At 34.8% G+C, this 72089-nt stretch overlaps 4 protein-coding genes and 1 long non-coding RNA gene across 6 annotated transcripts; 3 read left to right on the plus strand and 2 right to left on the minus strand.

Moving 5' to 3' along the window:
• Positions 1-7615: 7615 nt before the first annotated feature.
• Positions 7616-8722, plus strand: LOC148169324 (uncharacterized). Its single transcript, XM_088044141.1, has 4 exons — positions 7616-7634; positions 7676-8212; positions 8268-8519; positions 8562-8722. The coding sequence occupies exons 1-4, from the start codon at positions 7616-7618 to the stop codon at positions 8720-8722; spliced, it is 969 nt and encodes a 322-aa protein (XP_087900267.1).
• A 26072-nt stretch (positions 8723-34794) lies between these two features.
• Positions 34795-36203, plus strand: LOC148169325 (uncharacterized). The gene is made up of 7 exons (XM_088044142.1): positions 34795-34987; positions 35040-35243; positions 35320-35386; positions 35418-35506; positions 35566-35780; positions 35848-36007; positions 36094-36203. The coding sequence occupies exons 1-7, from the start codon at positions 34795-34797 to the stop codon at positions 36201-36203; spliced, it is 1038 nt and encodes a 345-aa protein (XP_087900268.1).
• Positions 36204-41249: 5046 nt separating this feature from the next.
• LOC148169326 (uncharacterized) lies at positions 41250-42132 on the plus strand. The gene is made up of 5 exons (XM_088044143.1): positions 41250-41444; positions 41520-41723; positions 41777-41857; positions 41906-42040; positions 42109-42132. The coding sequence occupies exons 1-5, from the start codon at positions 41250-41252 to the stop codon at positions 42130-42132; spliced, it is 639 nt and encodes a 212-aa protein (XP_087900269.1).
• Positions 42133-51041: 8909 nt separating this feature from the next.
• On the minus strand, positions 51042-51616 carry LOC148169327 (uncharacterized). Its single transcript, XR_015770540.1, has 2 exons — positions 51449-51616; positions 51042-51395 (listed from the first exon to the last, which is right to left on the minus strand). It is a non-coding gene; the product is annotated as an uncharacterized LOC148169327 (long non-coding RNA).
• Positions 51617-55049: 3433 nt separating this feature from the next.
• LOC148169328 (cytochrome P450 6k1-like) lies at positions 55050-56982 on the minus strand. 2 transcript variants are annotated; one of them, XM_088042847.1, is made up of 4 exons: positions 56144-56982; positions 55883-56095; positions 55585-55836; positions 55050-55532 (listed from the first exon to the last, which is right to left on the minus strand). In XM_088042847.1, exons 1-4 carry the CDS (start codon positions 56967-56969, stop codon positions 55369-55371), a joined length of 1455 nt encoding a protein of 484 aa, XP_087898973.1. In that variant the 5' UTR covers positions 56970-56982; the 3' UTR covers positions 55050-55368. The 2 variants fall into 2 exon arrangements, with proteins under 2 accessions (XP_087898973.1, XP_087898972.1); XM_088042846.1 differs by having other exon boundaries at positions 55883-56982.
• Positions 56983-72089: the final 15107 nt, after the last annotated feature.

A 72089-nucleotide genomic window follows, 5' to 3' on the forward strand; every position in this document is an offset into this window, starting at 1 on the left:
TAACTTAATATCAAATAATGCGCAGACCTTACGCGATATTCCACTAGTCGAACCACTTCCTTATCCCCTAAACGATGAGCACTTAACAGACCCGGTCACTGTTTTCGAAGTAAAAACTTTAATTTTAAATTTGAAAAACACTAAAGCTCCAGGACCCGATCAAATCAAACCGATAGTTTTAAAGAACCTTTCAGAATCCGGATTCTTAGCTTTAACTAACATCTTCAATAACTGTTTAAATAACTTGTATTTTTCAACCGCGTGGAAAGACGCGAATACTATCATGATTCCTAAACCCGGTAATAGCAAATAGAATGCAAATAGCCACCAGCAGCCAAATAGAATGTATATCTTAAGAACTCGATGTAAAAACCCAAAAACCTAGTAATAAATGTATTTGAGCTGAGTGAGCTGAACCCGCTTTTGGCATTCTTGAAGTGTTCTCTGAGTACTCAACATAGCGCTCCGACGATGAGTACCCAGAACCTTAGTGCCAGTGGTGCGAGCTCGCCAGAGCAATCTTCAGCGACATCCGGTAAGTCTGTTTTGACTGATAACAAAACCGCAACTCCACCTCGCTCTCCTCCTGGTGAGAGAGCATTCTCGTTTTCCTCCATAAACTCCAACAACTCAGTCAAAATGACTAACACCCAAAATGTGTACCTCTTCCAATCCGTAATCTTCCCCAGGCTTTCTCTACTCAAAAATCCTTTTACGGTCTTCTTACAACGTCCTTGCTTCTCAAGAACGTCTCTAAACTCGTGGTTAACTGGAACCGTACCGCTCTTCTGGTTACCACTAAAGCCCTTCCTTCTAACTTTCAATCTCACCTTTGCACTGCCACCGCCTGCCCGACCATTTCGATCGTGCAAGTGCACCGTAAACCTTCTGCTCAACTCGTTCCCCCAAATGCCCCTAAGGCACCACAAATGTAAATTGTGATCAAAGACGTCCAGGACAACAACGATGAAGTCCTAAATGCCATCCGCGATCTCCACTTGCAATGCTCGAATGTCTGGCGCATCCGTTCCAGGCAGACGGGCAACTTCTGCAACCGACGGACGCCGTTGTGAAAAGTAGAGGTCACCCATCCAACGGCAGACATCATCCCCAGAGAGCAGTGCCCGTAAACAGTGCAGTGCAACGAAAAAAGACGTTTTTCTTGTGCCCATTCCCCTGATGGACACTTTGTGAAGTGCAATTCAACTCCCCGACACCACCGGCATGGCGGAACGCATAGCTGGACTCCAGCAAACCCTCTCGGCGACCCTCCAGCAGCAGCTCGAGGCATTCACCGAGAACTTCGCGACCCGGCTCGGAGTTTCAAATGGCCGTCACCACAACGGCCATCAACGAACTCGCCACCACCGCCACCGTCGCCACTTCCTTTTCGGAAATGTCGTTCTCCTCGAAGAGGTCATTAGCCAGGTCCCCAACAAGGGACGCTCCGACCTTAGCCACCAGCAACAAGTTTGCTGTCCTGGCCGACTTCGAGGACGAAGACGGCCAATACTCCGCCAAGAGAACCAGGGGTAAGAAATGGCCGGTTCCCCGTTATAATTTGTTCCCATGCAAAACCCAGAAGCAGCTTGCAACGACATGCATTTTTATCTAGAGGACAACCAAGATTTTCTTAATCTCACGGTTGAAAATGCAAGTTTGCAAAATTTTCACCAAGCTATCAACCCAATCGATCAACCATAATACATTTACATACATTTATATCTCTGAAATAAATTCTTATTTTCTCTTAGAACAGGCAGTACAAAAAGTTTCATTTCACCATAATTAGCTCATGATCTTTATGAACCATTTATCAAAAAGGAAATTTTCCGAATTGAAACAGCACATGGATTTTCAGAACATTCGGAAATCGCTTTCATACCACTTTTCGACATTTTTTCTACAAAAATACAAAAAACATAAATTTTGTGTTTTCCAATTCTAGCAAAATTTTGATGGGTAAATTGAAGCTGATGAAGAAATTTAAAAGCTATTGTAGACTTCCAATACCAGAAATTAATAATAAACTGTCAAAATTCCAATGATCTACGGGGAAAATGACATCGCTGTCAATGCGAATTCCAAAGATTGCAAACCATGCTCTGTAACAGTTCAAGCTCAAAGTCAACAGATCGTTCAAATTCCTTTGAATTTAAAAGAAGAAGTAGTCAGAAAAAAATCAAATGCTGATGCTATTTCTCAGATCAAAATCAATGCATATGACGATGTTTCAAAACCTCCACAAAATTCAAAAAAATTTGTTACAGTCGAATACAAGAAATTGATTTTGATTTAAAAATGATTTTCACGATTTAAGTACACATACAGATTTTTTCACCAGTCAAAGGCCCACATTCAACTCAAACTACAGTTCATTCAACTGATAACGCAAATTTAATTAACGATGGATTCCAATTTTAAATGAAATTATTAATAACAAGCGGAACCAAATTTTCAATTCACCAAAAATCGTCCTAAAATTGAAGTCAGTAATGATGATTTTGAAAACCACAAAACTTGCCATCAACATAAAAGTAAAATCAACCAGCAAGATGACTTTCGGAAGATTACAAAGTAATGATTATTGGCCATCAATAGAAATTGATGTTAATAATTATATTAGTAACTTCCAAATTTACATTCCCCTGTTTTAACTGAAATCAATTGACAAACCAAAGCATTAAATGCTGTTTTCAATTTTCTAATTGATTCCTTTTGCAAACCGTTTATAAAGTTAGTAGAAAAGGAAATAAACAGAAAAACAAATTTTAAGATCTTTCTGAATTGATAGTGGCGACTTTGTTTTCAAAATTGAATACTCTACATAATACGGTAGTTTATCCAGATTTATTGAATGCTTTTGATAAAATCAACTACTTCTTCTTTATTTGTAGACAAAATCTTTTCGAAAAAATCGTTGAGATTAAATTTTGTAGCAAAGGAAATCAAATTACTTTTATAATTCAAATTTCACTGATCAAAACAATTTATTATTAAAATTTTCTCACCAAAATCCAAAACCTGCATCCAACTTATTGTCATTTAAACCTCAATCCAACTACCTAACTTTTAATGAGCACATTACGACAAAATCTGCATGGAAATTGCTCCAGAAAATGCATTTGTTACATTCTTCATTCCTGGGTAAAACATCTCCTACATCAAACCAGAAGAATCAAAAGCAAAAAGGAAACTGACCGTAATCGTATTAAACGGAATCGTCACCAACAAGAACGAAGTTCTGAAGCCAACAAGAACGAAGTGTCCATGTGTTGCAAGATTTGAACATTTAGCATAGTATGAAGTGCTTCAAAATTTGAAATTTCTTATAACGGAGAAAAAAAAAATGAAGAACTATCGTGAATGGACCGATTTTCTCGTAGAAGTTTCTACTTACTCGTAGAAGCTGCCCGAACGAAGATCCCAAGGACCTACCAATAATCATTTGAGGGCTTCCTTCAGCCCTAAGGTCGCCTCTTCGGCAGAGAGGAGTTACATCCCCGTACCACCCGCGACAGTGCAACCTCGGCACTTTGTTGCATTATATAGAGTCGTGAGAGCAGTAGATAGATAAAGTTTGTTAGACGTAGTAAGAGTAGTTCATCGTTAGTTGTAATACCATAAATAAATAGTCTTTAAAAAACGTTTTTTCTTACATCGAAAACTTCACTATGGTGACATTATTCACTCGGGTATCTCCGAGACCGTAAGAAAACAACCAGAACCCTCGTAACTGCGCAGAAAAAACTACACAACTAGCTTAAGCATGGGTCTACAGTTGTTACAGTACAGTCAGAAAAACTGAGAAAAATGAAACGGATGGCCTAGCTTATCCAATGTAGGATAATAAATTATACGGGTATATACTACAAAACGCTAGTTTATATTTACGTTTATTGTGTAACATGTGTGGAATTATAGATACTTCTAGTTCAGAACCAAAAATTTGAAATTAATGAACCTATTGTTTACGAAAATGTTGTAGGTGGGGGTCATGCGCAATCAACTAAATTTTGTGCCTCTTTAGATATTCTACAAATTAGTTCTAAAAAATACGTTAACACGAAAAGAAAAGTTTTTGAAAAACGCAATCACTGGCAACTGATGAAATGCTAGCAGCTGAACGAAAAGAACGCGGATAAGCGATTGAATTAGGTGATATTACGCATTTTGTAATGAAAAACAAATGAATAATTATAAAAATCTCATGTCTGCAAAACAGACACGCACATACTAAGCGTAAAAAAATGACTTACTTACCTAAAAACGCAGACGTAGTTTAGTCACAAAACACCACAAAATGTAAAACCCATGTGGACGGTTAAAGCTAATTTAAAACATCAACACTTGAGAAGATTTGTTAAAAACTCCGTGATCGCGCACGGTAAATTACTTCTAAGAGTTCAAAACAGAATAATAATAATATTTAAAATGTGACCATTTTTATAGGCTCAGGTAGAAGTGGGGTGCGCTGGAGTGTTTACTGGTGAATAAGGGTGGGATAAACAACCAACCGCATTGCATGCAACCCTTATTGAATTTCCACAAAATAGGGTTGAGTATTTTATTACCTAGCTATTATTCGCCAACTAATTAAACACTTGAAATTGCAAACTGTGCGAAAACTTGTTTGGTTCTCGTATAAACGTAATCAATCTGTTGCTTACAATTGCCAGTAAAGTCATATTAGCAATTTCGTCTACATTTTTTTATCAGGCTTTGTGTCTTATCAGAACGTAAAGGGATATTGTTCAGGGTGTATTAGAAATAGGTCCTAAGAATCATACGGGGTCTGTCAACACTAATGTTCAGCGATATTAAACCTATAATTTGAAAGAGTTATTTACAGTCGCGTGTGGTAACTTACATTTTACAGCGCGAAATCAGTTTGAAGCACGACGGCGTAGCCGGAGTGCTTTAATGATTGAGCGCTTTAAAATGGTTAACGCACAAGAGTTGTATTAAACTTTTTGGCCGAAAAATTTTAATTTAAATAATTGGGGTTTTCAAAATTCATGAGAACTGTCACATCTGACATTTGTAAATTTCATCATCTGTCAATTCTGTCAATTTTGTAGTTGGTGCACAAAAAGTACACAAGATGGCGCTGTATAAAAAACGTTTTAATATTACTTTAAAAATAGAAATATTGTCTTAATTGAGATAATAATTTAGGTAGATTCCACTTTGGTGATCAATCTTCATTATGGTAAAGTGATTTTAATTTATAAACGCATGTGAAGAGCAGACGATTTGGGCAATTTTTACAGCACGGCGTGTGTAAACGTCCAAGGCGCTTGTAAATCTAGTGTTTCCGAAGATGTCAACTGAATGTTAATTTGACGTTTACAATTCATGAGGCCAAAAAATATAAAAATGAACTTCGGCGGATGAATATAATTAATAATTTTCCATAGATGAACAAAACAAATACAACAGTAGAATCTTGTTAATTCGTACGATTTGTTCTTTAGTAGTTGATTTCCGTTTGCATTCTTACAATCAGCATTTGTCGTAAAAAAGTTTTCAAAACTGCTATACTTTTTTAAACTTAAGGAAATATAAGAGAAATTAAAGAAAGACGGACACATATAATAATTTAACGATTTGTTGCTCTTCTACCTTCGATAATAATATAAATAATGGCTATACTAATGATCCAATGACATGACTTGCTAAGTTTTATTCTTGTGTTGACCGCAAGTGGTATTTACGCAAACAATATAAAAAGTAAATTTGAGTAATTTGTGACAAAAAGTGACAGTCCTGTTCTATTTTCGGCTAAAGTCATGATTAAATTGAAATACAAGCTGTCTGATAAGTCGCACACCACCGATATTATGATGGAATGAAAAGTAAGATTTCTGTGCAATAATTTTATATTCAAATGAATTTGTTAAGTAAAGAACATTTTGTACAAAAGCATGGTGCCAAAAAATCGAAAAAATCTTGTAAAAATAACTGAATACTTTTGTACCGAGATGTTTAACAAAATTTGCTTACTTTTTGTTAGTTTCTAATAAACTTGATGGTTGAGCACTGGCCGCCAACTAAGTGGTTTTTAATGACCGAAATTTGGTCACTTAGTAGGATTCGAAAAGGGTTAAAAGCGTTCCAAGTAGAGCTGCTGGAATTTACTTGAAACGCTTTCAACCCCATTCGACTTCAGGTAATCTGGTCATACTTAGACGGCTCTTGCCTTAATGAGCATTGAAATTTCGACCATTATAAAACACTTAGCGGGCGGCTGGTACTTAACCATAAATCTGGTTAGTAACTTAATGCAAGGTGTTTATAAATGTTTCTAGCATGAAAGGTGGCTCTGAAATTTTTGTCATTTATTATTGCCGCTTTGTTTTCATAGTGATTATAACTATGTTTAACTACACTTAAAATGTCACTCACGTAAACGACGTTTCCGTTACGACTTTGTGCCCAAGTCTTTGATTTGCAGGTTTCAGACTATAACTAGAACAGTTTTTGTTTCAAAATTAACTTTGTTCTACGACTGAGGTTAACTGCAAATGTCAGTGGAAAAATCGAAACCCACATTTGTAATGGCCGGCAAATTTCTTTGCCATTTCATAGCCACCTTTGATGCTTTTAAACACCTTTAGGTATTTATTATACAGGGTTCGGCAACAGGGAAGTTTCACCAAAAATAAAAATAGTATATTGTATAACAAGTGTTGAAAATGGAAGATTTCACACAAGTTTTGCAAAATTGAGCCACGAGCCGTAGGCGAGTGGCTTAAGCAAACGAGTGTGAAATCGAATTTTCAACACGTGTTGTACACGATATTTTTCCGACGATCACAAAAATCGCAGAGTTAATATTTATTTTTTTAATTAAAGTTTATATTTTACGCTCTTCCACTTGCAAATAACGGTGCAAAAACACGTCAAGTTATCTCTGGGCAAATTAAAACTTAAAATATCATTCGGCAGAGCACCTAGCCGCGGACAAAATAATTATGCCGTTGCGCCGAAAGTTAGATACCGATAATGCCCGATCTGCGTCGACCTGTGTGCAATATAAAAACACACAGTTGGCGGCCAATCAGAGATCTCCAATTTTTCATTGCACACGGGTATGCGCTTCGGTCGTCTTCGCACTGAAATTGTTTGCAATTTGAAATTTTCACTACCAGAAAACTGTATGAAATGTGGCATATTTTATAGTGGTCGTCGGAAAATTAGTTTCTATAACAATCCAGCTTTGCAAACGTGTGCCCTTTCTGTCTTTTCGTTTTTTTTCGAATTTTAAGTTACAAGTACCGTGTAAAATGTGGCGACCGTGGTCTTGCGAAAATACTGACACTGACGTGGATATCGAAACTATCAGTGACGAAGAAAACCTTAACGCAGCATTCGAAGAGGTAAACGAAAATGTGAACATCGTAAACGACAATGTAAATGTCGTTAACGAAGATATGGACGCCGTTGATCAGCCGCAACCCAAAAAAAGGCGTCATCTTCACCCGGATGCTCAAGAAATTGTTGCAAATATCCACGAGGAATTAATTAAAATGAAATGCCCTCATCCAGTGAAAACAAGATGCACACTAACAAGAGTTCCTTATTACAACGGTGCAGAAAACTTTGCAAAAGAATGACTTTGAGAGAAAACGGTGCGACAAAAAAAGGTTTGTCAGAATCAGTGAGAATTTAGTTGTCGAAATTAAACAGATGATATACAAGATGTATACCGAGAACATCGTGCCAACAACTGCAACCCTCAAACAAAGACTAAAAGATAGCGGATACGACGTTGATTATAGTGATGAAACATTCAGAATATATTTAAGAAGTGTTGGGTTTCATTACAAAACATTAGATACGCGAATGGCAATTATGGAATCCTCACGCTTGAAAAAACTCTGGACTGAGTATATAAATCAAATCAGGAACTATCGCTCCGAAGACCGTGAAATAATTTTTTTGGATGAAACCTGGTACGACACGCATGATGTTGTTCGCAAAGACCTCACGGATGGAACCGTAGACTGTTGCTTAAAAACTCCTCCATCACGAGATAAACGTGTTATCATTTTGCATGCTGGTGGTAGCAATGGATGGGTGCAAAATAGTTTACTGCAATCAGCACGAAATATAAAGAATTGCTCTGCTGACTATCACGAGGACATGAATTATTCTTTGTTGGTTCGTACAACAATTACTTCCAAACATCCAACCAAACTCCGTGATTGTTATGGATAACGCAAAGTACCATTCCAAGCAAATTAACAAAAAACCAAACCAAGCCACAAAGAAGCAAGATATAATTAATTACCTGGACCGAAATAAGATTGAAAGACCAGAAAATGCAAAAAAGGATCAATTACTTCGCATAGTTAAGGATTTAGATGTTTGGCCTAAATATAAAATGCATAAGATAGCCGAGGAAAACGGTCATAATGTTTTGAGATTGCCTCCATATTATTGTATACTGAATCCTACAGAAATGATATGGGCTGATCTTAAAAAAAAGGTTCGCCGGAATAACTGCTCACCTAGTTTGAGTAGAAGTGTCGTCGACACAATTAGAGCTAATTAAGTTAATAATATTGGCGCCGAAACTTGGAATAATTGTGTCAAACACGTGATTGACATCGAAAATTCATATCTTTCGTCAATTCCAATGGTTAACGATTTGATAATTAATTTAAATGACGAGAGTGATGAAGAAGTACTAGACGACGGTAGTGAAGAGGAATAATTGTTACTTGTAAGTATTGAAAATTGTTATTATTATTTTTGTATTATCCATTTGTCGTGAATAAAACTAATTAAAAATCGCTACAAAATTGTCTAGACAGTCTGTATGTCAGTATGTCCTAATAAACCATAATCAGTACAATTGTTTGAGTATTAACATTGACGTATGTACTACAATACATAATATGTACAATAATCCGAATGCACTAAATAAAAAGATTTCTCAGTTATTTCAAATTAAAATGTGCTTTCAAACAGTCGTAACATTTATTAAGTTCGGACCTGTACACTGGCCGTTTCCCCGGATTACAGCAGGCCTTTGATTTACAAGCGTCCCCATCATTTTAACAATGGTACAAATTATGGTGGGTGGATATAACCTTATTTCACTGGGAATTCTTTACCTATATGAGTTTTTTATTTGGGATTCAGGAATCGTACCATAATATACAGGAAATTAAAGAGGATATTTTTAGCATGCCTGATTATTTTCCCATTGTGTGGCGGAAGACCTACGAATGGACCGGGGGATTGCGGTGGCTTTCCGGTAAGATAAATTTTTACAATGCTCTCGTAAATATTAATATTAATATTAATAACTCAGACTACCTAAGAACTAATTTATGACAATTTATATTTATGACAGGGTTCTTTTACAACGTCGAAACCACTGCTAATGTTTGCGGTAATCGTTATTGCAGGGCCATAATAACGAGTCTCAACTTGGAAAAGTATATATTGAAGAATCTGCAGAAAACACTGCAATTATTTTTTTGTTTTCTGATAAATTGTTCGATACTGTCAATGGGTCATCATTAAATCATCCGCCTGACAAAAAACTTCTGTGTGCTGTGTGCTTTGCATTTTCAATTACCTAATTTTTCTCAACATGTAACTCCTTCACTTTTAAACTGAATAATTTCATTGAACTCTAAGGGTGGGTTTCACCAACCGCAGTTAAATAACTTAACTGTCGAATAACGCTTTTTTTAAATAAATGTGACAGCTGTCGTTTCACCAACTTCAGTTAACGTTTATTAATCAAATAAAACCACAAATAAACTAACTGGGCAAAGTTGGTCGGTTAAATCAAAGTTAAATCAAATTCAATTTTTTGTGCAATGGATCCATTTTCTGTTTTCCAAATCTCAACTTGTATACAGGGTCTGTCAGAACTAGCGGACCAAAATGAAACGATGTATTCACAATCTTCTGGGAATAATTGGAAAAATGTTTAAAAAAATCCATCTTTAATAGTGATCAGAAAATGAACAATTTAAACTAACCAATCGTGTTGCTGATGTTAAGTTACCTGAAAATTAGATTTTCCTGCTTTATTTGTAACTATGGATGCATCTTAAATATTTTTGCATTGTTGTTACACTGACGTAATTTTTTAGGTGACGTCTTCTCATAAAAATTGACAAGTTTATTTTGAGACCAACAGAATGAAATAATAAACTCAAACTTTAAAATTAACAGAATCCGAAAAACAAATTATTAAATAAATACAGAAATAACAAGAATGAATAAATTAGCGGTATAAATTTGAATAAATAGGTAAATAGTTTTTAAAGTGAATGTTCAAAATTTCTTCCTTCCACTTGAATGCACAGCGCAGCTTTTCTCAGTAGACTTGCCTTAGCATTACTGACCATTTCAGCTGTTATTGAAGCAAATGCTTCTTGAATGCGATTTCTTAACACGTTAATATTTTCAGGCATGTTTCGGTACACCAAATTCTTGACGTGTCCCCAAAGGAAAAAATCTATGGGCGTAAGGTCTGGCGATCTGGGGGGCCAACGTCTTGGGCCTCCGCGGCCTATCCATGCATTAGGAAATCTAACATCTAAATGGTTCCTAGTTACATTTGCAAAATGTGCTGGGCATCCATCATGTTGGAACGAAATATTATTAACGTCAACATTTCTTAATCTTTGTGTAGCAGCATGTCCAAATCATCAACTAAAAAATTTGTATAAATTTGGCCGTTGAGTCTGGCGGGAAATTCGTACGGGCCAACCTGAAAGAATGTGATGTTTTATAATTGCGTATAATTTGTTCTCAAAACAATTTACTATGGCGTTCCCAAAAATTCCAGCCCAAAGATTGACAGAAAATCTTTGCTGGGGATTACTTTGCCTGAAGACGTGCGGATTATCTCGCCCCCAAACATGAAAATTTCTTTGATTGAAAAATCCATCTTTTTGAAAGCAAGATTCGTCTTTAAACAATATGCTTTTGACGAAGTTCTTATTTGCTTCATGTTCCCGCAGAAGCCAAGTACAAAACTCCACTCTTAGAGGATAATCTTCCGGCGTAAGACATTGCACTTTAGTATAATGAAATGAGTGCATTCGTTCGTCTTTAAGAATACGTTGAACAGAAGAGGTGGACATTTGAAGATTTCTGGCCAAAATACTAATGCTCGTTTCAGGTTCCTCTTCAAAAATCTCAATAACCGCTTCCTCGTTGTCCACGGTTGTCGCAGTTCTTGGGGCACCTCCAACCTCCCTTCTGCATACTTTTAAATTACCAGATTCTCTTCCTCTCTGTACTAACCTTAAAATAACATTTCGGCTAGGCTGTTCCCTATTTGGAAAACGAAGTGCATATTGTTGGATAGTAGCTGTTGCACTGCGATTACACTCTCCATACAACAAGACCAAAATATTCTTCCGGGAAACATAATTAATTATTAAATAGAATGAAACCACAAATCAACGTTTGGAATTACTGTCTAATTGTCAGAAATACTTTGTTATGACATAACAGTCAATTATTTTTTGCAACAATTAAATAGATTTCTATGGTTAAAAATATATGTTTTAAGGTAATTTTACATCTACAACACGATTGGTCAATTAAAACCGTTCTTATTTTAAAATCCAACAAGGATGAATTTTTTTAAACAATTTTCTCTTTTTCTGCAGAAGATCATTTATCCATGGGATGATTTTGGTCCGCCAGTTCTGATAGACCCTGTATAATAAACACACATATTTTATTTGTATTACAAGCTTTGTAGGCATAGATTTACAACACAACTGCAAATATTCCACCATTTGCACTATCGACCTCCGAAAATCTCGGTCTGTAACTACTTCCATCCACTCTTTCAAGATCCTCCTCGACCTTTTCTAACCATCGTTTTCTTAGTCTCCCTTTTCTTGTTTTACCTAGCGGTCTCCTGCATAGGACTTGCTCATGGTAGAGTGCATACACACCTCTTGGTTAATTCTTCTCTGCCATCCCAATACTTAGATTTCAACATAGCTTTTAAACTTCCGTATTCTCAGTTTTCCTTTGCAACTCTGGCTTTTATTTCTTTCTCTTCTTTCCCCTCTTTTCCTACTTGCACTAGATGCCCGAAGTCTTCAACATCTTCAAAAATATATTTTCTAATAATTTCGCCGCCTCTCACTTCACATTGTCCAGCTCATTCTCTATCTATCACCATGTAATTTTGTTTTTTTCTCATTAATTTCCAGTCCAACTTCTCCTTATTCTAATTTTCTTACCACCCCCTTTAGCTCTTTTCCCGATTTAACTAACACAGAGACATTTATAAAGCGATTTGCCAACCCAAACTTTCCTATCAATTGCTTGATTTCCTCAGAAGTTAGGACCACCATTTTGCCAATAATGCAATGTCGTTCGCAAATGCAATGCACTACCTCATTTCTTGTTTCTACCAGCGTCATTCTTGTTAATCTTACTGATTTTTTCGGTTTTACCAACTGTAGCATTGCGTGATAAACTTATTCTCTCTTGATACAGACATAACAAGGAGTTTTGGTATAATTTGCTGACTGTTTTCAAAAACGTAAACTTTTATATAACTGTCAACGATGACACTTCAATGTACACTCTAGGCAAAAATAACACTCTAGTTAACTATTCGTTAAATAATAAACCAGACGTCAAAATATTTCGGTGAAACAAAATGTTACTTATCTGACAAATAAAATTTATCTATTGAATAACTAACTGAGCATTTAACTGACGTTGGTGAAACCCACCCTTAATCTATTTAATACCTCGATTGTTTTCTAAAGACATGCGAATTGCCAAACCTACTTTTGTACCAAGAAGGATGAACCCAATTTGGATAAGGATCTACCAGGTTTTTTAAATCAACTAAAATTCATAAACAGACTAATTGCAAACCATTCAAAAAGTTTGCTTCACGACGTCGATAATAATGCCGTAGAAAGAATCAATTCAATTGTGACAAAATTCAACCCAAGACAACCTTACATATATTTGCAAAGAAATATTTATAAACCGAATAAATTAATTCATAAATTTGAAAGCAGACGACATTAAAGGGTTTTAAAAAATAACCAGAGAGCAAAAGTTACATAAGTAGGACAAAAAACTAACATCCAAGATAAAGATTATAGCGTGCCAAAACCCGGACATAGAAACGCTAAAAGTCTAAATCGCTCTGATGAACAACTTCAACTATTGAAACGATTCATGCTATTACAAGCAGATAGTGTCATTTGAATAGAGGAAAGAAGAAAATTAATAACGGCGTCCAATTTTGCCATTTGTAAACGCAGAAAGAACACAGGCTTGGGAAAGTTGGTAGCTCAATTTTTATACTCCAGCAAAAATCTTGAAAGAGTTGCTGCAATTAGGCATGGGAAGTACTATGTCCCCCCGTGTATTTAATCAAGATCCCCTTGAATAATTTCTTTATTTATTATTCTGCCCAAAACACTAATCTTACTTTTCTCTCAAAGCACTTCTGTTCAGATGCAAGATTCAAGGTTTAAAAAAATTATCGGTGATGGAAATAGTAGTGCGTTTAAGAAAATTCAAGCAGCAAGACCAACATACAATATGGACCAACATATTTTATTGAAAAAATTAAGTGTAGAAATCATGTTTAAAAAAATTGTTTTACAAAATGCGCGAATCTTTGAAAATGTTTGCGGACAAATATATCTTCCTTTCTACATCCACGTAGCACTCACTACAGCCTCGGAGGCATAAATATTAAATATACTTAATTTAGAACAGCTGTAGTAAGTGCGATAAGATTAAGAAAAAATGAAAATTTGTCATACTCAGAAAAAATAAAAACAAAACCAGCAGAAGCAGTGCAAAACTTTAGCATCCACCTGGAGAAACGTCATATAAGCTATAAAAAACACCATAAAATACAAACTTAAACAAGAGTTTAAACAAGTAATTTTTTGTTTGATAGTGACATTGTTCACTTTGTTATAAACAGTTTGTTCTAAACAGTATGAAAACAAACAGAACCCTCGTAACAGCGCAGAAAAACTACGCAGCTAGCTTAAGCATGGGTTTGTTACTTCTCAAAAGTTCTGTTGGAAAAACTGATAGAAATGAAACGGTTGCGATTTTTTTCATTAGTACATTAATGTAAAGTTTTGGTCACAACAATAACAATTTTAGCTAATAAAATATCTTTAGCTTTACATTTGCTTCGTAATGGCATAGCTTGACCAATGTGGGAAAATAAATTATACGAGTTTGAATTATACTCCAATACCCTCGGAATTTTTAGATAATTTTTATATCGCATGTATGTTTGTATGTTGTATGTATACGTATAACTTTCAGAAATCTTTTCTTTAGTAGTCGACTCGTCTCCTCAAGAGTAAACGCAGCAGTAATGGCTTATTCGTGAGGCGTGAACGGCATGTATTTACGCAACGAAATAGTTAATAAACGGAAACGGAATAAAATAAGTCAATACCGTAACAACGGGTACTTGCGCATTCTGTTTCCTTAGCCGAAGCAGTTTTTCATCGGCCGCTTGAAAATGTTCATTTTTAACTTATGATAACGTGACGATGTTCAAAATGATTTTTACGAATCTTTATTTTCAAAAGTTGTCGCGAAATCATTTTTATGTAATGAGAACATTTTCTAATTTAAGTTATTTGACTAAAATCAGAGGTTACATGCAAATAGGAAAATGAAGTCATCTCGTTAAAACCAAAACAAAACCAAGACATCTAGGTTTGGTCAACTTTTGTGACGACATTTACGATCGATATTTTTTTTACAAGAATTCTTTAGACACGAAAATTCTTCTACATCATAAGGTTCATCGATTAAAGCCTGAAATTGAGAAATCAAAAATGTATGTTTACATTTTCGTGTAATCTTTTGAACAAAACACACGATATTCATTTGTATCTATATTTTTTCATTGCAACATTCTACGAAATAGACTTAGAAATAAATTTTGTGTCATATCAAATGGACTTTCTACGCAAGTATCAACTTTAGTTGATTTTAATGAACAAGTTGCAGCGCGACCTTTGACATCAACTTTAAATTTACTTTTAACAATTATGTAGACATATACCCGATTCGGATTGTAAAGAACAGAACAGTCTTTAATAAAGATTTTCAAGCTATCATTATTCTGGCAGAACGGCCCTTCAAATTTTTTTCATAATTCCTTTAAAATTTACGTTACAAGACATTTTGTAATAAAAAACGAATAAATAATTATAAAAATCTCTTGTCTAATAAACGCAAATATACTCAACGTGAAAAAACGGCTTACTTACCCAAAAACGCAGACGTAGTTTGGTCACAAAACACTACAAACTGTAAAACCTATGTAGATGACTAAAGCAAAATTAAAACATTAACACTTTGTAAGTTTTGTTAAAAACTCGTTGATCGCGCACGATATATTACTTCGAAGAGTTCAAAACAGAATAAATATAAAATTTAAAATGTAACCATTTTTATGGGTTCAGGTAGGAGTGGGGTGCGCTGGGGTGATCATTGGTGAATAAGAGTGGGATAAACAACCAACCGTATTGCATGCAACCTTTTTTGAATTCCCACAAAATAGGCTTGCGTAATTTATTACCTAGTTGAAATTATAGTTATTTAACGAGATTATAAAGCAATTATTTTCCAACTGATTAAACACTTGAAATTGCAAACAGTGCGAATATTTGTTTAGTTCCTGTGTGGACGTAATCAATCAATTGCTTACAGTTGCTAGTAAAATCACAGCTACAATTTTGTCTACATTTCTTCATCAGGTTTTGTGTCTTATCAGAAAATAAAGAAATATTGTGCAAGGTGAATTAGAAATAGGTCTTCAGAACCATACGGGTCTGTCAAGACTAATAACCCGCAACATAAAATCCATAATTTGAAAAATATAAAAATAAACTTTAACGGACGAATATAGTCATTACTTCTCCACAGATAAACGAAAGTACATATTTACATAACAAGAGCGGAAAGTGACCAATTTCGCACGAGTATGAATAAACTTTTGTCAAGGCACGAGTGCAGGAAAGACAATTTATTTACACTATTTTCCCTACGACCTGCCATAATCAGGAAGAAACTATTAGTTTTAACAATAGTTCATTTCTTATATATTTTAAATGTTATTTCTCTAGGACCTTATATACAAGTGACGTATTTCACATAGTTAGATGATTGATGTTTTCGTTCATCTACAAGGTGTTTATAAATGTTTCTAGAATCAAGGGTGGCTATGAAATGTCAAAGAAATTTGCCGCTCATTACAAATGTGGGTTTCGATTTGTCAACTGACATTTGCAGTTAACCTCAAACATGAAGCAAAGTAAATTTGAGAAATAAACTGTTCGAGTTGTGGTTTAAAACCTGAAAATCTAAAACTTGGACACAAAACCGTAACTGAAACGGCATTGACGTAAGTATCATTATAAATATTTTCAAGATAGTTATATTCACCATGAAAACAAAGCGGCAAAATAGTGAACGACAGGAAGTCCAAAGCCACGCTTGATGCTAGAAACATTTATAAACACCTTGTATTATGTTACATGTGCTATGTGTGAGAAAAAGATAGAAATATGAACTCGACGGCACTCGACAGCTTCTTTGCTGCCGTCTCAAATCGACCCATCTGTCGTTCGCTATTCGACGGCAAGAAGTTACAGAATTCCATTTTCGAGAACAAATGGCGTACTCGACACGCGTCGAGCTTACAAAATCCCGCTGCAGAATCCTTTTTCGAAGTATGTCGAGCTGACCGTCGGTGATAGTTGTCGCTCGACACGACACGCGACGGCCAGTACAGAATCCCTGAACTGGTCTTTGAATTCCGTTGCTAACTTCAAACAAAATAGTATTGTTGGTTGCCTATGCTGGCATATGTAGAAAGTTGAAAACATCTGTTAATGTTGTCTTAATTCTGCATGGAATTCAACCGATTACTATAAATGAATAATTTATTCAATGAATAAGTCCAATATTATTATTATTTAATAAATAATTTCAAAAGTTTGCCCCACTCTACCTACCAAGCTAGTGATATCTGCTATACCATGTTGGTGACAACTTTTAAACTTGACATGCGCCTAACTAATTAATGAGTTTAGATATATTTGCCCTTTTTGTTCAAAATGGCACACCATGTTGGCAGCGAATAAGTTGGCGTCGGTGATGCTTTTTGATATTTATCCAGAATCAAAGTTTTGTAAATTGGTTGATCGTGTTTTAACACTTGAACTGCTTCAATGCAAACTATTCTAATAATGTGTTTGTTTGTAGATCTGATGTCTCTGAATACTTGGCCGCCGTTGAGCAAAGGATGGATGCCCTCTATGTAAGTTTACTCTTTTTCTAACTGAATTATAATAAGCTCTTGGGTCTAAGGGTAGAAAAAAATTCCCATAATGTTGAAATTTTGCACACGTTTTCCTTGGCCTCAATGTACCGTAAAAAACTCCCAAATGTTACCGTTTCTATAGTTCGCATGCAAACAGCTAATTTTCTTTAGCGATTTCTTTAACGTACTGAATTGAAAAACTCAAGTTCTCACAATGATAAGAAGTACAGTTGTCCTGCAAACGCTTGGTTAATTTTTTGACTCATGGTGCAAATCTTAAAATGGTATTATTTATATACATCAAGTGTTGTCGTGTTGTTAGAACTAAACCACAAAATTGAGTTAACACAATCGACGATATTATATAAGTAAGTTATGTTGTAAGTGGTTCTATTTTGCGTCACTAAACAGCTGTAATTGCCTATCAATGATGTTAAAATCATAACTTTTTCAGAAAGCAGCAACATTTTCAGAGTCCTGAAAATTAAGTCAACTATGATTCAAGTATAGTTCGACCAAGTTGGTTTGAGCTAGCATAAAATCATAAAAAATTGAGTGCTACCGTAACCAGACAGCTTGTAGTAATTTGAAATTTGTAACGAGTCAATCTAGCCTGTTTTGGAATGATGTTCTTATCGTAGAGTGCAAATTTGCGTTAATAAACACTCTTCACTTTTCAATCTCTCTTATTGCAGTAGCTAGCAAATTTTTACGATTTTATGATAGATAAGACCAACTTGGTCGATCTAAGAGTATATTTTTAACAGTGGCCATAAGTGTCTTTTCCAGTATACCCAAAGGCACACATTTAAAATAAAATAGAACGCTAAAAAAGTAAAATTGTTTACAGATTTTTGTTGCTATATTTTCAGTGGGCATTGAAAATTTTATCACAATGTTTTCTACTTTTAAAATTTCATTTAAAAATAAAAAAAAATAATGTGCGCGTGCCTATTACTCCCGTGCATCTGCCAGGATAAATGTTTACTGGAGTACCAAGTAAACCACATGTGCCAACCTCTTTTTTGTGTGGTCCCACATTAGTCATCCTTCACTGCCACCACGCCCTGTGAGGGTGTCGGTGCAGGTGGCTTTTCTTCTAAATTAAGTCAGTCCTGTATTAGCTGCCAATGAATAAACTTCTAATCAAACATTTGAAATTTTTATAATTTCTGGTCCTTCGAGTTACGCTTTATTTCAAACACCAAACAGTCCGCAATTGCACCTACCAATAAAGGTAAAAAAATGTGTACACATTTCAAGTTTCAATCTTACATACTATATCCGAATAAAAGTTAATATGGGGTAGAAAACTTATCATCGAAATTCTTATGGCCAATGTATAAAAAACTCTCAACAGTTAACGCAACAATCTAGTGCAATTATGGCCATAACCGCACTAGATCGTTGGGGGAATTTTTGTATGTGCGTGTTGGTTCATCTTGATTTTCCATTTGTTCTTCATAAAATAGTATTAAATTCATGCATTTTGAAAATTTGTCTCTACTCCTGTATATTACAATTAAAATGTTTAATGTCACCCCAATTTTCTCTATCTGAACAGCGAATTTTGTCGTTATGATAAAGCTTTAAATCGTGTACAAAAAAAATCGTAAGTGCCTGGAGGATATTAAATTCTTAAAGAAGTGCATTTTGTGATTTCAAGGAAATAAGAGTGACGATGGCGTTGTTAAAATCAAAACTATAAGGTAATTGAATATGTTTTTATTATCTTTTGCTGCTTAGTATGTCAATTTATTTTACTCAGAGCTTATTTGATTGCGTTAAAACCTATAAAATGTAATAGAATATACAGAGTGTCCCAGAATTCGCGCCCCAGAGAGAAAGGGCTTATGGAGGCAACAATTTTGAAACTAAAATTTTTTAACTCAAAAAATAATTTATATAAGGGCCGCTTCTACAAAGCAGGTATAAATTGAGAATAAATAGCACTATTCCATAGATAAACCCTGGAAATGGGTTTTACAATCAATGGTTAGTTCGTAGAATAGATAAACTTGAGTATTACCATGGGTATTTCTTATTCGGTCGACCGGCGATGGGATAGTGAGTTATTCCTGGTAAAAGTGGGAATTGTATGCGTGTTTACCTGTCATGATTGACATATTTCACTTCAAAAATGTTTGCAAAGTGCTTCAGACAAGTGGCAAGTTCAAAAAAGCTCTATAATTTTGCGTCAAAATTGGCAGCTAAAAAATAATGATTTGCATGAGAAATTTTTAATTTTTTGCGACTTTTGTGTTTTCTGATATAAACTTATCCAAAAAATGTAATAGAGAATGTATAAAGAAACCAAAAATAACAGCAAGTTAAAAAAATTAAATATACAAAAATTATTAGAAAAATTAAGATACAAATACTCAAAAATTTCGAGGAACTTTATCTAAAGCAAATGAAGATAAACTCCAAATAGAGAATGTAAACGAATTTAAAAAAGATGGATGATCTAGTAAGCTTTGAACAAATATGTAAAATATGTACAATTTGAAATTCCAAACCGAGATATTAAATAATTCTTAAAATTTAGACAGGTTTACGACAATTGATTCTTCACCGCAAACTAGTCCCTACTAAGCGATTTATTCCGAGTCGAGCGTTCGAAGTAAGAAGACGTGTCTTCAGTGCATCGTTCCCGACAGCGAATTTCTGCGACTTCCTTGCAACCAGGCGAAGAGTGCGATCCAGTGTCCACCCATTCACTGTTGGACAGCGGACACCGTTGCTGCGACAAGTAGCGGTCACCCCCCATCCAACGCCGGACGGGAAGCGGCGCTGCTGCGCTCCCCACATCTTTCCCAGAGAGCAGTGCCCGTGAGCTACGAAGTGAGCGGTGCATTGCAAGCAGTGCAACGACAAAAGACGTTTCTGCGCCTTTTCCCCTGATGGACACTCAGTGAAGTGCGAATCAACCCCCGACAACATGAATTCCACCAAGATGGAGGAACTCATCGCTGGACTCCAGCAGTCCCTCTCGGCGGCCCTCCAGCAGCAGCAGCAACACCTGCAGCAGCAGTTCGAGGCGTTCACCGAGAACTTCGCGACCCGGCTCGGAGGACTCGAGCTTCAAATGGCCGTCGGCCTTTTCGGAGATGTCATTCTCCTCGAAGAGGTCGTTCCCCAGGTCCCCAACAAGGGACGCCCCGCTCACCACCAGCAACAAGTTTGCTGCCCTGGCCGACCTCGAGGACGAGGACGGCCAATCCGTCCCCAAGAGAACCAGGGGTAAGAAATCGCCGGATCCCGGTTTTAATTTCTTCCCCTTTCAGACAACTTCGGGGGCAAAACCCAAACCCCGCCCTGCGATCCGTCCCTCGTCGAGTCAGGAAGGCAGCCGCCTCACGACGCCGAGGAACGCCTCCCCCATCCCGACGGAAGTCCTGAACCTGCGCCCCAGCGCCCCGAGCAGCCAAAAGTTGGCACCGCTCGGCCGACCCATGCCGGAAAAGGCGAAGAAAACCGCGAAGACATCAAAGGACTCCAAGAAGTCCACCAAGGGCTCCAAGTCGTCAAAAAAGACGACAACTGCCCCCTCTTTCCGCGACGTTGCGGTAAGCAGGCCGATCCCTGCAGCCGCCCCCGACTCCGACATCGACCCCACCACTTCACGGGGAACCACCACCTCCCAGACGAGCATCGCCATCATTGCGAACCAGCTCGTCAACGACGCCATGGAAGGCGTCGGCGAAGAGGGCGCCAAGATCGGGGAAGAAAGAAGATCCTCCTCCACCAGGTCGCAAGTCCATCCCGAAGGTGACGACGCCGAAGCGCCACCAAAGAAATCTCGAGTCCCGCCCATCACAATGCTGGACTCGACGAAATTCCTCTCCGTCCAGAGGAAAGCCAGGACCGCCGGCATCGCGATCCCCAAGGCTGCCGCTACCGCTGACGGCGGCATGAGGATCCAGACGGCTTCGTCGGATGAATTCAGGAGTCTCACACGACTCCTGGAACAAGAGAAGGTGGAGTACTTCACCTACTCGCTTCCCGAATCTATGTTTATTCAGGTGTCACACTATTATATAATATAGTGACACAGGAGAATATACAAGCAAAGTTATTACCACTGTTGCACACCAAAATAAGCATAACATTTCCAGCTTGTGAAAAATATGACATTTTGGATTAATCTTCAAAAGTTTTTCTAAGCCTTTTATATACATTTATATTAATAATATTAAGAATATATTGGCAGGAAAACAAACAAAAATATTAATGATAAATTAAAACTCCAAGCTATAAGGCGACATTTAAAATACAAAAAACAAAAGAAGCCTTAGCAAAAAATAAGAAATTAGTTTGGTTTTTATGCATTTGTGGGTTTGTATTATAAAAATTTTAAAATTGTATTCAACAGATGGCACTTAAATAGGTATGTATCGGTACAGTTGTTAAGGAGATTTCATTATGTTTTTTCATTTTGTAGACATGCAGTTGTTCAACCTTCCTAGGGTTGTTGGGTTTATAGAAGAAACCAATATTCTCATTCACAAAAACATTCATTACGCAAAAATTCCAAGCGATAAAAGCGTCGGGACGCGTACAATGAACACCCTGACCACACAATTTAGAGAAAAACGTGATTTTCCTGTAAAATTCTAGAATTCATCCACTGCGAGCGATTACGCCAACACTCATCTTGTCGTCGCCCACCGAATTCGGCGACCCCGAACCCCAATGCATTTCCGCGGGGCAGACGATCACCACCGTCACAAAAATGCTTTACGACCTCTTCCCTCATCAACACCCCAAGGTCGCAAAACTCATAGAGTCTGCTTCGAAAACCGTGCTCCGCACAAGAACCCGCATCCACCATGTTGGCCAGCGTCTCAACAAAACGCAAGTTTCCATGAAACGAAAAACGGACAAGGAGAAACAGAAGAGTAAAAATTGAATTGAATTGAAACAGTTGGCTTCTTAGACACGTTAAAAAGCTTTGTCGAAGTAAATTTTCAGGAGTCCCCATGCTTCTATAGCGGATTAAGCAAAAGTCTTAGACAGTGCGACTGCTTATGTCGCATGTACAATAGACAAAAAAACTCGCAAGCATTTGCCGATATGTCATAAATGCCTTAAAATTCATGAAACAAAAAAAGAATTGCCACAGAATACTTTAATAGCATTGCAAAATTGTGGCTTAAAATGACTTGTGCCAACCTAGCACTCAATTTACTCAATATGTGAGAGGTACGAGGATTCTTTTAAATTGCTTACCTTATATATGGTCATAAAGTATAAATTAGAGAAACAGCTGCTGAATTGAGATAAAATACCGAGTCCTTTCCCATTGTTTTTTCCTTATCCACATTTACGAATACTTTGATGAATGAAGTCAAAAAAGACTGGTGCTAGAAAAGCGAATCACCTAGAGAGCGTTTACACTAGCACTGCATCTGCTAAATGAAAAAGAAAAGAAGTTTCTGTCATTTCTGCAAGAGAATCCACAGAAATCGTGCAAAGAAGCCGACAACCTAAACTGTCAAAAAAATGTGCTAAAGTTCTTGATCAAATTTCAACTTATGTATAAATAAATAATTCTACAATCATGAATGTTTGATTTAATTTTTAATAAACACAATTATAATAAATAAATCAGAACAGTCCATCAAAAAATTACGTATTGATAATATTGGACGTTGACCAATTAAGTGCCAACTTTAATATAGAAAATTTGAAGTCTTACTTTGAAAATCCAGCTTCTAAAGATTATCCAGTAATGGGGAGAATGCACATTTTTGAATTTTGATGAAAATCGATAGTTTTCATGTCGTATAATATGATGTTGCTAATAGAAAAATTGCAAAAAAATTGTTTATAATTTTTTAAGCGTTTTTAAAAGTCCGATTCGAGCGAGATTGGAAAACATACCTATCAGCGAGGCTAGCTTTGTGACGTCACATCTCAGCTTCGCTCTTAGCAGAGCCGTGCGTTTGTATTACTCTAATTCGATTGCCGTCTTTATAATTGAAAATGGGGTCAAAACAGAGGTGTTTTGTGCCAGAATGTAAAAGTGCTAGTATTAATGCACCCGAAAAAATATTTATAACAGTTCCTTAAGACAATAAGAAGAAAAAAAATGCTTTTCGGCCGCGAGATGTTTGATGTCTGATGTTTCTATAAAGTGTAATATTTTAAATTTATTGAAATTAATTATGATATTACCCATGATACATGCAGGTATTACATTTTTTGATTGACTTTATCTCTAGTCTACATGCTACATACACTGACTTTTTTTATTAAAGTGCTTTATACAAACTTAAAAACAATGAATTTTTTGCTTAAACTGAAGACTTTTGTTATATCCGAAACAACTGCCAATTGTACCTTTTCTTAAAGACTTGAAGTGTTGGGGGTTTTAATAAAAAAATCCTTTGGTCTAACGAAAAAACTATTCGAAGAAATTTACCAATTTAGTTGCGACTTTTATTCTATAGAGTAGTCTATCTAGTATGTCCCCGGATTGAATTTGCAAAAGGAAAACAAACTTTATTTTTAATTTTACGCATAAATCACGGAATAAATAGTTTTTGCTTAAATTTAAACTTATCAGAATGTGTTTCTAAAATCGTAAAAACCAAAAACTAACAAAGAATTTTTTTATTTTTAATTATGCAACAAATGCCAAAAGAATAAAATTTATTCCTTAATTTAAACCAATATTTGATAAACCCAACCTCTTTCAGCACATAGTTCAATAATTCTAACTCGTAATTCGGCTGTTTCGAATTTTATCGGATGCAACTGCATTTATTATCCGAGTTTTAAATACTTACCCATTATTGAGTAAATTTTCGTTTAATCTTTAATGCACTATTTGATATTTTGAATTCACTATTAAGTACTTACGATTAGAAAATTCAATAAATAAAAATATGAAAAAATTGATTTTAAGAGTACAAACTAATAATTTTGAAATTTTAATTGCAGATTTATCTGTTTTGAATTAAGCAAAAATGTTATTCCATTCTCATTTTTTTGTAAAATGGAAAATAACTTTTTTTTTTCTCTCTTGTGAACTCAATCCGGGGACAGTGGATTGTATAGAAATTAAAAAAACAACATAAGCTTTGGATCAGTTATTGTTATTAATTTGGTCTGATTATAAAAAATCCAATACAGTCAACCACCTATTTAATTTCTACCAAATTATTGAATTATAAATTTTCTTGCGAATACAGAGAGCGTATTCTTCATAATAATTATTTCCGAATATAGAAAATAATAGATGGTTATTATATCGTAGGTACATAAATAAAATTCAATCAAATCAGAATAGATCAAAATGTAAAAACCATATTTTTTCTACAAAGATGTTAAGAGAGAGAAAGAAATAATAAATCTGATTGTGTATTCGTAGAAATTATCGTTAAATGCGGTAAATGCGATAAATGCGCCCGCCGACCGAGAATGATGTAAAGCAAAAATGTGAATAAACGTTTGAAAGTATACCGGTTGAATAAGAAACATCAACATAATAATTATAATTGTATTTCTCTTGGATAATAAAAACCCAACCATTCATTGTAAATTGACATATCAAGTTAAAGAAAGATGTAGTTACCGCGACACTTTCACCGCAAAGTTAGGATTTCTTGATAAAAAATCCCGTATCATTTGCACATCTACGTGTCTCAAATTTTGTGTGTCGGCTTTTTGAAATCCCGTTTCCATTGTGTATAAATTCTTTTGCAAAAACAACCATAAATTGCAACGCTGGTGTTAAACAAATGTTCTGCATACGGAATTCCATCAGTAGGCGGAGCGCGTAGCTGAGATGTGACGTCAAACCAATGAAAATGTGTTTCAGCTCCCGTCTGAATATTTAAATTTCTTTAGCCAATTTTGGCAAAACCGTCATGTATTTTTCAAAAATTTTTGCACCACTGCGTTATTTGAACAATATTCTACAAAATTTGGTACAAAAACATATAGGTTACATTTTTTGCATTCTCCCTATTGCAAGACTTGATCAAGTAATTCTAAACTGATGATGACATAATAGATAGTATTATGGATTACGATTACACAAAATAGATGTTTCAAGTTCATTTGCTGATGATGTAATAAAGTACGTAAGTTACAATTATTTTGAATGTTTTAATTTCAAACAAAGACCGAAACATTTTTCACACTGCGCAAGCTAAAATCTTATGGAAAACTGTTGAAGGCTTCAAGAGATATTTCACTGAAGCAGCAATTTTCAGGAAAAATAAGTGAGATGATCTATTCAAAATTAAATGTTTAATGAATAAAATTGCATCTTGAACAAACAAGATTTTGTTGGTAAACTAAATTGACTTTTTATCCCTTCATCATTCCAACGATAAATAAAGGCAACAGGAATGATAAAAGAAAGGTATTTACACAAGGACACCAAGTGTAAAATAATTTTATGAATCTGCGACGTGTTTGAGCAGCAAATTCAGAATCAAAAATCGAGAAAAAAATTAGACATAATTTTCAGAAACAACAACAATCAGATCCTAAAAACTGTATCATTCTTATAACATTTTTTGTTTCAATATTTGAGTCAGTTGAGACCCATTAATAAAACTAACAAGGGCAAGTTCTTAAGGTTATAAATTCTGTGGAATTTTTGTTTCTCTTTGTCCTTGTAACTGCGCGCCAACAGAATCACGCAGCTAGCTTGAAAGCTGGGACTTTTTAGAAACGGTAAGAGTTAAATGTATTTCCACCTTTTACGCAATCAAGAATTATAATAATTAGAAAGAACAACATTTTATAGTTAGGCAATATACCAGGAAATATAATAACAATTCTACTGGTTAGTTGCATACATAACTGTCCACTCCACTGAATACAGCAGTATTCATGATAAAACAGAAACAGAACACGCTCGAAGTGCACCACGTCTACAGGAGAACAGATTTCCACCTCAAAGAAATGCTGAGAGCGACCGAAAGCCCAGAAAATAGAAGGAAACACGGAAGCCACTATAAATACAAATCGGATCTCTACATGTAAAAAATCTAATCTTTTGAAAGGTTGAAGATTTTTAAAGCCAGCACAGAACGATGTCTTATAATCCTGATGACTGAATTGTAGGTGATTTGTAATAAATATGGTAAGCTGGTCAGAAGATACGGTTCTGGTATTTGAAAAAACCCTGGACTCTTCCTTTCTCACAACTTTGTGGTTGTAAAGACCTCAGAACAACATTAATTTCATAGTCGGATCACAAGTATTTTAATAGATTAAAACGTATTTTTCATTTATCATTTCTTTCAGAGTAGGGGAAGTTGGGCAAAGTAAAACGTAGAGGCAAAGTGGAATTTTTATATAATAAATTAGCAAATGTTCAAAATGAATGGAAAAACCGAGAACATATGCTAATCAATTCTACATACAAATTTCATGTGGTAATGATTCGTGTTTAATATACAATCGAAGAAAAGACGTTTTTGACAGTTAATTTGCGATTTTTTCATCTAGAAAACAGTTGTTTAAAGAGTTAATCTGTAAGTTTCCTATTAAGTGTAATCACCAATGGAAAGAAAGAATCATTGTTAATTAATGAACAAAAAATTCAGACTATTTCTTTTTGAAAGAAAATGTCACTTTTCTTACTTCCAATTTTAAAAGAGGGGCAAAGTGGAAAACGATGAGGTGGGAAAAAGCAAACTTTTTTCTACTTTCACCTTTGATATTGAAGTAATTTAAATGTTTGAAAATTATAAAATAAAATAAAACCAAACCAGCAATGTTGGTCCGAACAAGCCAGGTTAGCTGTCATTCAGAACGTCAAAGGCGAAATAAAATAGTTATTTAAGTATTAAGGGCGGTAAGTGCGGCGTTTTACTGATTGAGGGTAATAAGCTTGCGCCCGAGACAACCAATATTACCCGAAATCAGTAACACCTAACGCCCGTGATGCTTATTACGTTTTTTGCACGATCTAATAATTAATAATAATTGATTTTGTAACGTAATTGCGTTTATTTTGTGTTTTTCAACAAAAGTTAGGTGGGCTTTGATTCGTTACCATAGCATATTGTTTGAAAAACGTACAGAAAAAAAATCTTGCCAAATTTTGCTGTCGTTTGTATTCCTGCAAGCAAATGGAAGAAAGCAGCCAAAGCAGCGATTCTGACGGGCTGGAAGAAGCCTGGAACAAAAATATTGGACACCGAACAAAAAAAGCGAAAATATTCACCAGAGAAGACATGTACAAATTTCTGCAGGAATTTTCCGATGATGTGTACTTAAACGTGAAAATTGGTATGATTTTTGGAATAGCAGGGGCATGCAGAAGAGAAGAACTGTACAATATGAAAGCAGAAGACATTCAAGATCATGGATCTTTTCTTCTAATCCATGTTCCAAATACGAAAACTTTTATACAGCGAACTTTCACAGTAACCAATGAAGAAAACGGAGCAATTAATTATTTGGAGCTCTACAGAAAATATGTGAAGTTACGACCAAAAAATGTAAAACCCGGCAACTTTTTTTTGGCAATGCGAAATGGAAAAGTTACCTGCCAGGTAGTCGGCAAGAACACGATTGGAAGCTGGCCTTCTAAAATTGCGAAGTGTCTCAATCTGCAAGATCCACCAGGTTACACGGGACATTCTTTCAGGCGAACATCGGTTACTTTGCTAGCGAACAAAGGTGTTGATGTTCTAGGCCTTAAACGACACGGAGGATGGCGTTCATCGTCAGTCGCCGAAGGGTACGTGGAAGGATTCCGTCCAAAACAAGATTGAATTTGCAAACAAAATTTTGTTCCGAAATGAAGCTAATACTTCTGCTCTCGCCATTGTAGCGAGTACTTCGAATCAACCTCAGGTATCCAGCACAGATATTATTGAAAGTGAGAAGATTGTTAGCGCAAATGCTCCTGTAACATTTAATAATTGTTCAAATATTAGTGTAATTGGTAATAAATAAATTTCAATTTCTAAAAATGTTTGTAATTTACACCGGTCGGTCGGTAAGTAAGTAATTACCACCCACGGTCGGTAAGTAATTGCTTACCGATCAAGTTGTTGGTAACCATAACTTCCCAATAATATTAAATGCTCAGTAAATACACCAAACCAAAAAATTAACAAATGCTGTTGTAAATTATGTATTTCTTTGGTCATAGATTTTTTTAAAATATCAGTTGCGCCGATAAAACAATTCAATTTGTACTAGTTAAAAAATCGTTCTTAAATACTTATACTCTTTTTGAATTATTTGTGCGGTCAACCTCAAATGTAGAAAGATGGACGTCAAAGTTTCGGGACGCCCGTTAAACCTTTCAATTGTCGATTCCGTTTTTTCCATCTATGTTCCTCCAGGTTCTCGCTTAAGTCTCAACTTTTTAACTTTTGTCGCTTCTTTTCCAAACGCAATCATTTTAGGTGACTTCAATGCGCGTCACGAAGATTTCGGTGACTCATACACCAACTCTAATGGTCGCATCCTCCTCAACGCAACACAGAGTCTCCCCATCTGTCGCATTCGGAACAGTCAACCGACTTTTCTCAGCAACAACCCACACAGCACACATCTTCCGTGGGATATCCCATTTCTGTCCTGAAGATCCCATTGTTGCTTTATCCGATTGGGATTATTTTAGATGCTATCTGGGAATCCCACATTGAGCTTACTGGTATGTTCCTAGGAGATAAGTATGGGATATCTCTGGGACGTATCGGTGGGATGATACTAGGATCTTTTTTAAAATTACAAATATTCAAACTGAACAATTGTTCATCGTTTTAGTATATGGGTTTGATTTGTTTAATTAAATTTGCGGTCCCTTTTTTCTGACTTCGAACGCGCCATGCCGTTATAGGTATCATGCGCAGTGAAAATGTTGCGTCATCCTGGCCACAACCAACTACGTTCGGCTTCGGCAGCGGTTTGTTGCAGTTTTTGCTATACAAAAGTGTAAAAAGTTCCGTCTAGTGCACAAAAGGTATGTAAGTATTTTTGTAAGGTAATTTTTATAACTGTGCATGTTTCAGTAAACAAGGTACATACTATACAAGAAATACCTTCAATAACTCACGTTTTGGCGGTTACTTAACCTCAGTTTTGATAAAATGCCGAAGAAACGCTTCCTCAAAAGATCTGCATTTTACCGAAATGTTCAGGAACATACTTCTTCAGTATTTTCTTCTGTTTCTGATTCTGATACTAATGCTGACACACAAAATGTAGACAACGTTTCTGAAAATCAATCTTCAATTTCTGTTGATTTTTCAGGTTTTGAGACAGAATCTGCATTATTTGGTTATAACTTTTTAGATTTTTGTGATTCAGATTCTGTTACGGATTCTTCTGAATGTTTTGATGAATTTATAGGATCAAAATTTTCAAATTTGCCTACACATTTAAATTCCAAAACTACTGATGATTTTTTAGATGCACTAAGAGAATGGGCTTTATCAGAAAAAATATGTCATAACGCTTTAGGCCGTTTACTGAATATTTTAAAACCTTTAGTTCCCAATTTGCCCCAAGACCCCAGAACCTTGTTAAAAACACCACGCCATACTCTTCTGAAACCTGTTGATCCAGGCCAGTACTATCATTTTGGTTTGAAAGAAAGTCTAGAGTTTTTATTAGAAAATTTTACTTTGTCCACCGATATAATAGAGATTTGCGTCAACATAGACGGTTTACCTTTGTCTAAAAGCTCCAATTCGCAAGTATATCCAATTTTAATATCACTTTATCCTCCAAATAATTGTGTTTCTATGGTGGGAATTTATCATGGTTATGAAAAGCCGAAAGACCCTAACAAGTTTTTGAATGATTTTGTAGATGAAGCTATACGTCTAGTTAATGAAGGTTTCAATTATAAAGAAAAAACATATGCTTTTAAAATAAAAGCTTTCATTTGTGATGCGCCCGCAAAGGCATATGTAAAATGCATTAAAGGACATACTGGGTACTATTCCTGCAGCAAATGCCTTCAAAAAGGCTTACATTATAATAACAAGTTATGTTTCCCTGATACAGAATTTGTAATCAGAACAGATGAAGATTTTATATTACAAAAACAAGAAGAACATCATACCAATACATCAGTTCTAACCAAAATACCAAATTTCGGGATTGTATCTTGTTTCCCTTTAGATTACATGCATCTAGTATGTTTGGGTGTTGTTAAAAAACTTTTATTACTATGGTGTAGCGGTAAACCACCAAATAAATTAAGCTTCTCTCAGATAACGCAATCATCAAATTCTCTTCTTTTACAATCTAAAAACATCACTCGTGATTTTTGTCGCAAACCGAGATCAGTTTTGGAAGTTAAACGTTGGAAGGCAACTGAATTTAGACAGTTCTTATTGTATACAGGTCCTATAGTAGTGAAGAAAATTTTGCCTGAGAAGATGTTACTAAATTTTATGTCTCTTCATACAGCAATTTTCATTTTATCTGATTCTAATAATTTAACATCTGATAAAATTAAGTACGCTCATTCTCTACTTAAATATTTTGTTGAGACTTTTAAAGTTTTATATGGAAAAGAAAATATATCTCACAATGTACATAATTTGTTGCACTTGGCAGATGACGTTCTTCAGTTTGGATCATTAGATAAATTTAGTGCATTTTATTTTGAGAATTATATGCAATTTATAAAACGACTTGTTCGAAAAAATGATAAACCAATATCACAGATTGTTCGTCGAACTTCAGAAATAAAAGCATTTAATCGGTTACATCCAGCTATTTCAAAACAATCCTCTATGCAAAATAAGGAACATTTATCGGGAATTTTATTGAATGGATGCTATTCTCCTCAGTACAGCCAATTTGTATTGACAAATTTTATGTTAAAAAATGTGACTCCTGATAACTGTTGCGGTTTAAACAACGGTAACATTATCATCATTCAAAATATTGCTACTGATGCGGATAACAATATTGTTGTAATTGTGTTACGTTAATTTTTGTCATTCGTTCGGGTTCCTATCAGCCTAGAAGGGCGGGCTGATAGGTCGTTTCAACGCCCTTACCGATGTCTAGGTGAGCGCTAGGCATCGTAGCGTTAAGCTCACGTTCCTTCGTCTTCTCGTTAATTCCTTCGTTTCGTTAGTCATCGTCATCGTTCTTTATTTCGTTGCCACGCCGTAGTGCAGATATTGATCCTGGGCAGATCTAATATTGGCTTTTAGTGCCCTTTTCAATTTGTACCTTGTTTGTTTCGCTTCTAACCTGTAATTCGAACTTAGTCTTTCTTTATTAGTTTCTCATACCATCGTGCTGAACAACTCGCTAGTAACAATTGCAGTTTCGTGGAAATCGTTAGTACCTTCCATTGTTTACATCGACTTAACCTCATTCGAATGACAGCTCTCTTTTGACAGAGCGGAGGTACTGCAGTTGGTACTATGCGCGCGAGATTCAAACGGTTAGGTTTTTCATTATAGATTTTCTTCGCGCACTCTTTCTATTGGCTCTCTTAGTTTTCTCGTCCTTTCTTCGTCTTCCGGGAGCCATGTTAGTCGTCTCGTAGCTGTGCCCATGACGAGTGTGGTGTTGAACACATAAATCGAAATCGTTCACCATCCAACGTGGTCTTCGTCGTTCTGCCCCATCGTTAGCCCCTTTCGAAGGTTGGGGACAGAAACCCTTTTGTGCACCACGTTGACTGCGACACCCTCGTCGTCCTAAGCCGGAAAAACCCTTTTAAAGGTAACTAGCTACCCTTTTCGTATTTTCGTTCCACGTGGGCCATCCGCTAATTTGTCTTGACCACGTAGGGTTTTCCTGTTGTGTGGGACCAACCTTGCCACATCGTTGAATCTCATCGACGCCTTTCGACTTTCGATTTCGACTTTCGACTTTCGACTCTCGACTCCAAGCTCGTCGATCCCTTTTACCCAGATCGAGTTCTAAAGGACTAGCACCACCAGCGAGGTTCACCAAATCACGTCGACCGATCATCGTCGATAGCACCTAGACCAGCAAGGCTAAGTCCCCTTTTGTGACGTAACTAACATTTCAACTTAGTATCATTTAAATTTAACTTTTAACTCAGTATCATTTCATCTTAGTCTTAAGGGGATATCAAACAAATTTCAGTATAGGGCAAATTCAATGTATTTTTCCAAACACGATTACTCGAAAACTATTTGAGTAAATTGCTTTCTGTTTTTTGCATATAAATCTGTTCAACGTGCACTATGTTGAATGCTATATATAATTTTTGTAAAATGATTTTTTAATGACTTTTTGATTAATTAAATACGTAAACTTGGCTGAAAGCAAAATAATTTTTAGCATTCCACCTGTGTAGACTAATTTTACATAATGTCGACTAAACAGATTTTTTTTAAAGTTAATAGTTTTTGAGAAATCGTGTTTCGAAAATTTCATATTCGAAACATGTTATCCTTGTTTAGCAGTAACATCTCTTTTCTCTGTACCAGAGAGGTCTGGTAGGTAGAAATGCGGGTACCATAAATCAATTTTGTAGCCGAAGGGATAGTTTACAACTGAAGCTTTTCCATAAACACACAAAATCTTAAATTTGCCTGAAACAAGATTTTTCTCTTTTATTCAAACTGAACGTAGCTTTGAGGATAATCATTTCAAAATTTTGAACTTTAAATCTGATGAATTAGGATTTTAAATTGTTTTAGAATAGTTTTAGGTGATAAATATTTGTCTTTATCTTTATTTTTTAAGGGGATCTCGAACAAATTTGAATATAAGGCAAATTCAATGTATTTTTCCAAACACGATTACTCGAAAACTATTTGAGTAAATTGCTTTCTGTTTTTTGCATATGAATCTGTTCAACGTGCATTATGTTAAATGCTATATACAATTTTTGTAAAGTGAATATTTAAAGACTTTTTGATTAATTAAATACGAAAACTTGGCTGAAAGCGAAATAATTTTTAGCATTCCACATGCGTAAACTTTTCAAAATTCACACATACGTATTTTGAGAACAACCAGACAGTAATATAACGTCTTGTTGTCAAAATTATGACTTTGGGGTGGTGAAAAGACTGAAAAAATTTTCGTAATTTAAAGGTTTTAAAAGATAGATCAATCACTAAAGTAACAGAATATAATTATTATATATAATTTAATTATTTATAATTATGTTCACTATTTTTTGTTACATTCACAAAAATCTTGAACAAAATTCGAAGATCCCAGTGCATCCATTAATTCTTCAATTTTTGCAATTACACAAATCCCAGCTTTTCGGGAAAAATTTAATTTATTTATGAAGATAAACATTAAATAATAATAATGAGATGTTGGAATTATTAAGTTTCACGGGTGTAATTTGTAAAATATCGGACTCTACTATTAAAGTATTTAAGATTTACTGGCCATGGGCAATAATAATTTGGCCATCAGTGCAGTCAAAACTATTAGCTATTGTCCTGACCACAAGATGATGGTAATAATAATCTAAACCACTCGGGCTTTATTTATGGTTTTATTACCGTAGTAAGCAGACTGACCATGGGTAACCCACTAAAAGAGTGCCGTCTACAAATAATGAGGGTTGAAGGGAGATGCTGCATTTAACGTTTGGATGTTTAAAATGTTTCATATAATTTTTCCTTTGTGCAGAATTTTGAAGCCGAATTTACCGTTACAGTTTGTTAGATATCCCCTTAACGTAGTATAATTTAACTTTTGTAACTTTTTCATTTTGTTATTAAACGCTTAAAGTAAAGAGCTTCCAGTTTCTCTCTTTACTGCTGTCGTAGAAACTGGTGGCGCCCATTGTAGTTGCCACTTGCGTCTACTGAACCCAGCCCGTCTCCCTGAGCCTAGCCGCACCATTTTGTTGTCATAAATCACGTAACAATTGGCAGAAAATTTTTAGAAGTAAAAAACTTTTTTACAGAGCCTTGCGCTTCATCTTCTTTAGAAATTTATGAAGTGACCACATTAGGTGCACTTGAATATTGGCCTGTTACTGATGTTAAAGTTAAATATATCAAATTTGATTTTAACAAACACAGTTTTGTTGTAATTCCCATTTTGCATAGTTTCAAAACTACTTTTTAATATGACATTAATTCAGATATGAATATTTATGTTTGCATAAGTGCATGTACATTTTAAAAATTTGTTGTATAAGTATAGACGTTTTAGAAAATGTTTTATCCATGCAAGAATGATTAAACACGAGAACGTAGATGTAGTAGCTCTTAATATTTTAAGTGGATAAAACATTACTTCAACACGAATGCAATTAGAACAAATTACAAGCCCAAAAACTTCAAAAACAAAACTGACATTTAATTTATTGTTAACATCACAAATAACATAATCATATTCATAACTTTTTTTTTCTTATACACTTTAAATATATAGATTCTTAAAATGTTTCTCTAATAATAAAACATAATACTGATTAATTTTGGAAAAAAGGTTAAATACAAAAATGACATTTTGCAATTAATTTTATATCTATTGATTTTAGGATGTGGGTAATTGTTCTTTTTTTGAAAGAAAACACAGTGGCTGCCATTCCCAAATGTTGGGTCATGCAAGGAAATAAAACCTGTTGTTGGCCTCCGTTTGTGGATGTAAAAAATTACATTGTTAAATGTAAACCCCCAGATGGGAATTGGCATTTATTTGGTATTAGATTATTGAATAACGGCAAAGTATATGGTATTATTTAATTAATTGTTTGAAACATTTTTATGTCGCCAACATTTTTTAGATAATTTTTTGAAAGCAAGATCAGCTGCACGTTTGGCTGAAGACACCTCTGATATTAATTCTTCAGAGGCCGAAGGTCAAAATAAAAGAAAACGAACGATTATTAGGAAAATATCGTCAGATTCTGAAGAAGATAACGAGGAGGTATTGACTCACGAAACGTTAGAGTGTTTTCCACCAATGCCTACTCCTCCAAGTTTTGATTGTAAGTTTTTATATTGATTGGTCATTGCACTATGCACATATTATTTTACTACCAATTTCTTTTGTTAATCTTGCAGCACTTTCTCAGTTGGATGAAGATGATCATAGATCAGAAATCCAACAGTCTTCAACATCAATTCGTGAGTTACAATTGATTTGTGAGTGCGGTTTTTAGAATTTTTGTTACAGAAAAAACTAGTAGTACTAGTAGGAGTAGTACTCCAAAACCTCTACAGATTAATAGTAGAACAAAAACACCCGATGGTATGTACATACATGCAAGCAAAGATTGTACCTTGTGAGTTTTTAATCTTTTTTTCTAGACTTTTTGAAACGACTACAGCAACAGTTATCGCTTATGAATTTTAAGTTAAACAATCTGCAGAGTGATGTTACATCAATAATCGACTACGTACGAAAATCGAATGATTATGGCTCAACAGAAGTATTTCAGTTCGAAACTTTACCACTGAAATCTCTAGAAGACCTTCATGTATTCGAAACGTTTTTAAAAAACGAAATCGAATTTAAAAAATATGTAAGTTTTTAGTAAATTATTTTTTTAATTGAGGACCAAAATTTATCCTAAAATTTTATTGTCGTAGGTTACATTTATTACCAAAATTGGTGGGACTAGTGTTTATGAATGTGTGAAGAGATGCCTTTCACGAATAATGACAAACGAATTGGGGAAAGAATTTTGTTGGACTGGGAAAAGGGAAAAACGGGCGTTTGCAGGACTTCAATTACAAACAGAATTGACAGGTGAGTTTTTTGATGTTTTTATCATTTAGCTTTACCTCCAGTAAAATAATAATTTAATATTCTTTCCAAATTTCTTTTTATTCCAGCTGGAATCCAAGCCAACAATGGGTTGAAAAACTCATCAGAAAAAGATATTGAAAATGCGGTGAAAAGCTGGTTACGCCATGCTAAGTCACGAATCCCTGCGAACAATTAAAAATATTTATATTTAGCAAGTTACTTTGAACTATTATTTTGTCTATTATTTTCAGAATGTTTATTTTTTTCGTTATTTTTAGAATGTTTACTTTGTTTTTAGTTTTTAGAATGTTTTTTAATTATTTATATGTAGCTTTCTTTTAATACATTTTTTAAATCAAAGAAATTTTATTACATCCTTTACAAATCCCCATTCGGTACCAACCCGATGAAAATAAACTTTCTTGGGATTTTCCAGGAATGAACAATTTTGTCCTTTTACAACGTTCCAGGGACATCCCATGGAATATTTGGTATTGCCCTGGGATATCCAGTCGATCCCAAGTCAATCTCCCTGAGAAGTTCATGGGCTGTGTTAGTGCTGTTTGGGAATGGTGCTTCCATCATCGATCACATTCTGGTGCATGACTCAATTTCTTACAGATGCAGCGAGGAAGCGATCATCGGCACCACGGTCATCTCTGATCACGTCCCAAAAATCACCGAAATTAATTTTGGTACAACTTCGACCGCAATTCCAACGTTGGTTAAAATCCGAGATTTCAAGCGCACAAATTGGAACCAATTGTCAGCCACCTGCATCGAGCATTCTCGCAACTCGATCCCCTGACGTCATCGACAAACAAGTCGCTGACCTTACCCAACTCATCCAATCTAGCGTCCTTGACTCGACTCCCGAGAAAGTAATTAATCCCAATCGAAAGCCCTCCCGCCTGATATCGTTTCACTGGTCCGACAAAAGCGCCGAGTCTACAGAGAATTTGTAGCAACGAGAGATCCGGACATCAAAACAGAATGGAATCGATTAAACGCAAAAATCAGAATCAAAATCAACAAGCATCGTGAGAACCAATGGATTCAAGCATGCTCAGAACTCGACTTCCGCAACGGCGCCAGTTTTTGGCACAAATTCAAGGTCTTAACCGGACAAAAAACAAGAACACGCAGCCACCTGAAAATCGGAAATGACATCATCATTTCCGACAAGGACAAATCTGAAGCGTTCGCCACCCACTTCAAAAATTCATTCCGAATTCCAGAAGATCCACGGCACGACAAAAACCACGTCAAGCGAACAGAGGCGTTCAGAGAAAAATTCAGGAAGCGCCTGCGCAGCACCACCATTTTCTTTTCCCAACAAGACCGCGAAGAAGCTCAGGAAGACGACGAGAGACTCCGAAAGAAATCAAGGCAACGATCCAATCCATCAAAACCAGAAAAGCTCCAGGTCCGGATCAAGTCAACAATCTCACTCTGAAGAACATTCCCAATGAGGTCATTACTGCAATATGTCAGATTTTCAACAATTGTCTGGACGCCTCCTACATTCCTAAGGACTGGAAAAGCGGGTTGGCTATAGCAATTTCGAAACCCGGCAAGCCTACGGAGGATCCCAACGCCTACCGTCCCATCACGCTCCTGAGCTCGATAGGAAAGATATTCGAAAGAATAGTTACCGTAAGACTCAGCGACAGAGTGAACGGTCTCGAATACTGTCTGACCCACAATTTGGTTTTCGGGCAAGTCGATCAATCACCGATCCTCTCGTAGCTTTGCAGACTGACGTCACCAGGTACCTGAACTCGGGACAGTGCGTTGTTGGTGTCTTTTTAGACATTGAGAAGGCATTTGACCGAGTTTGGCACGCCGGAATGATTCAGAAACTCAAGAGTCTCAAGTTCTCGGACAGATTCACAGGCCTCATCGACTCATTTCTGACGAACAGGACCGTCAAAATCAAAGTCGGAAATGAACTCTCAGAACCGATCGAAATCGAAGCGGGAGTTCCCCAAGGTTCAGTCATCTCGCCACTACTCTACTAAATTTACTGCCACGATTTCCCGGCAGTAAACAACGAAACAATAAGAACGTTTCAATTCGCGGATGACACAGCACTTTGGGCCGGAAACACCACCTCTTTGAGAGCGGCAAATGACGCCCAGAACATCCTTGACAACATCCAGGAATGAGCCTCGAAGTGGCGAATTTCTTCAAACCCAGAAAAATCAACAACCGTCCTTTTCAGAAATGGAAAGCTGACACGCGCAAAGAAGTTCTTTCCATGACACGCTCGCCTCAAACTCTGGAATAAAGAAATTCCGCTAAAGGACAGTGTTCGATATTTCTTCCGACCTCAAGGTGGACTCAGGGAATGTTCATCCCCAACCCTTCTCCATACGAACAAGACGTATATCAGGCCTCTTCTCGAGTTCAAATATGCCCTTTTAGCCTCTCTTGACAGATCCAGCCTGGAATCCATCGCGTCGTGCAAGAGAAAAATTTTTCGAAAAATTTTCCGTCTTGGTCCTAGGTTCCCCTCGTCACAGTTGCCCGAGGTCACCAAGACAGAACCGATCTTGGAACGTATCGTCAAACTTCAGGCGTCATACGAGTATGTGCACCGTTCGCTTCAGAGCGGGAGCGCATTGGCGAAAAACACCATCTTCGAGCATTGGCTCACTCCTTTTGCTCCTACAGGTCGCAACAAGAGAAGATTCCCAGAGAAACCGAGGCAGAAAAAAATTAACCTTCCTAGCGCCCTAATCCAGGCCCACTCGCTTTTTTTCGAAACTTCTCCCGGTTTAATTACATCCTTCCAATTTTGCTGCGCCCTCCTCCATTTTCCGGGGTGAATTTCCAACCACCACCACTTCGAGCAACGAACTCTCCCAGCTGATCTCAATTCAACCACATTCCAATCGTGTTTAAACATCTTCGGACACACGATAAAAAACTCGCGAAGACTCTTTCTCTCTCTGCTCCACGACGCAAGTCATCTCTCCCTTTCTAGCCCGGCCGCAACAGTATAGTTCAGCCAAGTTGGAGTTACCATAAAAGCATAAAAATTTGCGGGCTACCTCAACGGGACAGCTTCAAAAGATTCTCAAGTGCACATAATGAGGGTTTATTTGCTTAAGTTTGCACCCTGCGATAAGAATAGCATCCCTAAACAGGCCAGATATCTGGTCATAAATGACAAAATACCGCAAACTGTCCGGTTGCGGTTGCCGTCTAATTTTTATGATTTTATGGTGGCTCAGACTAACTTGGCTGAACTCTTACAATCGAATTACCCTGAAGCTCCTCCCACTAATACTTTCCAATTAAACACAACTTTTCTCGTCTTTCTCCCAGCTTCTAATTCTTTCGCTTACACCGCCGAACATTTTGTTTCCGATTTCTGCCGGCTGTTTTTCTGTTTCAGACGAGAACCGCCTCGCCGCGCAGGACAAAGGCCGCCGTCCCCGAAGCCGTCCAAGGTTGGCAACAGGAAGCGGCGGAGAATGGACAGCGCGACCATCGGCATCTCAAAACTCGTCAAACAGCTGACATTTCTTCTTCAACACGTTCCACTTTCGCAGCATCCACGAGACGATTCCGACTTGGGTTTTTCACGGTTTCCCCAAGTCCTAGCGCAAATGCGAGAATTATGTCGTAAGTCGGCCGTGACCGCACTCTGGATGCACCTTCCTAATTTACTCCCTTGTTCTTATTTTTTAATCCCGAATTAAATTTTAATTTTTTGAGAATTAATTTATTTGTTACTTCAAATTAACTTTTCTCTTTTTGTAATCCATCCACCTAAACGACCACATCGCTAAAGAGGCACAAGCCTAGAGCGGCGTTTTCATCAGATTGTAATTAACATCTTTGTCTTATTGTAAACCTTGACTGTACATCTGATGAATAAAAGACTTTTACTACTACTAACGTTCTATTGTCTCCGACTTTTCAAATAATACTAATACGACACTTATACAACAAATGAACTATTATTTCTACTATTTCCGTATTCTGGAATTATAATAATTGTAAAGATGTATCTTTGTGCCATTTAAGCAAAATTTTTCACAGGTACCGTAGCAACAGAATGCTATCTAGCGAGTTATGGGCTGCGATTAGTTAATTTAAAGTGCTTCTAATTCAAAAACTGTAAGGGCTTGAACATTGAGCGATACGACCATCAACTGGGATTTTCATATAGAATTCCACATTAAAAGGAAGTGCGAACGTTCTTGGAAAGCCTGAATGTTAAAAAACAATCAATTACTGTTCAAATTCTCTTTAGAAATATTAAAAAAAGTGAAAGAAAACCTTGAACTCTTCCCTTCTCACAGCAGAAACAACCTTGTGGTCTCTAAGACCTGAGAACAACATTAATTTCGCGAATTTTAGACAGGCAAACATATGTCGTTTTTATTAACTCTTGAACTGATGTGAATGTACCGAATAACAATGAAGAAATGCCAGAAGCATAAAATGCTTTAGTTTATTGTGTTGTTGGCCTTAACAAGAGGTGGAAATTACCTATATGCCTAGTTCTTCTTTACAAATTTAAAGGGCCGTAAACGTAAAAACATCCTTGTTTAACATAGTTATACAGGTGGGCCAACTAAAACGAAACAGAGGCTCTCAATTTTTTTCAGTTTAAATGCATGCATTCAACACCCGTTATCAAATGATCATAGGGGCTATTCTGTATCGGGTCTGTTAAATTTAAAGGGTAGGTTAAAATAGTCCGATTTAACGGTGCGGGGTTTAAATAGCTATTCTGTATCATGAAATAAACGTAGTCCGTTAAAATGGAGAATTTTAACGTACGTCTGTTAATTCGATTGTGAACCAGCCATGGTGGTAGGTTTTCTGACCCGAAAGTAGGCTGTTGTGATCGTGCGCGTGCGCTTTATGTGACATCGACTTAAATTCAAACGAAGCAAATAAAAAAATAAATATATTTGTTTCGTTGTTACAAACGTATAAACGCTGCAAAAAATGAAAATTTCTTGTTTCTGGTTTGATAGCACCTTTAGATGCAACATCTGGCTTCAAGATGTACTTCGAAAAACCCATGAGCAGGCAAAGTTTGGGTCAAAGATAATAATATGCAAAATATTTATAATCGAAACGTGCTGATTTTCTTCCCATCTTATTTTATTACAAGAAGGTAAGTTATTTTGATGTAGAATTTGTGTTCATTATTGTGGTTGTGCTTGGTGCGTCTAGTTGATCCTCTACCTTACTTTGTTTAAAAGTTTAAATAAATATGTCGAGAGCTCCAAGAATTACCAAAAAACAACAAGAAGGTTTAATTGCATATTTGGAGCAACATCCTTTCTTAATTGAGGGCAGAGCCAGAAATGCTGTTGAATTGGAGAGATTTGAAAACAAATGGGAAGAGTTGGTCCAACAATTAAACCAACTTGAAGGGGCCCGAAAAACAAAAAAACAATGGAAAGAGGTAAGTAACAACAATTTAAATAAAAAGTATTTGTTTTTTTTTTAATAATTATGTTAATAATAATAAATTTTCTAGACCTTACATGATTTGAAGGCGAATGTTAAAAAAAAAGCGCGTGCCATAAATATAGACATGCTTAGAACTGGTGGAGGCCCCAGTGCACAAATATCGTTGCAGGCGTTGGAAGAGAGATTACTGACATTATTATCACCAGTAATTATAGCAGGCATTCCGGAGATCCCAGAAGTTGGGCATCAAGAAGAAGTTCTGGCGGAGTTGGTAAAAAATTTTTTAGTTGGCGTGAAAAAAGATTTAATGTGATCAATTTCTAGCCAATTGTTGAAATCGCCAACAATGAAGAAGAACCAACGTGGGACGATTTGAACAATTCTTTTGTGGAGAACACTAAAATAGTAAGTTTCTGTAAATTAATGTTTTTCATTTATTTATTCAAATTTTAGGAAAGTTCAACCCAAGAAAGAGGCCGCAAACGGAAGAATCATCCGGATGTACCGAATATCGCCAGGGCACATGAAGAATGCCTAAATAAATTGGCTAGATCAAACAGTAAACTGGCCGATGCAGTTTTACTATTGGCAAGCCGACAAAAAAAGCGTTTTTCTCCCAGTGCAGCTTTGCAATTAAAATTTTAAATTTATTTTAGTTAGGAGATAGACTTAGTTTTTAGTTATGTAATGATTTTCCAGTTATTTTAGTTATTTTGTATATGTATATATATATATGTATTTAATTAATATTAAAATGTACATTTACAATTCCTTGTCTTACTTGACCACCAATGTTAAACCAGTCGTGATCATTTAGATTTACTTGCTCATTGTTTACAACAATTTCTGGTTGGTTTTGTTCTTCTTCAGGTAAGGGGACGTTATAATGTCGACACATGTTATGTAACATAGCACAACTGTAAATTATTTTCGCTGCTCGAATAGGATCGTAGTGCAGAGCTCTATGTCCATGAGTACATCTAAATATTGATTTTAATAAACCATTAACATGTTCAATTTTTGTTCTGATTCTTGATAAAGCTCTGTTGTAATTTGCATCTGGGGAATTAGGTGCCACTTGATTAAATGGTGTCAATTGCCAAGGTTCTAATGGATAGCCACTATCACCTATCAAATAATTTGATTGTCCTGTTTGAACATATAATTCATGCAGTGTTTGTTTCGCCTGGGACATATCCAAATGGCAGAATCATGGACTGACCCCGGAAATCGTGCATTTATATTAATAATTTTCTTATTTGCGTCACATACAATTTGTGTATTAATTGAATAAAAATGCTTCCGACAAAAATATGAGGCTCCTGGGTGAATTGGATGATTTTCTGGTGGAGCAATAATTCTTATTTGCGTGCACTCAATTATACCAATCAAATTCTCAAACCTCTGATCAAACTGTCGAAAATTTTCATTATGTCTTGCTCTGCTTTCAGCATCATTCGGAAATTGAATCCATCTATGCAATATATGCCTTACAATACAGTCAGACACTTCCGAAATGCATCTACTCACGCTAGGTTGGCTAAGTGCGAATGAATATACATGACCAACTCCCAATTGGTAATTTCCGTGTCCAAAAAAATGTAAAGCTGTTAAAACTCTTATGGAAACTGGAATTTTTGTCGATTTTTGGGGGTCTTGCATGAACTGTTCTAAATCGTTTACTAAAGCCAAAGAGCTTGGTTTGTTTAGTCGAAACAATTTTATAAATAATTTATCCGGCAATGTAAATGGATCGCTTGAATCTCTCAAGTGTCGGTGTTTTATACGAACTTCATTTCAGCAAATAATTTAAGTTTTAGATAAACATTTATAATCTAACCTCTAATTTTACCTTCGTATTCGATCTTCTTCATCATGCATAATTATCAAATGTATTAAACCATCCAATGCCATTTTTGAGTTGCAACAAATTTGTGGAGGAATTATGTTATAATTGCAATATTTATAAAAATATCAAGCATCGAACTGTCAAACGGAAACCCTGTTAAATTTAAGGGATGGCTTCGACTAGCCCTTAAAATAAGCAGCTTTTTAACATACCTAGGTTAAAATTTTAACGGACTTGGCTGATACAGAATAAAAATTTCGTTTTAAAGGACCTTTAAAATTTAACCACCCTTTAAATTTAACCGACTCGATACAGAATAGCCCCTCATATGTCATATGATGAAACTAATTAAAACACTCTGGCAGATTCAAAATTTTTGATTAATGAGAAAGAAGAAAAAAAACACTGGGCTTTCATTAAACGACTATTCGAACAAGAATGATTCCATACAAAAGGTTTGAAACTGACTACAATACTAACTAAACGTCACATTGAATTTAAAAATGATATAATGAATGGGCTTTTAGCAGTTCATGTTTTGAGCGACAGTGTAGGCTTCAAGGTACTGTGAGAGTAATTTTGTTGATTTTAAAGGTGCAGGTGCCACAGCTGAATTTTGCGAAATTTTTAATATGGCTTTTGACATACTAAATACGAGAAGCAACATTAGTCGCCAAATTAATCAAAAACCGATATCTGAATTAACAATGAATTATTATGAAAAATGCACCAAAAAAGTAAAAAAAATACATTTCAAAATTAAAACTGCCAGATGGAAGAGAAGTTGTCAATTCAAAAACGGCAAACAGGTTTTGTAGGAATTGCCATAGGTTTATAAAATGTAAATGTAAAATGTAAAATGTAAAATGTAGTTGATGTAACGTAATATTTAATTGCTTTCAGAAAAAAAAACAAATACATATTATTAACTTGTATTTTACAGGACCATTTGGAAATCTTTTTTGGGTGCATTAGGAGTGAAGTGGTTTTAACAAGAACCCCAACTGGGTAGAGTTTCAAGCCGCCTATAAAACATTGCTAACACAAAATCAAATTTCTGCGTCACGAAATATATCCAGTTTGGATAGTACTGGGGTTGTCTTCAACAGCCATGGCAACATCAGAATTTTTGTTATATTTCGACAAAATCTTTGACTCAATAAATAGCCACAAAATTGATGATGATGGAAATAAGCTAAGGTCAGCTGTCAGTATCAGTAAGCATTCCACCCATCATCAATTTTGGCAAAAAGCTACAGAATTCTTAAAAAAATGTAGTGTTAAACAAATTTGAACTTGGCGCGCAGTAACAGGTGAGGGCACTGCGAGCTAGGGACATTTAGTGTTGACAGGTGACAGGGCGGGAGTAGAGAATAGATTTGGTGGGCGTTCTAGCGTGGCGTGGCTTGGAAAAAGAAGTGTGTGTGAGATAGTTAATTGTGTGGCGCATTACTTTAATAAATTTTTAATTTCTTCAACGGCGTTTTTCGTGATCCTAACATCCTCTCTGAAGAATTGGCTGTTTACCTTAAAAGGTTTCCAGTATTTATGGGGGAAACTTGAAAACACCTTTAGGTTCCTGTGTTTACGGAACTGAATCAGGACGTTTCGGAAAAAAAAATTGACATTCATACAGAAACAATACACCTACGCCTGCACAGTTCGTCGCCACCTTAAAGACATTGATAATTAATAATTTTGTTTCGTGTCATTCTTCTGGAAGCAATTGTCAGGTTGACGACAGCATCGCTCTAAACACGTTGGAGTCTTTCTGACAGCATCCGTTGAGGAAGTGGAGCAATCGAAGGAGTTCATCCAGGAGCTCTCTTTACCAAAAGAAACAACAGAACCGGTTGAAGAGATGACCGTAACAGGTTACATAAAAATGAATATGCATATGTATATCGCTGGATATTTGATGAGAAAATTTTTTCAAAAAGTGCGAAATTGTAAAACTTGTGAGAAAAATTTAATAAATGAAGGTAATGCAGATATTGCAAATAATTTTATTCTTGAAAGAGCTTAAAAAAAACCTACTAAAAAAACCCAATACAAATTTCTTTCCGAAAATTGTTTTCCAAATGTATGGAAATTGCGAAAAAGAATATTTGTTCATTGATTTTAAAGGCTAATTGTACAACTATGCAACTAAAATTGTGGTGATATCCAACTAATTCGTTCTAGACGAAAAACTGATTTCCTTAGCCTAGTTTAGCCCTTGTAAATGAATTTTTAATTTACACTTATAAGCTGTCACAAGACTATTTGGAAACATTTTTTCCAGCATTAGCATAAAAGGCGGCTTTAGTAATAACTCAAACACAAGACAATTTAAATGAGCCTACAAACAATTATTAGTCCATTTCAAAAACAGCTTGTATATTTAATTGACTACATTTATTTTATTTTCGATATTTTTTAGTTGGAAGATTTGCTCCACAGAGTATCGTAGATCCACTAGATTTTTTTAACGCAGGACCAAAACTTAAGTGAAGATCCCGATTTTGTTACTTTTGCTTTTGGAGGGAATTTGGAGGCCAACCAGTGACTTTTAAAAAACATCTCCATGTGCTCAACATGTGTAATGCCAATGCCATTTCAACAAAGAAAAAAGACTAAAAGTGGCTTCCAGTGAAAATGCAGACGATGTGGCAAATTTGGAAGCATCAGAGCCGACTCCTTTTTTCTAAGTCATTTGGCCTTTGTACAAATTTTAAAAATGATGTACGGTTGGTCGCAAGACTATTTACACAAACCAATTGCGCATGAGGCAAGTATCGAAAAAGGGACCGCACACATTCGCGGGTGGATTAGAGCAATTTCTTCAAAAAAAATTGTGAGCAACACCTGGAATAAAACCCGAAAGAAGTTAAACAATTAACAGAGGAAAGGATTGGCCAAGTTAAATAGATATAAATGCTCATAGCACAAAAGTATAACAATTACACAATAATCGCACATATCACGCTTAGAGGTCGTTGAAACAGACAAGCCTAAATTTAAATACCACTGAGACCCGAGGCGGGAAAGGCAAAGTTTTCGGTGGTATAGATAGGGGCAATGGAAAGTGCCGAATAGGGCTAAGAATACACTTCTAGCAATCATACAAAGGTTAGTTGCTACTTTAATAGGAGTAATAACAGTTGGCGTTAATTACAAGTACATATTTTTAAAAATATTTCTCTAAAGGAATGTCAATAAAAGCAAATTGTCTTTTATATTAATAGGACAAACAGTTTTTAAATGTCTTACATGAATATTACTTTTAGATCCCCTTACTTTTTAAATTTTTTGAAGACATGTAAATAGGTCTCCAAAAAGGAAACTAGATAAGTATATTTTTTGTTTACCGGTTGATATCGCACTGATTTAGGTATCGCTTAGATTTATATATGTATATAGTTTATAGGTTACGTTCATTTGTTCTGTGGTTCATTTGCAAACTGGTTAACATAATATTTGATGGTTTTGTGTTGTGTTATGTTTGACTTTAATAAAAACTATGTTGGCGTGTAACGCTAAAGCGAGCTTTAAAATTTTGTTCCCAATTGCAAATTGTTGGCTTCGAAAATTGTACAGCCACAGCAAATTTCTGGAAATTTTTTAATGATATCTTTGACGTCCTAAATTAAAAACATTTGTTGGCTAAAGCTAAATGTAATCGTGGTATATCTAGCACGAACTTCAAAGATATATCTGAAAAAAAATAATTTTTTTATTGAATATATTAGTAACATTAAGGATACTCATGGTAATTTGGTTATAAATACTAACAAAAAAAACCAGTTTTTTGAGATGCATTGTTGATTTAACCAATATAATAAGTTTCTATAAAGATTTGATTGAAACTGGTTATTTAAGATATCTTTTGATGTATAATTTTAGCCAGAATCATTTAGAAATGACATTCGGCTTAATTAGACAACGTGGTGGATTCAATTTCAAAGCGCCTACAAGAGGTTACTTGTTCATAATCAAATTAGGACAAGTAAAAATGGGAATTGTGTGGAACTTAACGCCACAAACATTTTATTTGTTGGAAGTGGGAGGAAAATTGCTGATAAAAAAGACTTAATAGAAGATTTTCTTTCTATTGATGTAGTGGACCAAGATTATAATTATTGTCCCAAAGACATGTTATCTGCATACAAAGAAAACGTGATCGAATATTTGCTGAATTTGTGGTAAAACAAATTAAACCAAAGATCACGTGCACATTTTGTAAAAGTTTGTTCCGTTGTAATCAGGGTGGAACGAAATCGTTCTTAATAGCAATGAAGCAATGGGGAAAACTAACAATACCAAGCGAAAATGTAATTAACATTGGAGTTGATAGTCCGGGAAAACCAGTCAAAAACTCTAAATAAAACTAATATTAATCTTTTTTAACTTCGTTGCTATTACAAAAATCCATATCATTTTTTAACAGCTCAGAGATCTTGGAGCAGGACGTCTTAGATAATCATAAAATTCAATTAATAAGATGCGTGAGCTATACAGGGTGTCCCAGAACTCGCGCCCCAGAGAGCAAGGGAGGATGCCGACAGCAATACATATGGTAAATTTCAAAACAAAAATTGACTAACTATAATAGTATTCGAGAACTGATAAAAAGTTAACAACCAATCCCGAAAGCTTATTCGAGCAGTGGAGTAAATGGCCATCCCAATTTCCTAGGCCACGAGAGTCTAATGTTTAACTGACCAATGGATGATAGTATGTGTCCATAGTTACCAATTTTGAAATTCTGTTCAGCTTCGGGATTGGCTACAGTTTTTTTGTCTTATTTCGGTTATTTTTTGAGTTAAAAAAATTATGGTTTCAAAATTTTGGTTCAGAATTATTGCCTCCATAAGCCCTTTCTCTCTAGGGCGCGAGTTCTGGGACACCTCTATGTATATTAAAATCAGGCTTCACCATGAAGCAAAATTAATTAATTTTAAGAACAAGCCGACTCTGCGAAGTCGGTCGACGAAAACTGTCTTGTTTCGAAACAAATAAAATAAAAATGTTTGTTGACTGATTGATTGTTTGATTACTTACATAACAATAAATTAATTTAAAAAACATATATATGCCATGTGCTATGTAACAAAATATATATATTTCGAGAAAAACATGTTTCATTTTTACAAAATTGTTCCCTGTCTTATCACATATAATAAGTTTTAATCTCTTATTTTGAAGGTTTCTCTTCCTTTAAACTTACTGTAGAAAAAAATTAAAATATCTGCAGATTAGACGAAAAAATAATACAGTGCTTTGTACTTTAAATGAATAAACTTTTATCTTCCTTAATTTTAGAAGAAAGAATTTAAAAATAAAAGATTGTTCACGAGCTTTTGAATAAAGTGAACTTTTCCTTGGTGTTGGACATCTTCGATTTTTAAGAAAATTTGTTCACAATACATTCCTTACACAATTTAAGCTTACAATTCTTTAAATTTGATCGTTAATTATTGATAATGAAATATTATTATTTTGAGATTAGATTAGAAACAATAGAGTATAATTTGGGTCATAATGCGCTTACAAATATACGTAAAAAATTTGACTTTAAACTTGCTACCTAAAGTAACCGAAGATGAAGATTCCGTGCATCAATTAATAGAAGGTATAGAATTATATGAGCCGACCTTAAATGCAGATGCAAAACCGGCCTTAATCAATTATGTACTGAAAGCATGTGTATCGCGGCATCAAAAAATTCGCCTTAAACCAAAATATGACAATGTAAATTTGTTAATTGAAGATATAAAAAAGAAATTTTTGCCAAAACATTCTTCAGCGGCACTTGCAGCAAAATTGCAAAATTCAAAACAAGGTAATAAAACGATGGAAGAATATGGGAGATTTATAAGAAGCACTAATGTCAGATTTAATTTTGTCACAGTCTAGAGACAACCCAAACCATATGGAATGAATGAGAAAATTGCAATAGATGTTTTCACTAGAGGTATTCGCAATAATGAACTTAGAACCATCAAAAAATCACGTCAGTATAAATCCTTAGCGGAAGCAATTGTCGGTGCAATAGAAGATCAAAATGTTTTCCACATGAAAAAATATAAAACGTCATATTTAAATAAAAACACATATTTTAGAAATGCATTTCCCAACAAAGGGCATTACCATCATAACAATCAGTCGTAAATATTTTAGCAATAACAACAAAAATAATAGTGGTAATAATTATTACAATCAAAGTTTTAAAAGTAACCAGAGTAATGGGGAAAAAAGGAAGACAATACAATAATTACCAAAGTAACCAATATGAAAATCAAAATTTCAAACAAGACCAAAATTTCAATCAAAATCAAAATAACTCAAATTTGAGACTACAAATAATGTATTACTGCTTAAAAGAACTGTATGTGATTTGGTAAAAATGAATTTATAATTTGATTCTAAGCAACTAACTTTTACAGCTATTTCTAACTCTAAGTAAATTATAAGAAAATGGCATTATTAAGAAAAAATCCCAGTAGACTGAATTTGCCATATTTGCTGTATTTACTATCGTCATGGATTTTGCAAAGTTGCATTTAAATATCCCTTAAAAATAAATTTACTATTTTATCAAAATTTAACTTAATATGCCAAAAATTAATAGAGATACCAGCTTGTATTCTAGCTGAAATTAAACATTTACCGTTCACTGATCACAATTATCATATCAACTACAATACAAAAAATAATTATATATTGCATGTAAACAACTCTTTCAATGGTATTTAAACGGACCGGCACGGTTTGTTGATCCTCCAGAGTGGGAGGTTGCGTACTTTACAGGCGGTAGTGCCCGCACTCCATTGCCCCGCCGTGCTACTAACCATTTGAAAAACATAGTCTCATTTTCTTGGAATTAAACTTCGCCGTGTATAATTACCAACAGGACTTCTTTCAATTAGTTCGTTTTAAATAAACAATCATTATAAAGAGTAACACTTTCCGTTTTTCGATTTATTACATCGTATCCCAGAGCATTTAGGTTTTATTTGTCGACTATCCTAAAAACATTACAGTGACCTCAGATTTCAGATATTAAAAATTGATCAAAAGGCCGGAATCTGCAGGATTTAACCAAAAACACAAAATCCTTTTATTTCATCTGCACCAGACACCGCCAAATTAATGAATATGAATGAAAACTTCTTACCTTAACCTGCAATGTTCTCAACACGTGGTTTTCCAACACTAAACACACCCGAACGGCCACGTTTTATTGTTTATTATGTTGTACACAATAAGTTATTAATAAACGGAGATTTAAATCAACATTTCCAGTTTTAAAATGACTAGAAACACCACTAAAGCCTTCTTGATCACAAACGAGCGGGATTACAATGAGAGACGCCATGCCACAGAATAGGTAATACAGAACACTGACTCCATTGTTCCAAGCTGTTTCTAAAGAGCGCCATCATGCATAATTTTCATGTACTAAATTGCAAAAAAAAGTGTAAAAGCTCTCGTCGGGATTCGAACCCTAGTCCAACTCTCCGACTTATTCGGACTGTTTCCGAGCCTACCACGCAGACTTCTGCGCCACACAAGTTCCTGTTGAATTGATGCAATGCATGGTATTTCCAGAGTGAATAATCGTTTGTAACCTTGGCACTTTGCAAGATTTCTCGATGCTGGCTGAAGACAAGATGAATTGGAAGGTGCTACTTCCTCATAATGAATGTGAAAACTGAAAATGCAATGGGACATGAAATATACATAAGATATGCAAAACTGGTTCTATAGTTTAATGTGGCCTACGAAGGTCCTTAAACGCATTCAAATGGTCTCCTGTAGTGTTAAAAATAGATGTAATTTTGTATTTCAGGGTGATTTAAGTAAATAATTTTAACATAACCTTAATATTTGTTCTTGATATTCATTTTGTTGCAGTTGTTTTGCATAAACTCATTCAAGATCTTAAACATGTCTACTTCTTCAAACTTGTAAATTCTTTCTTCTTAATAGCCCCTTTAAAATATCTCATGTACTTCATTTTCTGCTCATGTACTTGCTACTTCCATTTGTGCAATGCTTTCTCTCAGTTACTTTAACATCTCATCATTGTTACTACATCGTCGGGAGAAGCTACAATATAATAAGTGCTAATAGCATATTCTAATTAGGGCGTTACTGCATACAGGTCGAATCGTTGGAGATTAGAAAAGACAGTGCTTGAAGTCCGAGACCGTTTCTGAGTGTTGCACCTCCTTAACGTGCTAAAATGGAATCGGTTCTAATGTCGGTTCGCTCACCTCTTACGTATTCACATAGTCTGTTATAATGTTGGAACCAATTTTCTTTTTGTACCCACGCTTTATTTAAGTGTATTTTAAACAAATAAATTTAAGATAACCTTAAATTTTGTCAATGACAAATTTTACGTCAACAATTTTATGACAATTCCCTAGAATCTTGCGTCTCGTTCTAACCCATTGATTTATGGACTATGTCTGTCTCTCTTGCATTGCGCACTGAAAACTAACAGCGGTACCTTATAAAACAGACAATTTGATCTAGTGACCTTATCTTGCATTTGTCTGAGACGCCACCTGTTTGACCATTTTTGGAACTAGATAATTTATAAACCAAATTCGCCTAGAAGCTAATACCCCGTGCGCCATGCTCTCGCGACCAGACCTGCAGACGTTATGCTAGACGATTTCTGGCGAGAGCAATGGAATCATGCCGGGTTGAAATAATGCGACCGGACTCAACCGAAACATGTGCCGAACTGTCGCGGATAAAAATTTGAATTTTAGGTAATTAATGTAAATGCGCAGAGAAGCCAACATACTTTACTTAAAAGAGTGACTTTATCAAAAAAAAATTGCACTGTCAGTGATTTTTTAAAAACGGCAGGCGCTGTAGAATTTTTATTTATGAACCGATTTCAAAAATTTACAAAACAAATTAAATGGTTTTTTATTTCCTATAAACTGATGATTTTCAAATTTTTCTAAATGTCTTAGTATCTTTTGGGCGATACTCAACTTTCTTATTTTAAATTGACACCCATATTTTTTTTTTCATAATTTAGAAGATATTAATTTTCTTGATTCAGAAATGTGTAATATGTTCTACTTTTACAAAAAATATTTAAAAAAAATATATCAAAAATGAAAAAAATTAGGCAATAAAAGTTAATAAATTCTAGGTGCTTGGTGTCAAATAACACAATATCGTTATTGTAATGTCAAAAAGCAGCAAATAACAGAAAGAACAAGTTTTCTTTCAACAAGATGGGGCTACAACTCACAATGCACAATGTATTTCTCGTACCTGTCAATTGTGCAATAAAAAAAACGGGATGGCGTTTCAACAGTATTTTAATTAAATTAGGTAGTTGTTTTTTCTGATTTGTAATTATTATTGTCTTTTGTTATTGATAATTTAAAAAAAAATTGCCAATCCTTTCAGTTATTTGCTGCTTTTTGACATTACAATAACGGCATTCTTTTATTTGACACCATCCACCTAGATTTTATTAACTTTTATTGCTTATTTTTTTTCAATTTTGATATTTTTTTTTTAAATATTTTTGGTAAAAGTAGAACATATTAGACATTTCTGAATCAAGAAAATTAATATCTTCCAAATTATGAAAAAAAAAATGGGATTCAATTTAAAATAAGAAAGTTGAGTATCACCTAAAAGACACTAAGACATTTAGAAAAATTTTAAAATTATCAATTTATAGTAAATTAAAAACCATTTAATTTGTTTTTTAAATTTTTGAAATCGGTTCATGAATAAAAATTCTACAACGCCAGCCGTTTTTAAAAAATTATCCTGTATCAAAAACAAAATTTCACTCCGACATGACTTCTATGTTTGTCTCTCTTTTTCATGGCCTACCCTAAACAAAAATTTTGTGGCTCACATGATAGATTTTGTTATACGGCAGAAAAGTGATACTTTTAGTGGGGCAATTAAAATTGCGAGACAGCAAAGCCACTTTTCGGCCAAATAACAAATACTACTTTTTCTTCAAACGTTAAATTCAGTTCCACGACCGACAATGAGTGAACGCAAATTGAAGTAAAAACAGAGATGGCTATGCCATGTAGTTGTCATCAATGACATTTACTGTAAAAAATATTCGTTTCAAAGTTGAGATTGTGCACGTGTAAGTGCAAAATGTAAGTCTCAAATAGTACCCGTCACACAATAGATATTTACATAACAAGTACGGAAAGTGACCAATTTCGCACGAGTGTGAAAGTAGATGCACGAGACGCCGGCCGTCTACGACCTCATATAAAAGTGACGTATTCCACATAGTCAGCTGGTTAATGTTTTCGTACATCTATTTACGAAAGTAAAAGTCACTAGTGTGATATGAATATATCCGCACAGACCTGTCAAAACTGACTTGTCAGAAACGAGCTAACCAATTCATTTTTATCATTATGCATGTTGTTTTACAGTGAATCGTCCACATATTTGAGACAAAAATTCAAAAGTTACATTCGTATTTCAAAATAACTGTCAGTTTTGACAGGTCTGTGCGGATATATTTATATCACACTAATGACTTTTACTTTCGGAAATGAATGTACAAAAACATCAACTTCGGAGTCATTTAACCGTGTGCAAAATGCCACTTTCATATGGGATCGTAGGAAATAGATATTTACATAACAAGTGCGGAAAGTGAGCAATTTCGCACGAGTGTAAATGTAGATGCACGAGGCGCCAGCCGAGTGCAGATGTTACACGAGTGCAAGAAAGACACTTTCCGACGAGTTGTGTACACTATTTTTCCTACGACCTTTCATTATCAAGAAGAAACCATAAGTCTTGACAATAGTTCATTTCTTATCTTCCTAAATATCGTTTTTTACGACCATGAGGTTTTATATGAATAAAAGTGACGTATTCCACATAGTTAAATGGTTGATGTTTTCGTACATCAATTTACGAAAGTAAAAGTCACTAGTGTGATATGAATATATCCGAACAGACCTGTCAAAATTGTCTTATCAAAAACGACCTAACCAATTCATTTTTACCATTATGCATGTTTTTTTACAGTGAATTGTTTAGATATTTGAGACAAAAATTCAAGAATTACATTTGTATTTCAAAATAACTGTCAATTTTGACAGGTCTGTGCGGATATATTCATATCACACTAGTGACTTTTACTTTCGGAAATGAATGTACGAAAACATCAACTTTCGGAGTCACTTAACCGTGTGGAAAATGCCACTTTCATATGGGATCGTAGGAAAAAGTATTTTTTCTGCCCAAGCAGCAAAAGTGTTTCCATGTCAACGCTTTTCATTACTTATAACAAAATTGCCTACTTTACCTGTTTAAAAACGACTAAAAAATTGTGACTTTTTGTGACGTTTGGAGAAAAAAATTATTCCAGGAATAGATCTACTTTTTCTATTATTTTGCGTATTATAAAAGCCAAATAAATTTATTCAGGGATCAAATCAACCAAATAAACTATTACTACAATTTTCCAGCAAGTAAACTTTAGTTTGGGAATAAATTGACAAGAATGACATTTGTATGATTTATTTTTTAATCTTTTATTATTGTTAAAATGTCGTCCATCTCGTCACAAGTCATTAGATGGCCATCCCATCGAAGTTTTAAAATTTTAAATTGAAACCAAGCAATTAAATATAGTACAACGAATTAATAGATTACCACTTAACAAAAAATTGTATAATAGCAAACCAAACAAAATTTCGAGAAAATATAGCCAATAGTTTGTTTAAAACCGATGCCAAATTTCGCACTTCTAAAGAAAGAATAAATTTTCGAAATTTTGGTTATTAGGACGCCTTAAAAAATTTACAATTCTTGGTAAAACGTGCAATTTTGGTAGATTCGACCCTACAGCAATGAAATTTTGGAAGTTATTTATATTAAATTTTCTGATGAACTGTATTCCCAAGTAAATCAAATTTTCGAAATTCATTTGAATTAAAAAAGTGAAAAAAAAACATTTTAGAAATAACCTGATAAAGTTTTACAAAAAACTATATCGAAACTATCCCAATCAGTTTCATAATAATAATAACAAAGTAAATTTCAAGATTCATATTTTTATGACTCTTAAATATTGCCCATTTTTATCAATCATAAACAACGCTCCACATTCCAACTCCAAAGGAACAGCTGTAGCTTCCGTCCTTTCGAATCTAAACTCTTTCAAAGCATACGCTAAAGCCATTTTACTAACTAAAACTGCAAATTTTTGTCCTAAAATCACTAGTGAAATGAAAAAAATTCCAGGATCTGTTGACATATCTACCAATACAATTTCTTGGTCCATCTCCAAATGGTAGATAGGTAAACGGAACAATTTTATGTTTATTTTCATCACTGAATCTCTCAGGATCGAAATTTTCCGGGCCCGGAAAAAATTCCGGATCAAAGTGTAGCCCCGCTACTGGCACTATCACCGACATATTTTTATCTAGAGTAAATCCGGTCTCTTTGAAAGTGTATTTCGAGGCGGATTTTCTACTCAAAAAACTAACAATGGGGTACTTTCGTAGCGTCTCTAAAAAAAGAAATAGAAAGTAGAATCTATCATTTAAAGTAGATACCGTTGAAAACCATGTCTAGATATTTCATTTCTTGGATCGCTTCGTAGGTAAAGTCTCCGTGTTTCTTCAAAATTTCGCAGTTCTCTTCACGTAGCCGCTTCTGGATTGGTTCATTCAAAGCAAGTTCGTAGAGCGCAAAAGCAATAGTTGCCGAAGTCGTTTCGTTTCCCGCAGTGAAAAACGTCAAAGCTTGAGCTGCCATTTTTATGTCACCTGCAGAAAATCCGAAACTTATGGACAAAAAAAATATGAAAAACCCACCAAATTTGTCCTCTAAACTGCTCAATAAATCAACAAAGTCATTACGCAAAATATTCTTCGTCTTTCGCTCCAAAATCGCGGTTTTGAAAATTCTTACCAAATAATCCGACGATGACTTATCCAAGAAAGTCAACCTCAAGAGATCAACCAACCTCGGGGCAAAAAAAAAGCTGAAAACTGAAAAACTTCGAATGAATGACTTCATATCAAAGAGTTTTGTTGCGACTTTGAAAATCTTCGACTTTTCGTGTTTCAAACTGTAGGCTTTGACACCAAAAGCACAGGAAGAGATGATGTCCACGGCGTACCTTCTTGTCATCTCTCGGACGTCAATGGTCTGACCGCGCCGCTTTTCTAAAAACGCTACTAAATCCCTCGCGCATTCTTGTAGGAGAGGTAGCATCAACTTCATCTTTGCTGGTGTGAAAACGGGGGAAAGTTTAACTCGCAAGTTTTTGCAGATTTGGTCTTGGGCGGTGAGGAGAGCGTGGGTGGCGATTGGGTCGACTTCTTCATTTTGGGCAACTTTTCGGTTGAAGAATGTGTTGGAGTTTTGCACTAAGACGCGTTTTAAGACTTCTGGGCTTCTTATGAATAGAACAGGATCATTGAAAATGTAGATTCCGAAGAAGGGAGTTTTGAGGGTGTTGTAGAGGTCTTGGATTTGTTGGGAAATGTGCTTTTTTCGTACGACGACGTCGTAGAAGTTGCCGAAGATGAAGAACGGTTCGATGAAAGGGACGTTTCTTGATTTCCAGTAAGAGTAGATTCGTGTGTAAAGAAAATGTAGGAGAAGGACTAAACTTGCGAGGTAGAGGAGCAACATGATGTGCGTTGTAAATTCGTTTATAAGTTATTGAACATGTAAATATCGCTAATGACAATGTTGTTTCAAAAGATAATTATTGCTATTATTTATTAGTGTGTCGAAGCTAACTATGAATTATGACATGGACAGTAAATTTTACATTTTTCTTTTTCACATAGGAGCTTGAAAACCTAGAAATCTTCTATTTTTTTTTAATATTCCCTTTTCAAGCTATGAACGAGTACTAACAATTTCATATCTACAGGGTGTTATGGAAATGAGTACACAAAATTAAACTGGTAAGAGAACTCACCATATGCAACAACTTTTTTTAATAAAAAAAATCCAAAAAGCTTTCGTTTTCGAATTAAAAATCAATGAAAATTTGCTGTGAAAAGCGTTACCCGCCTATGCATTAAAGATACTAACCTTCATTTATGCGGCAAAAACCAATGCTTCATAAAAACGAGTGTTTACATCCAGGTGATACTTCGCCGTCCATTTGTTTGTACAAAAAAAAACAATAATAAATTCCCAAAAGCACAATTGTCCAAGAGTGCCGAATTTGTTTATAAAAATTGCTCAAAATGCTGTCCTTCACTATCAATGCATGCCTGAATTCTCCGGGCCATTGAAGTTTGTGTTCTCACAATCATTGCGGGGTTTTGTGCGAATTGTTTCAGCCACAGCACTTACACGTTCACTTAATTCTTCCACTGAATCCACGGGGTTTGCGTACACTAACTGTTTCATATGCCCCCACAAGAAAAAATCACAGGGATTTAAGTCTGGCGGACACTGTACAGACGCTTTGCCTCCCGGGCATTGCCCCGAATTTCCCCATACAGAAGCACCATATCCGTGTATTCCATGTTGGTATAAACCATTTTGTACCACCTTTTGCACTTTAAGAACAATCTGATAGCTTTGACACTGAAAATTCACGACAAACTGAGCGTTTTCAATTGAACTACAGCTGATCAGTCGTTTTTGTGACAAAAAGTTGGGATAAGGTTTAAGTCAAAAAACCTCGTTGTGAAAATGAAAGTAAATTTATTTAGAGACATCGAATGGCTTGCCAAATTAAGGGCGGGAAAAGGTGAAAATCAAAATGCGTTTACGGAAAAAAAAATACCTAGAAAAATTGGATATCTTGATGCGATCTAACCGGTTAAATTTTGTGTATTTAATTTCATAACAGTGTTATAAATTTTTTCAATAAAATTTTTGTAAATTCCCAATTTTTTTAGTTTATCTTAAACTTAACAGTTTAAGTAATTTAATTTAACAATAATTTTATAGCAGTTCAATGGCAGGTGGGCGACTCGTCAAAATATGGGGGGGGGAAAAGTTAGTTTAAAAACATGGGATTTCGAAAAAAAATTATTAAGAAAAGTTGTTGCAAATGGTGAGTTCTCACTACCAGTATAATTTTGTGTACTCATTTCCATAACACCCTGTATAGTTCCTCTTGAAAGAACACCAACATTTCATTTATACGATTTTTTACTAAATCAAAATAGGACAGTAAAAAAATCTTGTCCAAAACTGTGCAAATTTTCATTGTAGATCATTAAATAACCAAATTAGAAGCGATTGAGATTGTTGCCAAAATGAAAACATGTTTTGTAGGCGCCTTCTTATTATACAAAACACAAATTTTGCATTAGTTTATTTCATGAAAATTTGACTTTTTGCTTGTTTAAAATAAATTTGACATTTTTAAAATCCTCTTTAATCGGTAATTACCTACACTTGCTTAGGATTAAGTAAAAATGAGTAAATGATGTTGAAACTTCGAGTTTTGCGGTTAATTTTTCCTTGTCAATTTTTGATTTAAAAAATGTTTCTTTGTTCTCTCTTTCTGGAGTAGCGCAGAACGATATGTACATGCTTTTCCAAAACACCTTGTATATATATGTAGATTCTATTCAGTCGATTAAATCTAAAACATTTTTTCTGATCCAGACAACATTTTCCAAAATTTTATAAAAATCCTCTTATTTCTGGGAGTTTTAACTCAAAAACGACGAAATTTTGAGCAAATAAGTAGTTTCTTTAAACCCAGTGCCAAATATTGTATTTAAAGAACAATGAAGACACATTTTCAAAATGTTGTTGAATTACAAATTCCCAAGAAAAAATTCTAATTTTAGAAATTTTTATTTCTGATTCTTTTCCAATTTTTATTAAAAACTTGGTATTTCTGTGAGTTTTAACTCGAAAACAACAAAATTTCAAGAAGATATAGCCGATAATTTATTGAAAACCGCTGCCAAATTTCACATTTCTAGAGCACAGAAGACAAATTTTAAAAATTTCTGTTTTAAGGACACTTTAAATATTTCTCAACTTTTATTAAAATGTACAATTTTGGTAGTTTCGACGTTACAGCCATAAAATTTCTTGATTTCTAGTAGGAGTAGATTCGTGTGTAAAGAAAATATAAAAGAAGACATAAACTTGCGAGATAGAGAAGCAACATGATGTGCGTTGTAAACTAGTTTATAAGTTATTGAACAGGTAAGTGTCGCTAATGGGAATGTTCGCATGAAAAGATAACTATTGCTATTATTGATTAGCGTGTTAAAACTAAATATAAATTATGAATAAGTACATCAAACATGGACAGTAAATTTTTACATTTTTCTTTTTCACATGGGAGCTTGAAAACCTAGAAATCTTCTATTTTTTTAATATTCCTTTTTCAAGCTATGTACTAATGATTTCATATCTATTTAGTTTCTCTTGAAAGAACACGAACATTTCATTTATACTATTTTTTCCTAAATCAAATAGAACTGTCAAAAAATCAGAATGACTGATTTTTTTATAAAAAAACTTTTCTATTTTTTCCCATGTTCACAAATTCGAAAATTTTAATCGTCGAATTTGTGAGCAAATAGTGTGAGGCAATTCGCATCCTATGCAAAACATGAATCTTTGTAGTACCTTAAAACGAGAATAAAAAAAAATTAATTTATACTCCTAAATTTATTTCTTAAGATTTTTAATCAATTAATCAATCAATTTCGATATTTTGCACACAACACCTCATTTTGTCAATCAATCAAATACCTTCTGATAGTGGCAGTAAATTGATAAATACACAGGTCATTTGGTAGACTACAAAAAGGAAAAAAAAACCTACTTTAAATTAAATTTTCCAAGTTGTGACCTCTGTTTAGCAAATTAGCTGGAATTTTCTTTTTCTCGTGACGTTTGCAATTTTGATTTTTTTTTAATTTTATGATAACCATGACAATCTTAAAAACCTTTCTAGACCATTTTTGCATGTTTCAACGATAAAAACTTTTTTTTTCTCAAAATATGTTGACATCATTAAACAACTTAAATTTTTTGTTATTTTTTATTATGTTTTGATCTACACATTTCAATGTGTCGACACCCAACTTTTATCATGCTTTTTGGGCATAGAGACATCCCTGTTCTTTACAACAGTTTTTCCCTCCCTTACAGCATTTGCATTGACCATTCCTGCAGCAAGCACATCTGCACTCTTTGGATCCTGATAGCGAGCAGCAAGTTCCAAGTTTGCAGCAGGCGCAAGAGCAGTCGGGGTTGCAGCAGTTCCTCACACAGCAACCGCAAGAGCAATTTCCTGAGCAGGAGCAGACTTTTTTCGTGTTAGTTTCCATTTTACAGCAAAACGAAAAGAAGAATTCAACTGTTTTATAAGAAAGAATATAGAGACATCTTACCTTGGTAGGCGTAAACTTGATGGTTCCAGTGGATTAGTTTGAAACAGTGTCGCGCCGATTACTTATACTTTAAGAAATGCGAGTGCAAAATGTTTTTCGTCGTTGTTCGAATACTATTAAACTAAGACAATTTTGGTTTTTAATTCGTAATCTGTATTGATGTCGACTTCTTCCCCTTGCAATTTGAGACACTGTAAAGTTCCTTTCTTTCAATTATTGTGATTTATTTACCTACCAGCTTCACCTTATTTGTATTTGCGGACTACGAGCGAACACATGATCATGACCATCGCATCGGTTCTGCGGTCGCCGAAGTACTTTTTTTGGTAAGTAATGCGAATAATATCGCCGCTGCGTGGTCGTAAATCTAACTATCATTTCCTTTTTTGTAATAAATAATTTTAGAGTCGTATTAACCTGTATACTAACATATTTTACATTTAATATTATACTTGTTCACTCTTCTCTTTATCCACTCTGACACAGTTTTAGTTTTTTTTAACCAATCTACTACGAAATTGGTCATCTAAAGTAAAAAAAATAGTAAATAAAAAACTCAATATAGCAATAGTTTATTGAGAAATACAGAAATAAATAAAATTCTTAATAAAGCAACAAAATAATAAACAAATACGAGAAAAACAAAAATAAATAAAATCCTAGTAATAAACAAAATAATAAGTAAATAAATTATAAAAAAATAACAAATCCGAGATTAATAAAAATAAACAAAATTCTAAAATATAACTCCCTTAAATGAAATTCCAGTCTTCTTTATTTACACCGCACCACAAGTAAATCCCGCCTTGCTTTGGTTCTATACGTTGATAAACAACCAAACGAAACATCACCAAAATCAAGAATGTAAAATAAAATACATACATTGAAACCGCAATCATCGATTTTGAATGATACATTGAAAATAAAAATATATATGTAATTCGATTTTTTACGCTTAAATGCTGAATTTACGAAACCAACCTTCATTACAGAGTTGTACTCATTTTCTTTCCTTGATAGGGTACTTCTAACTACCAACACAATGCTACTTGACTCACCCCTTCCGGAACACCCTTATTTAGTCAGGTCCGGGCTTAGCACAACTGGGAAGTCACGGAATTCTCGCAACAAAACATATTGCCACCTGCCTTATCGGGTTTTATCATTTATAATGGACTAACTTACCGGGGGAGTTTCGCCCCCTGCCCCATCGCTGGATAGCGGCTCGGATTACTGGCACTGACCCCATTTTCTGCAACGGCAGGACACCCATGTCCTTACTCCGACCCTAGAGAGTTACTCGAACGGCTGGTCGACACCCACGTCTTGGCAGCATCTCGGCATCTTTTTCTTTCTTCGAGTACGGTGAAATTTACCATCACCGTACCCACCCGCGTACTGGAAATTGTGCCCATCCCGACGCTATTTGGAAATTGTACCCATCTAAGCAATAATACCCGCGTTCTGGAAATTATCCCCATCCAAGTCACCATACCAGCGTCCTAGAAATTGTACCCATCTAGAACGCTACTTGGAAATTGTGCCCATCCAAGTCAATACACCAACGCTCTGGAAATTGTGCCCATCCAAGTTGTTACACCAGCGTTCTGGAAATTGTGCCCATCCAGAACGCTACCTGGAAATCACGCCCATCTAGGTAACACACCGGTGTTCTGGAAATTGTTCCCATCCAGAACACCTTCACGCACGACACTCATTCTACCCTTCACTTTCACCGCCCAATCCTTACTGACTTAAGCCACACATTCTGGGTGCGCATAAGTTACTGAGCCAATCCAAGGGCTCTTAATTACAACATTAATGACTTCCAGTTACGTCATCATCATTATTACAAATACCACATTTTTATCGTCTTACACATATATTAAAAATCAATGTATTTTTGGCGAAATCGATATTAATAAAAAATTTATGTAAACGACCCAGATCTATGGTCACGGGTTCAATTACATGGCGCCCCATTTGTATTAATTACCTACCTATATGTATATAGATATTTTCATAACAAGTACGGAAAGTGACCAATTTTGCACGAGTGTAAATGTAGATGTAAATGTAAATGTAGATAGTGTAAGAAAGACACTTTCCGACGAGTTATGTACACTATTTTTCCTACGCCTTCCATCATCAGGAAGAAACCATAAGTCTTGACAATAGTTCATTTTTTATCTATTCTAAATATCATTTTTTTACGACCTCATATAAAAGTGACGTATTTAACATATTTAGGTCACTAGTGTAATATCAATATATCCGCACTGATCTGTCAGAAACGACCTAACCAATTAATTTTTACCATTATGCATGTTGTTTACAGTGAATCGTCTAGATATTAAAGACAGAAATTTAAGAATTAGATTTGTATTTCAAAATAACTGTCAATTTTGACAGGTTTGTGCGGATATATTCATATCACACTAGTGACTTTTACTTTCGGAAATGGATGTACGAGATCATCAACTTTCGGAGTCATTTAACCGTGGGAAAAAATGTCACTTTCATATGGGGTTGTAGGAAAAATAAATAATGGATGCATCGTCTCCCCTGACGGCCGGAAAATCCGACAATACGCGGGTTTTGGTCCCCCTTTTTGAACTAGGCCTTGTAGGGAAAAAAGTCACATTATCTTCTTCAAATAAAAACTCGGCCAACAATTTTTTAACAGTTGCTACATAGGAGTACTTTTTATCTATGATCTTCCATTCTGACCAGTGACAAAAAACGTTATCAACAACTACAATTTGCTGGGTATTCAAATTAAATTTTTTATAAAATCTTCGAAAGTTAACAAAACAAATATTTTTTTAAATCACACTAAATTCTTTACTAATATAACTTCTAAATGACAAGAATGGGAATAAGGTCACTAGATGAAAACTTCTCTTTTAAAGTTTGTAGTTTATAGTGACCTTTGCGGAATAAGCTATGGTGCTGCGGCACGAGCATCTGCTTGAACTAACTAATATTTGAAAGCAATCTTAAACTAAAATTATTGTGTCAAATAGATTTGTCAAAGATTTTGAAATTCTGTTCAAATTTGATTTTTTGGTAAATGGAAAAAATCAACAAATTGTTGGTAGACATTTAAAACAAGTAAAGACTTTAGTCAACATTCAATAAATAATTGATGACTTTTGTAGCACAAAAATGTCCAATGCAAGCGAAAGACTAATGGAATCATCATCATGGTTGTCGTTTATATACCAGAGCTCATTACTCATTAAAAAGTTAAATTGACAGCAGCTCCTAGCAATTTTTATCGGTAACAATTGGCAGTAAGAGCGTTTGACTTTGACGAATTTGTGGCATGCGTGGAAGCTAATCGACTTGCACAACATTGCCAAAACTTGTTAAATCTCTATTAAAAATTTTCTGTTGCAACAAATCTTTAATTATTTATTTATTAATACACTCAACTTTGACAACGTGTTAACCTCAAAAATCGCTACATTCAATTTTCCCCTAAGGAATTGAAACCCAGATTTACACCCAAAAATTGTCGAAAATTTACACTAGAGATGGACTGATAGCAATGACCTGGACTTTAGATACCTATAAACGACTCCAAATTGAGTACTCTAATGGACCTATTAAAGCGGCAAATTCGAAAAAAGAATGTTAAGCCCGTTTATTTATAGTGAAATACTCCTAGTATTTTAATTCGAATTATTTTTAAGTTTTGACAGTCTTCCTGATCTCTTAAGACTTTTGTTAGCACTCTTCATTTTGAGTAGATCCTGAAACATTTTTATTAATTTTTTTTCTATTTTTATTTTACTCCTTTAAGGATCAGTTTCATAATAATTTTAAAGTTCCTTTAAAATGTAAAGTGAATTTTTGCTATAAAAACAAATAGTTGTAACAATACTTTAAAGGACCTTTAGTAAAAGCCGCTTTTAAGCGATGATTATGAAGCTTATTAATATTATTAACTTTGATTTTATGTATTAATTCTCTTCGTGCTTTAATTTAGTTATTTATTACAACCGATGTGATGTCTGTAAGTTAGCTATAGATAAAGTTGATTGAAGCTGTTTTGTAGTTAAATAAATAGGTATTTAAAATCAGTAAACTATCGGTATAAAATTTTAGTTATTATTTTTCCTTCTATCCCTGTGCGTTTATTTATTGTTTTTTATTATTTTTAGGAAAACAAAGTTTACTCTTATAACATTGAAAATTCTATCCTTCCAACATGCTAGTAAACTATTTCGATTTCTAATGCATCTGACTAATAAATTTCTTGGAAGTTGTAGTACTTGCATAACACAGGAATATTGGGAAGAACTATGAGTTAAAGAAAAAAACAGTGCATCTCTTTAACAATAACAAAGTAGATTTAAAAAAGACGAGCAATCATTTACACCATAGTTCAACTGAAACCGTGGCCCCAATTTTGGCGGCGACAGGTACATGCAAGTGCAGAGTGTAACAGCTAGTGATTTTATTTGAAATTGGTAATGGTTTAAAGAGTGGGAGAACTGTCAAAATTAGATTGTTTACAATTATTGACATTGTCTGTCAAATCAGGAATTTGTTGAAAATGCAAAAGATTTATGTCCCATTCGATGCAAAGTGAATAATAAAGAAGTTGTAGAAGCATTAGAAGTACTAGAGTTTTAATTTTTTATAAAAAATGAGGACGGTGAGTTGGCAATATCTGGTGAAACAGTGAGAAATTTGTGCTTTTACCCAAAAACTGGGCAGTTTTGAGCAGAAAATTTCAGAAGCAATGGGGACCAAAGTCATAAAACAACAGACAACACCAGGTTGTGTCCGTTTGGTGAAAGATTTGACAAAACGGAAGTACAGAAATCACTGTTCTACGTTGTTTCAATTGTAACAGCTTCTTTCATTCAAGCAAACATTGCACTAAGCAGCCTACGTGCCCAATCTGCGCGCAGCCTCATTTAGGCCCGGTATTTCAGTACTTGGTTAAAAACAAGGTTAACAAACCATGATTAAATGTTTACCAGAAAGTTAACCAAGAAGGCGTATTTCAGTCCCAAAACGGTGGGATAAGATATTTCGGTTAACTAACCAACAATTTTCGTATGTTGGTAGTACTTCTTGTGGTGTTAACGGTCAGCGGGCTGTCAACTTAGTTGGAATCAGATTAGATTCTGATTTATTCTGATGTTTTCACGCACCGAATTGACGAGTGTCACAATTTTTCGTGTGTAGAGATTTTTTGATCGAACGCCACGCCTTGCACTCATTACACTGCGTAACAAGATTTAAAAACTAATAAATGCAATAACAAGTAACCCACATTTTTATAAGACATATCATGTCGCGTTTGAATGTTATGGGCATATCTTTTCAATACTAATTTTAAATCAAGTAGATTATGACTGTGTAGGTATTAAACTTACTTTTTTGTTTTTAAATTGAAAATTTGTACACTACTCCAATACAATTAATTTAAAATTAGTATAAAAAGAACAAATTTTTGTGAGTGTAAAAATTCGCATCAAAGTTAGCTGCTAAACAAGTTGTAATCTGTAACTGGTACAAAAAATTCGAGAAAAAGATATTATTTGGTAATGTCTTTAGATCACAAATTACCAACTTTTAAAAACGGTATTCAAAATTAGTTAAATTTGTCGCGCAGTGTTATTATTTACAATAATGTTATATTATACACAATAAAGTTATAACTTAACAAACTCAACAAACTCCAAACTTCGCAACGAACAGATCAAATACGACTGACATTCAAGTTTAATATTAGGTACCAAATATTTTTCATGTGACGCAGAGTACATTATCCCAAAGGCCCGCATTAAAATTTCGGAATTAATTACAAATCTTGTAATGCCAGATATGCCAGATTACAATTGAATTTGAAGAAATCTCAAAATGCGCGCGCAATAAATTTGGGTTAACCCACCCTCGCTACCTTGGTCAACTGACCAAGAAATTTAATCATCGGATGAGTGTAACCCAACACTGAAATACGCTTCAAACGAGTTAACCAAAAATTCTAGGTTTAACCAAGTACTGAAATACCGGGCCTTTTAGTTGGAAAATGCACTCTAGCCAAAGAAGATCATTTGCCGAGAAAATGATGCATAAATTGTAGCTTGCTAAAAAATGCACCTGCTGATTTAAACCTGAATCATGCGTGTTGGGACTACAGCAAATGCACCGCTTATTCACTGGTACTAGCTAAGTTTAAAAACGATTTATTTGGGAATGTTAAGCAAACTCAATCAAGTGCTCAACTAACTAATCCTTTTCGTCAGTAGCTACTGCTGATAATGGTGATAGTAATGTAGCTGGAACTTATCAGTCGGGGAACCATTCTTTAAATGAGCAGACTTGTACGGTGGGTTCTTATCCACCAAACAATTTTCTTTATTATCAGAATGTACGAGGATTAAATACCAAACTAACAGACGTTCTAACCTCGACTGGATGTATGGATTATGATGTTTTTGCGTTCACCGAAGCCTGGCTAGGCCCAAACACTGACAACTGTAAACTTTTCGATGTTAACATGTTCAACGTTTTTCGTAAAGATCGAGATTTGGTGAAAACTAAAACCTCAAAGGAAGGTGGTGTTCTCATAGCAACGCGTAAAGTCCTCAATTCTGTACAGTTAGATTTATTTTCTTTAAATACTGACTTTTTAAAACTAACGCACTTTGATATATTAATGTTGAAGTGTAGGTACGATATTTCCTCTCCATTTTGGTACATTGTTATTCTTTATATTCCACCCAAGCGCCCTCCTGAAGAATATGTGGTATTCTTTGATTGTCTCATGTCAATTCACTGTCTTTTTAATGCTAGCATGAATGTTTTGAGAGATTTTAATTTACCTGAATATTTAGATTCTTGTCACCCGAATTCAGTTTGGAATGCAAAAATTTCAGCGCTCAATGAATTCTTGCATTTTTATGACTGTTGTCAATACAACAATGTCCATAACAAGGATGGGGTAGTTTTGGATTTAGTAATATCCAACTTTCTTTTGGAAGTTAGTATTCCTGATGAATCAGTCACCAGAGTTGATACATATCATCCGACTTTAAAATTTAATTTACCAATGCCTAAGAACAAAACTTCCATGTCAATTAGCTCTGGTCCCATCTACAACTTTAGAAAATCTAATTTGTTATTATTGTATACAGATCTTGCAACCTTAGATTTTAGTATTTTAGATCATATTCAATAGCCAAATGAAGCAGTCTCTCAGTTATATGGTTTATTAGAACATGTATTTGTCAAATATGTTAAGAGATGCAGACACTCTAATATTTATCCACTGTAGTACAACAGTCAAGTCATACAACTATTGTATGATTCATTAAATTTCCATTCGCAGTTGGCTTTGAGAAAAAAATTCATGTCGTAACTAACACCATTACAGTAGTTTCGACTTAATATTTGCGAGATTTGCTAGTTATCGAACAAGAAGTCAACGCACGTCCAAAATACACGGCCAACCCAGAATGGAAATTTAATGAATCACACGATACTTAAAAAGAAAAACAAAGTTTGGTGAAAGTACAAACGGACGAAATCTTCCACAGACTATAACTGCTTTAAATTAGCTAGGACTAAATTAAAAAAATCAGCAAAACTTGCATATAACGTCTACTTAAATAAAATCAGTAGTAATATTAAGAGCAATCCTAAAAAATTTTGGGAGTTTTACAGGGCCAAAAACAAGCAATTATCTGTTCCTGATACAATGAAACTGGGAGATAGTACCTTCACTAATCCGGTTGACATTGTCAACACATTTGCAGACCTTTTTTTTAGGAAACTTTACTCCTCAGTCAGCAGTAAGTAATAACAAGATTACTTCTGAATAGGGAGGATTAAATATTGATTCTCTCCAGGCATTCTGATTTGATGTTGGAAGTATAAGAAAAGCTTTAATGAAACTAAAACCATCGGGGACTGTAGGCCCAGACTTTACCCCATCATATCTGATTAAAGATTGTGCATTTGTTTTTGCGGTACCTTTAACCACAATTTTTAATTTAAATTTAACAAGTGGTAAATTTCCTAATTTATGAAAACTGTCACGTGTGTTTCCAATATTCAAATCGGGAGATATCGCTATAATACACAACTTTGCAAAGGTTTTTGAATATGCCTTTCATCCAATTATCTATTTTCACGTTTCAAACATGATTAGAACAAAAGAATATAAATTTATGAGAGGAAGATCAACAGTTACCAATCTAGCGGCATTTTGCCAGTACACGATTGAGGAATTAGATCATCGAGGACAGGTGGATTGGGATTAATCTCTCCTCATAAGCTAAGAAATTGTTTTCCAGTCTTATTTAGTTCATTGAAGGTTAGGAGGTAGTTAGATAACAATGTAAACATAAAAGTGTTATTTTAAGGTTATTCTTATCGTTATTATCGACAATAAATTAAGTGCTTAATGAGCACTATTTGTCATTTTTGTAACATCGAGGTTACGTGAAAACGCTTTATAGAACTACGTTGTTTTAACGTAATAAAACCAATTAATAAAATCGTTATTTATAATACAAGTGTTCAAAAAATCTCATAGTGGAATGAGCGCTATTTCGACTCTACGCCACCGGCACACAGTGATTAATTTCGTCAATTTAGGAACGCAAAAATTAACCACAATTAATAAAAAGATAGTGAAAAGAGAATATATAATTTTAAATTGTTTATGTTGGTAATAACTTTATCACTAAATATTAGGTAACAATCAAAAACTACGTTAAAGCTGAAAAGAGTCTGTATCGTTCAGAAGAAAAGTTACCTTTTAGATGTGAAAGGCACTGTCAGTCAACACAGCTTCTACAGGCTTTTTTTCAGTTTGATTTTCATTTTTTAATTGAACCAGAAATATCCAAATATTCGTAATATGTACTGGCAATTTTGATGTTAAAGCAATCAGATTGGGCAAGTTGCTACTTTTGAGTCGTTTAGTAACTTTACTAAATTGCTAAAGTGTAGAAAAAAAAAGTACAAATTATAGAATTTTTTATTTAAACTGAACAAAAAATATCCAACTTTTTTTATTAAAATTCGTAACGCGCATGATGGTAGTGTTATAGGAATCAAATTTGGTCGAATTATTATTTTTAACTCGTTAATTATCTTCATTAAATCTCAAACTTCTAGAGTCAAAAATACAAATTTTGGAATTTTTTTATTGTGAAGCTGAACCAAAAATATTACATATTTGAAGTTTTTCAGTATTTTTTAATTTGACAGAGTTATTATTTTGTGTTTTTTTTAGATTCTTTTTACTCTTTTAAGCACTGTTTTGCGCTTTTGACATCGTTGATAAGTTTCATTTCTGAGTTTTTGATTTCATTTGATTTCATTGCAGAAATATTTTATTATACCGTACTTTTGGTTGTTTTAGAACTTTTCAGATGTTTCCAAAAATTGTTGCGTTTTTTTAGAACACTTTGAGGAATCTTTATAGCATTTAAGTTGCATGTGGACTCTAAGATTTTAGGGAGCATTTTTGCTAAAGATTCTTCAGATTTTTTCAGAACTTTTAGGCGTTTTAGAAATGTTGCGAGTTTCTGAAGATTTACAGAAGTTTTTTGGAAACTTTTGAGACATTATTAAAGGTGTTTTAATTAATTAGGACTGTGTAAAGCTTCTAGGAACCCTCAGGATGTCAGTTTTTTTAAACCCAAAAACTGTATACTATTTAAAAACCTTTTAGGAACCCTTTAAGCCGCATTAGATTGCTTGAGGATTTTTCAGGAGTTTCTGAGAACCGTCTGATTTCTTGTGGGATTAACGAAGATTTTTCAGGATTTCATATTTTAAATTTTTGTAGCTTCTAGCTTGCAGAAAAGAAATTTGCAAATTTTCCAAGACCCATATCACAACCCCCATCCACCATTAAATGTAAAACTGTACTAGAATAACAATATACGTGACCACAGCTCCAGTCACCTGCAACATCCAAATGAGAAACTCCTCTCTCCAGTGTTACCACCACCATATGACAAAAACTCCAATCCAAAACAATAAACTTTCTCGCAGAGAAACAACCGGTTGTTGAGATCGCGTACTGAAATCAGCTGCAGATGGCGCGTTTGCACGTTGACACCACTACATGAGTACTTGTTCCAAATTTCGTGAACCATTGTACCAAACCTGTCAGATTGGTCCTATATATCCACAAATATCTTCACCAAGTAGAACAGCCAACAGATGGAGAAGAGAACAAAGATACCATCAGAAGCACAGTCCAGAATATTTTTATTTACATTGATGGTACTGTAAATAAAGAAGTACGCCGGAGTAATGATATTCTCGAACCAAATGTGCAAAGTCCCCATGATGATGATGTCAAAAGTTTTGAACAAGTCAAGAGAGAGCTCGATCAAATTCTGCTGTGCCAGAGAAAGCTTGGTGACTTGGTGACGATGATTGTCTGCTTCGAGTTTTTCGCTTTGCAGGCGATGAAGAACGATGGAGTTGGTGATGGCATCGTATCTCTTCAGTTCCTCGTTGATTCCACTGAATTTTACTTGAAGACGTCTAGGCACAGAATCTTGATGTATAACAATACAAACGGAAAATAGATATAAAGAAGGTAAAGACAAGGCGTGTTGTTGAAGTACATAAAGACAAAACCGAACTTGAACAAAACGAAAAGAAGTGGTTTAAACGGGTTCTTTCTTCGACTTCATGCTAGAAGACCTTGGCTTTCTATTTCCACGAGCAAACTCTTGATTTTGTTGCTATAAATCTGAAGAAACGTGAAGTAAAAAATAGTGAAGATGACGTTTTCACTGTTCAAAAACGATTCGATTGTTTCCAACATGGCGACGTCTTCATGAGGGTTCGTGTTGTAAGAGATAAAAAGGTACGAATAAATGACGTAAAAGGGAAAAGAGAAGAGGCGATGAAGAGGATAGTGGGAGGATGAGAAAGAGAAGTGGATGGTTCCGGTAAATTTGTAGATGTATTTTAGAAAAAGGGGAGTTTTGGAGAAAACTTCCATGATGAAAGGAGATCGAATTATTGAATGCTCTGTAAACAAATTAAGTAATTCGATGATAATTTAATAAATTGTTTATTTACTGTGGTGCGTGCAAACAAAGAACAGGAAAGAAAACTAGGGTTAAATTGATGGTAGATGTAATTAAAAACTTTATTAAGAAAGTATTTTCACACAGAAAATATTTTTAAAAATTTGAAAATTTTGAATACTCTTGAATTTTTTTAAAAAAAACCAAATTTCCACATCAGCGTTAAAACTACCAGAAGTTCAAATCTAAATTACTTTTTTTTGAAATTTTGGTTCTAAATTAATGACTTTTGATCTATAATGCTAAAATTTATTGAAAATTATACTATAGAGCATTGCCTTCTCAGATTTAATTAATTGGACGGTAAGTTGCAAATTTTAGATCCT

The sequence above is a fragment of the Gnatocerus cornutus genome, chromosome 8, assembly GCF_029298725.1.
Source record: "Gnatocerus cornutus isolate USDA-ARS CGAHR chromosome 8, icGnaCorn1.1, whole genome shotgun sequence".
Lineage (NCBI taxonomy): Eukaryota > Metazoa > Arthropoda > Insecta > Coleoptera > Tenebrionidae > Gnatocerus > Gnatocerus cornutus.

Coding starts and splice junctions, on each gene's coding strand:
- LOC148169325 (XM_088044142.1), top strand. CDS start 34,795: ATGTGGGTAATTGTTCTTTTTTTGAAAGAAAACACAGTGGCTGCCATT. Junction 34,988..35,039: donor GAATAACGGCAAAGTATATG/GTATTATTTAAT, acceptor AACATTTTTTAG/ATAATTTTTTGAAAGCAAGA. Junction 35,387..35,417: donor TCTTCAACATCAATTCGTGA/GTTACAATTGAT, acceptor TGCGGTTTTTAG/AATTTTTGTTACAGAAAAAA.
- LOC148169324 (XM_088044141.1), top strand. Junction 8,213..8,267: donor TCCAACCAAACTCCGTGATT/GTTATGGATAAC, acceptor AACCAAACCAAG/CCACAAAGAAGCAAGATATA. Junction 8,520..8,561: donor CCGGAATAACTGCTCACCTA/GTTTGAGTAGAA, acceptor GAGCTAATTAAG/TTAATAATATTGGCGCCGAA.
- LOC148169328 (XM_088042846.1), bottom strand. CDS start 56,969: ATGTTGCTCCTCTACCTCGCAAGTTTAGTCCTTCTCCTACATTTTCTT. Junction 55,837..55,882: donor TCTAGACATGGTTTTCAACG/GTATCTACTTTA, acceptor TTCTTTTTTTAG/AGACGCTACGAAAGTACCCC. Junction 55,533..55,584: donor TGGACCAAGAAATTGTATTG/GTAGATATGTCA, acceptor TAGTGATTTTAG/GACAAAAATTTGCAGTTTTA.
- LOC148169326 (XM_088044143.1), top strand. CDS start 41,250: ATGTCGAGAGCTCCAAGAATTACCAAAAAACAACAAGAAGGTTTAATT. Junction 41,445..41,519: donor CAAAAAAACAATGGAAAGAG/GTAAGTAACAAC, acceptor TAAATTTTCTAG/ACCTTACATGATTTGAAGGC. Junction 41,858..41,905: donor TTGTGGAGAACACTAAAATA/GTAAGTTTCTGT, acceptor TTCAAATTTTAG/GAAAGTTCAACCCAAGAAAG.